This window comes from Miniopterus natalensis, chromosome 18 (genome assembly GCF_054644295.1).
Source record: "Miniopterus natalensis isolate mMinNat1 chromosome 18, mMinNat1.hap1, whole genome shotgun sequence".
Lineage (NCBI taxonomy): Eukaryota > Metazoa > Chordata > Mammalia > Chiroptera > Miniopteridae > Miniopterus > Miniopterus natalensis.
In genome coordinates, this window is record NC_142098.1 from 6510240 (window position 1) to 6580904 (window position 70665).

General features: G+C 52.6%; 1 protein-coding gene across 2 annotated transcripts; it reads right to left on the minus strand.

Moving 5' to 3' along the window:
- Window positions 1-32716: 32716 nt before the first annotated feature.
- Window positions 32717-47671, minus strand: SALL1 (spalt like transcription factor 1). 2 transcript variants are annotated; one of them, XM_087827385.1, is made up of 3 exons: window positions 47526-47671; window positions 35224-38633; window positions 32717-34124 (listed from the first exon to the last, which is right to left on the minus strand). In XM_087827385.1, exons 1-3 carry the CDS (start codon window positions 47599-47601, stop codon window positions 33684-33686), a joined length of 3927 nt encoding a protein of 1308 aa, XP_087683511.1. In that variant the 5' UTR covers window positions 47602-47671; the 3' UTR covers window positions 32717-33683. The 2 variants fall into 2 exon arrangements, with proteins under 2 accessions (XP_087683511.1, XP_087683512.1); XM_087827386.1 differs by having other exon boundaries at window positions 35224-39898; window positions 47526-47601.
- Window positions 47672-70665: the final 22994 nt, after the last annotated feature.

Here is a 70665-nt window from a genome sequence, read left to right on the forward strand (position 1 = left end):
CAGTGGTCATTTCACAACCATCATCCCCAGCCCGCAAATCACTTTTTCTCTAATAAGCAGCTGTACCAAGTACTTGGCTGAAGTTTCTATCAGATTCTAGTTTGAGAGGCTAATGGGGGGGTGTTGTTTAAGTTAAATCCACTCACAAAGGCCTTGGGGGAGAATGTCTATGGCAAGCTTTCTGATGTCATCAACAGTTGCCTAGAAAAGCAAAAAATAAATAACACAAAACAAACAACAGCACCAGAAGCCCAGAAAGAAAACAAAACAAAAAAAACCACCACCTTTTCATTTTTAATTTTTAAAGCTTTTAATTTAAAAACTAAGTGGGGTTCATTTCAAAGGGTGGGCTGGGGGAAGGAGGTGCCCGGACATGGGCCCCGAGACCGCCTCCCCTGGCCACCCCGCAGGGCAGGGCCTTGGTGCCTCCCTGCCCCCGCCGCGCCCCTCCCGGCCCATTCCTCCGCCAGCCCCAGAACAAGACAGGAGGCTGGGGCTGCCGATGTGTGGCCCGTCCGAATGAAGGGGGCTTTTCATTAACAAAGTAGCGGACGGTGTCATCTTCCCTGGAGTCGGAATCATTCACTATTAGCACAATGTGTTATTATTGTATTTTTAATTGAAATGTAAATTCTGGGAACACTCTGACCCAATTTACTCCCAGGGAAAAAAGGGCAAAATTCTCATTTTCAAGGCTCTAGAAATGCAAGTTAGTGTTATTAATGATTAAGCTCTTTTTCCTGGCCCCCTTCTGCAGGGTGGGGGCCGGAACGGACCTTCTTATCCGGGCACAATGGTAACGTTACCCGTCGGCCGAGCGCATTTGATCAGCTCGGGCGATCGCTGGGTGGGAAGCTCGAATACTCCCCTCTGCCGCTCCTGGGGTTCACACCTGGGCCGGGAAGTGGCCACAGTGTATTGATGTGGTTTCAGGTTTTAAATGACGACGATGATTGACACGTGATTAAATGATTGATTTGCAGAGGAGATTATGGTCCCGTCTATTTTAAAGAAACTCTCTTTGTAAAAACAGAACCGAGTGGAGACAGGACGATTCAGGCGTTGATTCAGACTTTGCCCACAAACATTGTGCGCAAATGATGTTTCTAGAACTCACAGTAGAATTCAAAGGGCTGGGAGCACTGGCAGCGCCCATTCCCCGGTGCAGAGAGGGGAGAAATCACTCCACCTGCGCACGTTTACTGAGAACTGCACAGGGCCAGGCAGGAGGAGGTGGGCGCAGGAGCCAGGACGAACGCTGTCTATAAGTACTCCTGCCTTCCCTCCTGTGTTTGTCACAGCGCAAGGGCCACCTTGGAAGAGAGGGAATCCCTACCCGCCCCCCCCATCTAAGACACCCACTCTTCCCACTCGCTGTCCTTGGCCCTTGAAACAGGTTCTTCACAGGGCTGGTCATCGCTAATGCTCAAGACTAACTGGAACCTGAAGCAAACGCAAGCAGTCAGGAGGGCCCATAAGCAGAGCTCAGACTTAGGGATGTTCTCACACTCGCAAAATCACAAGACCCCTCCGGGCAGAACTCTACGATGAAGCGCTGTGGCTCGAACTTTCTCCCTCTCCTTCCCCTTCCCTTCCACAAATACGCCTCCGTCATTGCACGCAGGCCCGACTGTGCCCGTGGCTTGCATGCCTGGGTTGCAACCCTTTTCCCCCGCCTGGATAAATCCTTTTTGGTGATGAAACACCTAAATGATATGATTTTTCGGCCGACACTGGGAATTACCTTGCCTGCTTGTTCATTATTTATTGCACATCTCTGCTGACCAGTCTGCTCTCACTGGACTAAGCTCCATAAGGGCCTGTTCTTGGCCGCCAAATTCTCCAGTAGATCCCAGAACACCTGCCAGTGACTGATGAATATTGACAAATAAGTGGGTGACTATAGTTTTAGAGCACAAAATGTCCATCTGACCCAGAGACCTACTATGTCTCCTATCAATGTCATTAATTCTACGTTCCTACTATGTGCCACAGAACTGAGCAAACACAGCCTTGGCTGAAAGGAGCCCAGAGTTGGTGCAAAAGACCAATAAATACAGGCCCGTGTGATCATGTTGTAGACCATCGTTCTCAATTGGGGGGGAATTCTGCACACTTCCCCAAGGGACCCTGGGCAATGCCTGAAGATCTGCTTGGCTGTCAACAAGGGGGAGATGCCACTGGCCATCTAGTGGGTGGCGGCCAGGGACACTGGGCATCCTAGAAGGCACAAGGAATTAAAACAAAGAATGAAGAATGGTCTCAAGATGACAATAATGCCAAGGTTGAGAAGCTGTGTTACAGACAAAGAATCGCATGTAGAATTCATCTGGAGGCAGAGGTGGGGTGAGAGGGCGCTCTCAGCTAGCCGTCCGCAGGCCTTGCAGAAGAAGCTGGCCAGCACTGTCGTGCCCTTGACCCCCGGATCACCTCTAAATCAAGCCAGAATAATGACAGCCCGCTGACCTCTCCCTCCTCAGTTTGAATATGCAAACTCCTCTGATAGGAATCCCCTAATCTACTTCATCATTTTATACGAGGAAAGGTTGAGGCCCTGGAAAAAAAACAGGCTATAAGATTACTTAGTAACCCTTTGGTTAGTGAAGGAGATTAAAGTTCCTGGTTAGAAAGGGACAGTCTAGGCTGATGGGGACTCTAGAGCACCTCCCCTTTCACTTCCCCCAAAGTAAAGGGACAGAGTTGCCCCACGCTGCCTGGACGGGTCATGCTCGCAAGACAGAAAGAACCGACTCCTATCCCCCCTACTCCAGACCTGCTTCTCTGCTGCAGCAGAAGTCGCCGGGGAACAGAAAAGAGCCCATTAGCTCACACTTTTCATGCTCCTCTTAAACAAGTTATTTGTGGCTTCCTGCAAGCAAAGTGAAAACAAATACAGGCTAAGAGAGAAATGGCTGGTGAAGCCAAGCAGCAGGCGGGACTCTGGGACTGTGAGACCTCAGGCAGTCCACGCGTCCCAGCCCAACACAGCAAGGGGAGTGTTGCTGTCTGTTATTGGACGATCCCAGGTAAAATTTGGGCGGGGGGCGGGAGTATCTTTTGAAAGAAAATTGGCATTTCATTACGTCTACTTATGGACCATAGATCAAATGCTCAAGGCTGGAGTGGTGTTACCGGAGGAAGTCAGGAATGATGTGTGGAAGGTCAGGTGGTGGTGATGGGGCAGAGGGTGGGGGGTGGGGGGGAAGGCCACGAAGAGAGTCACCTCCTTTGTGGGCTTACCTTCTCCAAGCCTAGGACTCCTCTGCTCTGTGTTTACAAACCAAAGGTTGAGGCTGAGCTTAAAATGCCCATGCTTCCAAAAGCCCCTTGGGGGCAGGGTGGGACCTCCAAACAGCCACCCTCCTGGCCACCCGGACTGGCACTGTGAGCGCAGAGCAGACAGCTCAGGGTCCCTTCAGTGGCTCACCTCCCTGATCAGGTGTTCTCTTCCCTGCGGGTGGAGAAAGGTGCCCACTTCTGCAGACACGGAGGGCAAAGCAGGAAGCCCCAGAGCTTTCTCCAGGGGCCGAATCCACTCATTAATCGGTGCGTTGGCAACAGATCCCAACACGCCAGGCAAGGGGATGGGGCGGGACAGGAAAGGAACCGGTCCACAGGTTCCTGAGTGTGATCTAGTTGAGGCCAAGTACGTATATGTCGATTACAAGGCAGCAATTCAGAATGACCCCCAAAGAAGAGGTCACGCTGTGAGTGCAGGGGAGAGAGAGCTCTGGGCTGGGGTGGTCAGAGAGGCTCCTTGCAGGGGGTGCTCATCCGGTTGTTTGTCTTCCTAAGAGGTGGCCAGGATTGTCCGCAGCCTGCCCTGAGGCAGTTCTCTGGAACATACTAAAGAAGAACAAATTGTGCCCCAGGCTACAAAGAATTTTGATCCTTTTAGGAGGAGGAAGTTGTAAGGAGTCTAGACCCTTCCATCCAAGTACCTTCCAGGCAGCATCACTGATGGGCCCATAAGCACCTCAAATCCAACTTGACCTCCCCATCTGAACTCCCCATTCCTTCCCAGGCCTATGGAGCCCTAGCTCAACCATGGCCTTGCTGTGTGATCTCAGGCAAGTTCCTTAACCTCTCTGTACCTCTGTGTCCTTGTCACAAAATAGACAAAAACATCAACCTTTTTGGGCTTCTGTGACTATAAAATCAAATAAAAGGTGTAAAACAGAGACTCCAAAAATGGTAGCTAATATTATCATTATCCACATACTATCCTTGCAAATGGTGCCAAATTTAATGAGAGAAGCTTTTTGGTCTACGAATTCCATAGCACCTCCTCTGACCAGCAGAGACCGCCCTAGAAATGACAAAGGCAGGTTAGGAAGTCACAGGATCATTTGTGCATGAAGCTGCCTCTGCTGAAAAGTCCATAAACCAGGAGCCGAAGCCAACCACCCACTCGGGAGGAACCACTTGGCACCTTGTTTTCTTGCTGCACAAGCTCAGGGATCACCTGAGACCAGCCCACCTTGGGGAGCAAGGAAGCCCGGCCTTCAGGAGCCCAGGATCAAAAGACTATCGACAGCCTGTGACAGGCACTTCCCGAGAACCATCCTGGTCCAATAGCATCAATCCTTAGCTATATGAGGATCAGTCAATTTAATTTGTTCTTTCATATGGATTGATTGGGTTAACAAAGTCACTGAGCTAGGAGACAATTGACATTTTTGCATCCTTTCAGACAAGCTGGGGAGGGGAAGAGAGGGGGAAGGAGACTTGCAGAGGGAACCCACCCCCACCACCCACCCCTGACCTCCTGCTGTTCCACCTGGGCCTCAATTGAAGCAAAATGAGAGGTCCCCTGGTCCTAAAGCAACCCCCCTCCTCTCCCTCCTCCCACCACAACCAACTTGCACAGATCACAAATTATGCCTGTGAAGAAACCACTGAGCTCCAAATGCCAGTGGCTCTGCAAAGCCCCTCCAGCCAGCTGACCAGCCAAGGCAGCTGGAAAATCAAGGTTCACTTGAAACAGACAGTGGAGCTTGGGATGGGGGGTGGGGGTGGAGAGTGGGGAGGGGGTGAGGATTCCTGTACCTGGAACCTTACCCAGAACACAGGGGTGAAGCAGCTTCCTCGGGAATGGTTTGGTGGGGGGTGGAGAGAGGTGAAGCAATTCAGGCCAGGCTGTGCCCTCTTCGCCCTCCATTGCGCCGCCTGGGGGAAGGTAGAGCACTTCACTCCTTGGGGTGCAAACACCGCTGGCTTCCACACCACCCATGTTTCTCAGACTTGGACTTCTGAGGCATCCCCCGACCCAGCTGATTTCTGCACAGGAGTGGTCGACAGATCTATCTCCGACGACAGCACGCCTGAGCCATCCCTCCACCCGCACCTCGGCTGTTCTGGGAAGCGGGAACAGCTGCCAGCCCTGCTGTAGGCACAGCCCCGGAGTCCAGGGGACTGGCCTCACACACCCTGGGCGACCCTCCCTGCGGCTGGGAGGCTGCAGGCAGCCCCGGCCTCCGTCCATGGGAAGAGCAAGAATGAGATGAGTCCTGCATGGTTCCGAGACAGCCCCCAGTGCCGGGGAGCCCCTGTCCCATAGCAGTAGCCAGCTCAATCACTTTTGGGGGGCTTTTCTTTCTTCTCCCTCTTACTTCCCCTGCTCCTTCAACTCTTGTCTCCTGGGACCATATTTCAAATAAACTATCTGTACCCAAGTCCTTTGCTTAGGCTCTGCTTTTGGGGAAACCCAAACTTAAGATGCACAGGAAACAAAAAATCAGGAGCCCACCCAGCTGGCGTGCTCAGTGGCTGAGCATCGACCCATGAACCAGGAAGCCACCATTCGATGCCTGGGCAGGGCACATGCCCGGGGGCCAGGCTCGATCCGCAGTAGGGAGCGTGCAGGAGGCAGCTGATCAATGGCTCTCATCACTGATGTTTCAATATCTCTCTCCCTCTCCCTTCCTCTCTCTGAAATCAATAAAAACATATTAAAAAAAAAAAAATCAGGAGTCCTTCCAGAGAAGTACATGTGAGAGACAACAGGTGTCTGGTGTGCCCCAAACCAAGCTGGGATGCAGCTGTGCCCCCCACTTCCCCTGCAGCAGAAGCCAGGAGGTGTTACCCCAAGGCTGTGCCCTCATGTTCCCTTCCTGCGGTGGGGTGGCCTGGAGGGATGATCTGACACCTCTGGGGACAGCTCATGGGCACAAGCACAGCTCTTGGGTATATGACATTCTCACTGGAGCCCATGGCCATCCCAGGGGGTAGGACCTGGGCAGGAAATCATTTTCCTTTGACCTAGTGGCAACCTGAAAACATTTCACAAAGAGTTCTCTGAAACAGGTCTGATTGCATCTTTAATAGACTTATTCAGCGGACATGTGGCAGCTTGGTATTTTCTCATTTTTTTTAGTTTGATAAATCAATAAAACAGCCCATCTTTGGGGTTTGTGGAAGTGATACATTTTATTTCATCTTTTTCTAGCCCGCTAGTTCCCAAAGCTTGGCATGTTCCAGGAGACACAGGGCCAGGCTACTTAATAACCTTGAATCACATGGTGAGAAAATGTTTGCCTTTTTAATTATTTTCCAATCCTATAAAGACAAACAGAAAGGCTTGATTTGGTGCTAATACGTCTTCAACACTTCTCCAAAATTTGACACTCTCTCTCTTTAACCAAGAAGGTGTAGGCCTCAGGCAGGCCACAGTATCTGGCTAGAATTCTATGATTGCTTTCTTTTTGTGGAGTTTGTTTTCAGGTCTGCTTTTTCTTATAAGAAAAGGAAGTCAACGTCCATGTATGAAAATGACCTAGACCCTCTCTTTTAGATAATTTTATTAAAGCAAAAAACTGGAGTTAATTGAAATATGAAGCACCTGACCGTGGTGCAATTTCGGAGTGCCATTTGAGGATGGCCGAAGCTCGGGATTCATGGCTGTTGGCCCTCACTCCACCCACAGGATCTCGTCCCAGCTCTCACAGCCAGTTCTCCTATTTAGTGATTAAAGGGAAGCTAATGGACAAAAGTAATCCTTCTGGAAAAGGATTCCAGAGATCTGCTATGATCTTGACAAGCTCCTTCCCATTCCCAGGACTCAGTTTCCCCACCTTTAAACTGGGGGTAGGATGAATAAGACAATCTCTGATAACCCTTTCAGCTCTGATGTTCTAGGTTTACAAATGTGGGTGGCCCCCAAGTCCTGACCTTCAGCCCAGACTTCGCCCCTGATAAGCTCAAGGCCTCAAACACATCATGTCCCAAACTCATGTCGCCTTCTTCCCTTCAGTCTCCACATATTCCTTTTCTGCCTCCTAACTGCCTGTTCTCTGCTGTCACCTCCTCTAATCTAGTCCTGGCCTTCATCCTCTCTCCCAGCGAGAACAACAGCTTCCAGCCTGGTCTCCCTGCTTCCCCACTTGTCATCCCAGGTACAGACCTTCAGATCACTCTGAGGGCTGGGTCTCAAGTAAAAGTCTGGTCCTGTCAGGGCAACACTCAAGCCCCTTTCCATGGCCTGCATGACCTTCACCCTCTGGCTTCTATTTGCATCTCCTCTGCTTACATCTATTGGTTACGTCTCCTGTTCGCTCACCCTTGCCCCTCAACCCCAATATTTTATCTGGCTGATTCTTCTCCATCTTTTAAGACTCATCTCGGGTGTCACCTCTTCCGTGAAGCTTTCCTTGATCAACTTACCGCGGCCAGTCTGAGATAGGCAGTGCTCCCTCCTGAGCTCTTGTGTTACCATGGCTTCAGCCATGTGGTGTCATAGTTATCGATGTACCTGAGTGCCCATCTCCCTCACCAGGCTGCCAGCTTCTCCGTGTGCTGTGTCCATCACAGGACTGGCCGACTAGCCTACAGTAAGGTACTCAATAACTACACGATACACACATGAATGATTTAGCAACAATTGATCTCATAACTCTGAGTCTACCACTCGGCCTCCAGAGCTCTTTCAATGGACTCTATGGTCTTTCTCCCCTTTACAGTGGTGATTTTGGAGGTATTGCTTTGTGACTGGAAGGTTAATTTATCACCTACATCAATACTGTCCCTTTAAGCTTCTGAAGATCAGAGATTGCCTCCTACTTCATTCACTCTTTTGCTAGGAAAACAGACATTTATGAGTAATTATAACTCCCCAAAGAGACACAAACTCTTTATAAGAAGAATATCCTTCAGGCCCCCTGACACCCCATGGTTTCAATTCTGCACACCTCTAAGTCAGGCCCATTTTGCCTCTCCTAAGCCATCGCCCGTATAAGCCATATAATGCCATGATACCACACACAATTATATATGGGGGAAAGAAATTTCTATTTTGGTCTCAAGAAAATTATGTGATTTTGCTTAAGTTCAATTTTAAAACATGGAATATGAGTGAGCTTAATGTTAGGATTTAGGAAAAATGCTCACGGTAATTATAGATGAGGGTACATATATGCAATTTCTTTCAAATTTAGTAATACAAAAAAATTCTGGATCCTAACACAACTATTTATAACTTGGCCGGGAGAACTCTGAGAATCCCAGTTATTTCGCCAGAATGGGCTATTCTTCATGTATCTTACTGAAGCAATAATGCACGGTGGAGCGTGAATTATGGCATATTAATTCTCACCTAGTGTGCTATTAGGCTGAGAGCTGTCAGTGCAACTAGGCATGAATTAATATCTAATAATTCCCCTGCTGAAATGTCTTACTGAGATTATAGCATTTTATTAGTAATGGTATGCCTTTAAAAATGTTTTTGTAGGCTAATTGGGAGATGGGGGCCCAGCATGGAAAAGGCTTCCCGGCTTCTTCCAGCAGCCATTTCTGAAACTTCCCTTTGATGTCCCCAACATTTCATTCTTGTTGATACACAAATACATCATCTTTTGGAAGTTTTCTCAGAAGTGTGACACAGAGGATCCATGTAGCGATCGGGAACATAAGACTAAGAGCTCACTTTGACCAGAAATTCCACTCAGTTAAATTACTTGAGCCTTGCGAACCCGAGCGCGGCCCAGTGAGGGCTGAGCAAGGCTGCGAGATGCTGACGACTCTTCAGCGTCAGGGGAGGCGCTGTGGGCAGCGTGGGCCAGGCAGGGCTGAGGGACACGCTTTGAATCTTGGTCCCAGCACCTACTGGCCGCAGCCCTCGGGCCAAGCAACTCTTCTCTCTGGTCCAGTTTCCTTCCAATGCAGTGGGCTTTCTGCCACCTCTTGTTATGATACAGAAGCACCCACTTCCTGAAGCCTCTCCTGTCCCTCATATTGAGGCCACAGTGAACACCACCTGGCTGCTCTCCTCCCTCTGGGGCGGGGAGCGTCTTCCATTGGCATCTCAGTCCCCACGTGTCCTGTTGGCATGGGAGCCACTTCCTCCTGACTTGCTGGGTCCTGGCTACTCTGGCCTTTTCTGATGCTCAAATAGGCTGTGATTCTCCCACCTCATGGCCTTACACCTGCTAGGCAACTTCCGAGCTACCCTTCCATTATGTTGACCTTTCCCTGGTTAACTCTTATGCATAATTCAGAACGCTGCTAATACCAGAGAAGCCATCCCTAACCTCTCCTGGTAGGCATTTGGGATCTCCTCCTCTGGGCACATGGAGAATGTCCCTCCCACCCTCCTTCAAGTTAGGTGTGGCTGTGTGACTTGAATTGGACAATCCAACGTGAGCAGAAGTGACACGTTGCCTCCATGAAGAAACAGTGAACTGCATTTCTTTTTCCTGTGATTGTGGAAGCTGGGTTGAGACGGCGCCTCTCTCACATGATTCCTGAATAAATACGAGGAGCAGACCAGCATCAGAAAGAAACAAATATGTCCTGTTAATGCCTGAGATTTGTGGGCCTATTTGTTACACAGCAAAACATAACCTAACCTGGCTGATACACCTGGCCTCACTCCCACACTTGGTTGAACCTTCGTATACCACCATAAACTCTCTTCAGATTATTTATCATGACTCTAATCATGGAGTTATTGTAATTATTTGTTTAATGTCTGTTTCTCCCTATAGACCAAAAGTTCCATGAGGGCACACACCATGTCTGCTTTGCCCATCACTGTATCCCTAACTCCAGTGTGCCTGGTTCATGTTAGAGGCTCATTACTTGTTGAATGATTGAATGATTCAAATAAATAAATGGTTAGGTAAATACAAGCACTTGGGAAACATCTTACTCCCCCAAAATAGTATGATCATCTTCCTAACAAGAGTTTAATAGTTCAACAGACTAAAATCTTTGAGTGGCAGATGAACAGATAGCTCTTACCTTCTGAGCAATATGCCCTAATTAAACTTGCCGTGTGACCTTGAGCAAGACACTTCCCCTCTGGGCCTCGACTTCCTCATCTGTCAAATAAAGGTAATCTTTTCTGGGACCTTCCATTGTGGGACTAGGGTCAGTGAAGTAGGCATTAATGTATTTATAAAATATATTAAAAATTATGCTGAGCAGGCAATTAGAGAAGAATACCATCTCAGTTTTACTTCTCCTGGCTGACAGCAGCCAACCTTTCCAGATCGGTCAGTCACTGAACCCTGCGAGCAGCCTAATCTACCTGACACGGCATTTCCCACTTAGAAACCTCTTTGGGTGCCCTTCAGCAACATCCAGAAAGTCCCCCACTGAGGCCGAGAACAAAAGCACATTTTCTTAGAGAAGCTGGTGGGCATCTTCTCTCACTTTGTACAATTCAGAAATAAGGCTGGTAAATACGATTTCCCATTCACAGGCTGTTGGTGATGGTGGACTCTCTGGTGTTTGGGGCCTAAGAAACCTCCCCCAGCAAAGCAAAAGAGGCTCAAAGGGCAGAACAAACGAACTCACTCATGTATTACAAAATCAATGCCCATCAGTGCTCAGTGCAGCTACTCCGGCCCACGTGTGGACAAATACACCAGAGAGGACACTGTGCAACATATATATTATCAACATGGCTTGGCTCCTTGCACAGTTTTTACAGCCATGATTCCGTTTTGAATGAACCCAGGGGGACCTTCACAAGGGAATGACCAAGCTCAAAGGCTAAGGAGCGATGGCCTCCTGAATGGTGGCCCAGAGGCACATCTTGCCTCCCAGAGGTTTTTCCTTGGAGGCTTGGTCTGGGGGACAGGTGGCCAAAAAGACAATGAGATCTCCTGATAAATCCCTGATATTCTAGTGACTCTCCACCTTTGTTTTAGACTCCTATGAAACTTCTGGTGTGCCTCCTGGAAGCTACCTGGCTCTATGTCTTCTACAAGAGGACCGAAATCTTTTTTCTGTGAGTCTGGGGACAGACAGGAAACTGAGCTTCCGTCTCTCCTGTTTCTGACCCCTCGCAGTAAGCTGGCTTCTAGTCTATGAGAAGGCTGAGGGTTGCGACTGATGCTTCTAACACTCTTCTAACCCTCGGCGCCCCATCCCCCCAAGGGGATTTGCCTGAGTTCCAGTCTTAGTGCAAAACACCCACCTCTGCCTAGGCCACGTCCTCTCAGGTATCAGCCCGCAGGCATCTTATGCAAAAGAAATCAGAGGCAGGGAATGACTGCATGGCAAAAGTGGTCCCCTCTTCATGACCTTGTCTACCCTCTACCGTGTAGATGTCATCTCCTTTGGAAGGAGATCATCCCTTCCCTGGAACAGCGGCCTCCCAGGTGTACCTGCTCAGAGGTGGAACCACGTGATCCTATGCTGGGAACCACGGGTTGAGGAAACTGGAGAGGAGGAAACCATTGTAGAGACAGGATCACTGAGGCATGAGGAGCAGCTAGCCGTGAGGAAAGGGACTCAAGGCCGCCAGCATCAGGAACTGGTGATGCTCACCAGAATAGGCACCCCAGGCCCCGTGCCAGCCTACTGCATCAGAATCTCTGGGGCAGGAACTGGGGCGCCTACAGTTCTAGCTCTCTGGAAATTGGGAATCTCGTCCCGTGTTTTCTCACCACACTCACCCAACTGGATGCTGATGAGCCATCAAGTCCAAGAATCTCTGCAGTAAAACGTGATCCCTCCCAGCTCTCTCTCGAGTTACCTTAAAAGGAGGCAGATTTGAAAGTTGACAAAGGCGGCATTAGCCTGTTAAACTGGCCGAATAAAAGTTGCAAATTCTTAAAATCCTTTCCTTTCTGCATCATATTTTTCTGGTGGTTGTCATCGCTATTGTTAAGATCCTTTCTCGGCTGCGTCAAAGCCAGGATATTTATTTCTGAACCTTCCCCAAAGGGGTCCGATATGGCCGATTTCAGAGGAGGGCAGCCTCAGAGGAGGGTGTTTCGGAGCCAAGGCCAGGCTCCACCCCGGCTGCGGCTGCGCCAGCCTTGCCTTCCAGCCTGGGAATTTCCATTTCTCCCCCCGGTGCGCGGACGTGAAGTCCCCTGCCGGCTCCTCGGAGGCGGAGGCGCACGTGCCCGCTCGGCCAGCAGCTGGGCCCTTCCTGGCAGCTGCTGCAGATTAGTAAATTACAAGTTTGAGATTAAAAAAGGAAATGACGAAAGAATTAAACCTTTAGTCCAGCCATTGGAAGTCAGGCTGGCACAATGAACACCTGTTGGGAAGGCCCATTACTGGAAGCGGGAGGCTCTGGGTGAAAAGATCGCTGTGAATTAATTTTGATTGCCTCACAAAACTCCGTATAACAAATGATCTCCGATGGGGGTGTCGAGGGACCTGCATTTGAAGGGGGGGGAGTTTTGTTTTGAGCACGGTAATATAAGCTCTGCCGCGATATTAAAAGCCGCCACTGGCTGCACTGTTCTGTTCGCCTCTGTAGAAGCAGATTGTGTGCACTAAGGTTACCACGTATTATGCTTCTGGGGAAAAAAGAGAAACAATTGATATCAAAATCTTTTAAAAAGGTTAGTTGAGAAAGCATGAGGTCAGAGACTCATGACTCCCAAATTGTTAAATCATTTATTTACGTCTGTGTCTCTGTAAATGGAGATTTGGGTGTGCTCTTGTGATTTAAGCAGCCTTTGTTTTATTTTATTTTTAACCATATACATGTACACGCACCCCCACATGCATTCAGAATTTTTTTTTTTTTTTGCAAGGAGAGGATGGAGGAAAAGACGTTAATAAATGGATTCACTTGCAGTGAGATGAACTTCGTACTTTGTAATGACATCAGAAATGAGAAAAAGTTAGGCATTAGGGATCGCGAGGCGCAGTGGAATAGATGGGCTGGGGCGGGGGGGGGGGGGCGCCTGAATATTAAGTAGTTTCATTCTTTCCTGAAAAGAAAGAGACTCCAACTAAAATATGCCGGCGTCCTACCTGTCTGTCAGCCCCTGATTAAATCTAAAAGCAGGCCTCCCATCTGTTTGCCCAAATGAAAAGTGTAATATTCTCCTAACTACTTTCTATTATCGCTCAACTTCAGAGTTTCCTGCAAAGTGATCCTCGGTTCATTTGAAGTTTATTTGGCGCACAAAGGGAAGCTCCAGAAAGCTTTATGCTTTTAAGCTAATAAGCAGTATACCCAGCTGACTCTGTGGCTGAATTTTCAACACTTGGCCATTAATATAACATGAATTTTCATAGTTGTGGGCTTCCATTGTCAGGAGACATAAAACCTAGAAGGGTCCCAGGGGCAATGAACAATCAGGGCTATAAGGAAAATCCTAATACTTCGTCCCCACTTAGCTTCTTTCTAATAGCGAGAGGGCAGAAGGTATATTAAACCGTGTTGGGTTACGTAACAATATTTTCCCCAATGAGCATATATTTTACGAAAATCAGCATTGTTCTTTCCAACGTGGTGGGCCTTAGCCTGCAGTGTCTGAGCAGGAGGCACCATGCACCCCACCCCCACCCCAAAACCTTAAGAGTCCCTGGCAAAGTTTGAAGATGCTCTTGGTCCTGCCTTTGTGTCTCCCTTATCGGAAAGATTTGGGAACCCTCGCTGTGAGCAAAGGCTCCTTGGGTTGCTTGCAAATGCTCTCTCCCCGGGAGCCCTCGCTTCTGAAAGAATTCCAATTTCTGCGCGATTTGGAAGGTCTTGGGGGTTCCCCTGAAATATTAGATCATCGAATGCAGCTTTCTCCTGTTGGAAAAAAAAAACAAAACCCCACACACCCACGACAGCCCCCCACCCCCCAAGATCCCTTTGCACACGAGTCAGTTTTATGACAAAAGGAATCTGAGCGTGACTCAGGGAGCCCCAGAGGGAGGTCAGTGGGGCTGGTAAATATGTAAACATGGCTTTTTCAGTTTCCGTTTCGCATGAATACAAAATAAACTGCGGCCCTCGGCGCGCTGGGAAGTTCTTCCTTAAAGTTAATAAAATCTGTCAACTTCCATAAAGGCCGGGAGGAAGGGTCCACAGGTGCGGGCGCTCGGCCCGGCTAATGAAGAGCCCAGGGCCCCGCGCGCCCTCCCCATCAGGGCCCGTCAGTCCCGTCCCGCGTCGCCGGGTCGTCGGCCCCGCGGAGGGGCGTCCCCTGCGCGCCCCGCAGAAGCGACAGTGACATGTGGCCGCGCTGCAGGTGCGGCTGTGTGTGGCCGCGGCCGGGCGGGGCCGCCTTTGTGGCGCTCGGGCCCTTTGATCTGGGCCACAAAGGGCCGCGGAGCCGCAGCCCGGCCTTCTGCAGGCGGCGGGGGGCGCAGGGCCCGGAGGGTCTCGGGAGGGGGTGATCCATAACATTTATTTCAACAATAGCTTCAAATCTTTTTAAACATCATAAGAACACGGCTCATTAAGCCCACAACAGCCTTGAAATTGTGTTATAAAACCGCAAAACAGAAATCAATACATTTGCTAGAAAGGAGGTAATGAAATAGATCGAGTTGCCTGAGAAGCGGTTTGTATGAATCATAATATTATCATGGGCGCATCAATTCCATTTCCAATACTTAAAGTTAAGCAGCTAGAGAAGGGAGCCCTGAACCCTCGTGAAACCAGCCGGCCCCGGTTACTTGCCAGGCGGGCGCGTCCTATAAATAACCCGGGGAGGGGCCGGATCGATGCGGCGGCCCCGTCGCTTCCCCGCCTGATCAATAGGCGCACGCTGGCCCCGGAGCGCGGGGGAGGCGCGGGCCCCGCGCCCGCCGGGCTCGGCTCCGCCCGCGCAGCAGGGCCCGCGCGCGCCGGGTCGGGCGGCTGCGGCCCCCCAACCGGACCGCGGCCTCCCCAGGAGCCCCCACCGCTTCCTCCACCCCGCCCGGGTGCGGGGGCGCCCGAGACCCAGCCCCTGACCCTGCTGCCCGTGAACCACCCGATGGGTGCTCTGCAGTTGGTCCCCTCTTTCCTTCCCTTTCCTTTTGGGGAGTCGATGTCGTTTTCTTGCTTTTGTTCGTCAGTGAATCAAAACTGGGTGCGTTTCCCTCCTGCTTCTCCCTGAGAGGTTTTGAAAGGACCTGATTCTGTGATGTACAGGAGGCTAAACACGGGGATAGAGTCAGCTTGGCCGGGCCTCAAATTGACGCAACTGGGGGGCCCCTGAAAGAAAACCTACCTTATTTTTGAAATGGTCTTAGGAAGCATATAAACACACTGGCGAGGTCCCTCCCAGCCTTAGAGGTGGCCTGACAGGTGAGGGCTCCCAGGGGGGTCCCTCTGAGCTTCTGGGAGAGTCTGACCCAGAGAAAGGCCAGGGCCCCTGAAATCACCTACATTTCTGTGCTGCCTCCACCTTCTGGAATGTAAGCCCCCTGGAGGCTGTGGCCCTGTCTGGCTTTCTTTCCTCCCTGTTTCCAGAGCACAGAGCCTGTCACATAGTAGGTGCACCGTGGACAGGAGGACTGGGAGTGGTCTGCTCTGTCGGGTCTGCCAGGGAGTCCCAGGCTCACCTCTCGGCCACAGAGGTGTCTCCCAGGCCTTGAGCTGAGCTGCCTCTGGTCTGCCTCTAACTCAACCTGTGGCCTTTGCACTGTGCGTTTGGAATTCGGACTGACTGTGCAAACAAGAGCCGGCCACTTCCGGAGCACCCTGAGGTGGCTGGTAAAACACGTGCACAGGCAAACCCTCACACCTGGGCACGCGCACCCACACAGCCAGGGCAGTGGAGGAGGGACTCCCCAGACCGCCTACGTTTGGAGAAAGACTTCCTATCTCAGTAGATTCCAGAAAAGTAGGCTATGAGGGCCCAACACAGTGGGTGATATTGCCCCCCAGGGGACACTTGGCAATGTCTGGCGACGTGTTTGGTTGTCAAAACCTGGGGGGTGAGGGTTGAGAGGAGTTAAGAGTGGTCTTACTACTGACATTTAGTAGGGAGAGGCCAAGGATGCTGCTAAATATCCCACAAAACACAGGATGGCTCCCATAGCAGAGACGGCCAGCCCTGAATGACATGGGGCGAGACTGAGAGCCACTGGGCTAAGGCTGTCCCAAAGATTTCTGGCCAGAATCCCCAGTGCTGTTGGCACTGTTTCAGCCGCAGTGCCTCTGACATTCTCTCTAGAGATGGGGATGAGGGCTGGGAGACCCCGTGTGCCTCTCGATATGGTGGCTGGGAAACAGGCCTCATTCCAGCTCTTCACCTGATGACCACTGTCCCCCAGTGGGCTGCCGCCACTACAGCTCTGGGCCTCTGCTCCAGGACCACCTGAGGACAAGCCCTTTTCTGGCCCTTTCCAACACACAAACTAGTCACCCATTTGCTGAGGGTTGGCCATCCCAGCCCCTGCCTGGCCTTTGAGATACCTGACTCATCAGAAAGGCTTGAACAAATCAATCATCAATTTTGAAATCAGTGGCATAACATCCGCTCTCCACAACACCCCCAGGCGCACCCAACACCCGTCGCACACTCACTCCTAACACCCCCTGCTCCTGCTACACACACACACACACACACACACACACACACACACACACAAACCCCCGCCCCCTGTCCCCACCACATACCCCCTGCACACGTGCCTGTTGGAGCTGCTTGGATAACCGTTTCCGCCTCCGCAGTATAAACACAGGTATGAGACAGTGAATGTGCCTGTGTTTCAGAATCTAGAGACTGGGTGACAATCATTTGGCCAGCACTACACTTTCTGCCCCTGATTCAGGTCTTATGCCCCCTCCCGTCTCCCTTGTCCCCTCCCCCACCGCCTATTGTCTCCAGCTTATCCCAGAATTGATCAAGTCTACCCATCTTGGCCACTTTCGGCACAGACTTTGCCATGACCCAAGTGTCTGCTTTTGCTGGAAAGATCAGTGGCCACATGGAATGGCACAAATGTGATTTTCTTTGTGTGGAGAGGGAGTGTCATCCCCGCTCCATAATCCCAATTATACACAATTAGCTGACTCAGGCCAACACTGGCCGCTTACTGACAGGCAGATGGTCACCGGGGCTATGATGTTGTCATTGCAGAACCTGAAAACCATGTTAATTTGGGCACAGAAAATGAAGAAACATTCTTCTATTTCCACGTGACCTAAAACCCAAGATAATTCTCTGATCACTTTAAGAACCAAACTAATAAGCAACTTGTTCTGTAGTTTTCAGGTTTAAAACATGTGTGTTTTTCTTAACTTATTTTTTAATTTCCTTGAGTTTATTAAAATTCTTTGTTTGAAATTTATCTTTATTGTTGAAAGTATTACAGATGTCCCCTTTCCCCACCCATTGATCCCCTCCTCCCTGCTCCCACCCCCTCCCCAGGCCTCCACCGCACTATCACACCGTCATCTGTGTCCATGGGTTGTGCATATATGCATATAAATTCAACCTCAGGGGGAAAGGGGGCAGGAAGAGATTAACCAAAACTATGTGTTTTTAAAATTAAATTGTTTTCACTTCCAGTATGTATCTGAAGAATGAGACTCAATGCAAATCCTGCAGAACAAAAATTTCCATATTTTTTGTAGAGCTCAGAAATGCCAGGAAAAATTAGCCCTGATGATTAAATTTTTAAAACTTCAGAGAAGGAAAAAATTTAGGGAAAACTAAAAAACTGCCCAATCCTACACATATTAAACTAACTCAAACAAAACAGCTCAATCACCCTTCAAGTTAAGATTTGCCATAACTTGGTCATGGTTTATGGAACCAATATTGAGTAAGAAAGTCAAAATGATTTCTTTCTCTGTAAATTTTTGAGGTTTTGTTTATAAACACAGAGATTCCACCATAAAATATATGGTGGTTTTTTTAAAAAACCAAGCACGCAAAACATGAGGAATGCCTCCAAAATGGCAAGCAATTTATTCTTGTTTACTATATTTATGATCTGCAGGATATACATGAAGTCTGGAAACAGAGGCAAATATAAATAATGTGGTCAAAACGTTTTTCATCTTAAAAATAACTAATAGTATCTGTATTTCCAGACTTTATGGACAGCTTTTATCATCAGTGTCATGTAGACAGTCCAAATGCAAATATGTGCTCAAGTTGAGAGCAAATATATCTTCCCCTACTAATAATGTGCCCCGTTTGTGTGAATTTTGGGGAGGACAGATCACAATTTACATGGATATTATTGAAGACGCCTTTTAAGTGAAGAACCTTTTTAAAGAGTGAATTCACCACTTTCGAAGTAGAGGTCGGTGTAGGTTGATTTCCTTTTTAAAAAGCAAGACACAAAATGATGGTAGAAGCATTGGGGGTGACAGAGGTAGGACGGTCAGTCATGTCCCTTGAGCTGTCCTGCAGCAGGCGTTTTGCTGTGTACTTTGCATGGTTTACCTCCATGGAATCATCTCCCATCTCTCCTACCTGGAACAGGACACACCTTTAGGTACATACGTCGAATGCGGGGAAGATCCTTGTTTTACCTGATTCCTGGGCATGAATGAAGCAAATGGAAAATTGTGCAACCCTGTGTTCTAATTCCAAGTCTTTCACACAGTGAACTCTGTGACCTCGGCCATGTCACTGACCTTTCGAAGGCCTATTTCTTTTAGTGTCAGGCAAAATTATTCTTAGGGCTAAATTGCTAGAATTGTAGTCCTACCAACTCTATTGAAAAGGATGCTCCCTTTGGTTTAAAGAACCCACGTCACAGAACCCATCCTCTACCGGTGAGTAAAAAGTGTCACCCACAACCTGGACTGTCTGGTCCACTGGGAGACCCAGTGGCATCAACTGAAACGACCTGCAAAAAGCCTGAGGTGGCAATTCCAATACTCTTACGATGGAAAAGATTTGAACCTTGGATTCATCGGAGTAGGAACAAATGCCACGTGCCCACCGCCTGGTGTATAGCAGCCTCTCTCTCGCGCGCGCGCGGGTTCGGCCTGTGTTTCACCTGCGTGGCGGGCGCATCCGTGCCTGCAGATGCATGTCTCCTGCCACAGCTTGCAAATCTTCGAAGCATTGGCCGTGCCCTCTTCAGCAGTTGAATCAATATTTTCATGGAAAATTAAAAAGAATATGAGTGCAGTATTTGGAAACCAGAGGTTGCTGACCAAGGGCAGAAAAAGAAAAGATGGCCCACCCCCCGGCAGAGAGACGGGAGAACTGACTTCCCGGCCATCTTTTCTATTCCTGGGCTCCTTCTACAGCCAGCATTTTCTCCGTCAGCCCCTGACTGCTCATCTGACATTGGCTTCCAGTCCTGCGGCTCTGTTCTCCCTGCCTCCCCCCTTCCCCCGGCCCCCCAAATGATGGAGTCTGTGCCATTAGCTGATGTGGCCTAGTAGGGCCCAGATGCCTTCAGCCAACCCTGGGGAGATGAGGAGGAGCACCAGCCTTCCTCCTGGAAGAGGATCTGATGGCAAAGGGAGCTCCACCGACCCCCCCCCGAAGGCCTCAGGCTCTGTGGATGAGCCACATAAAATACAGCAGCAGCCGAGTTGCCCGTGAGCACGGCGCACAGCACTGTTCTCAGTGAGAGGCACACGTCGGCCTCGGGCGCCATCCCCCACCTAAGCCCACGCTCGCCCCCCTCGGAGTCCCTGCTAACTAAGATCACATTTCCATGGTCACAGCCGGGACGGTGGCCCCTGATTCCGCTGCTTTGTATCTGCCCTATCACCGAGGGGGAAGGGTTGCTGTGTCATCTTTAGAGACCTGCAACACAAGTCTGTACCTTTCCAAGTTCAACTCCTCCATTCACAGTACACCCAGAAGGAGTGTGGGCGGAGGCCATGAGCAGCAGGCCTCCCCTCTGTCCCGCAGGGAGGGGGGCATCCGGGCCACCTGCAGGGAAGGGCCACGGCAGCTCTGGCTACCCCGGGTGTCTCTGCGCAGGTCCCAGAAGTCCCAGAGGTGAACGCTGGGTGGACAGAGGCGGGCACGTCTCTCAGCAGGGGGGAGGGGAGCGGCTCCACTGACTGCTTCCTGGACGGGACCCCCGACACCGCCACACTGCCAGCTGCACACAAGTGAAACCCCCTTCCGAGGAAAGGCAAGGGGAGGACTCCGAATTGGGCAGAATGTAACTAGGTGCTCATCAAAATAAGTACTCGGCAAGGCCCGCTCTGGAATTTAGAAACTATTTACGTATCAGCTAAATCAGTTCTCCGCCTTAGAAATTGCTCCCTTGAGCCCGACCGATGGCCGGGGACACGCATCCACACTGTCCCCAGGAGCAAACGAAGACCAGCTCCAGAATTGTTCGGTTGATCCTTGGAACTTAATTTTTAAAAAAGATTTCTCTATTTTATTTTATTTTTTAAAGAGAGAGGAGCAGGGGAGAGGGGAATGGGAGAGAAACGTTGATGTGAGAGCGAGGCATCGACTGGCTGCGTCCTTCACGCCCCCACCGGCGGTGGAGCTGCAGCCCAGGCGTGTGCCCTGACCCGGAATCAAACCAGCCACCTTTTGGGGCACTGGTCGAAGCCAACCAACTGGGCAACACCAGCCAGGGCAGAACTTAATTTTTAAAATATCATCTCTAGTTTCACTTTTTTTAAATTGTTATTTAAAAATTTCTAACACAGTAAAAAAAAAAAAAAATTAGAAGTCATTCCAGATTCTAGTAACTGGAGTTCTAATTATTCCAAAGCAGAATTCCAGGGCAAAGTCCTGTGCGTTAAGGGCAGAATGCTCATTTGAATTTTAAGTGGATGTTGAATATTAACCCTGACACCGTCCTGGACAGCAAATTTCTCAACCTCAGCACTATTGACATTGTGGGCAGATAGTTCTTTGTTGTAGGGGCTGTCCTGTGTGCGGCGGGGTGTTTAGCAGCAACCTTGGCCTCAACCCAAACAAAATTGTCTCCCGACAGAGCAGAATGTCTCCTGGGGGCAAAACCGTCCCCAGTTGAGAACCACTGCTCTTATTAAGGGGAACATTTATTTATTAGACATTTCTACTCCACTTAAAAGGGAAATAGTACAAAATTAAAGTGCTTTTCTGGACCATAGAGTAAAAGAAATAAAGAAAATAAATTATGTATTTCCATCCATTTAATAGAATATTAAACAACCATTAAAATATGGTTTTAGAGATACTTTATATACACAAGAAAAATGCTCCTCCTACATGTTACATTGAAATAAGTGAAATCATATTCTGAAGGACACATGTATCTGAAAATACTCTAAAGGGAAAACCACAAAATAAGACGCATTGATATCTAAGGGTGATCGGATAATGCAGTATATAGTTTCTTATTTAAATATTTCTGCTTCCCCAAACCCTCCAGCATGACGATGTAGTTTTATAACTTTAGAGCCAGCGCAGGGCAAGGACTAAGAGTCTTGCCTCAGACGGCACAGGACAGGACACAGCAAGCGCATCGTCTCCTCTAGTCCTGATCGAACTTTCGCCCGCACCCTGAAGGCAGCATGGCTCTTCCTTCCCCACTCCTCTGATCCTGTGCTCGTTAAACCCTCATGTCTGCTTCACTATGAAGGGTCTAAGTCAGAATTCAGGATGTCCCTTATTTCCTTTTAGACCTTGCTTCTCAACCTGGGTACTTATCCATCCATCCATCCATCCATCCATCCATCCATCCATCCATCCATCCATCCATCCATCCATCCACTCATCCATCCATCCATCCATCCATCCATCCATCCATCCATCCATCCATCCATCCATCCATCCATCCATCCACTCATCCATCCATCCATTCACTCATCCATCCATCCTTCTCTCCATCTACTCATCCATCCATCCATCCATCCATCCATCCATCCATCCATCCATCCATCCATCCACCCACCTATTCATCCATCCACTCACTCATCCATCCATCCATCCATCCATCCATCCATCCATCCATCCATCCATCCATCCATCCATCTCAGCCATCCATCCATCCATTTGATAACCTGGCACTGTGCTAGGTACCAGGAACTCAGTGGGAAGCAAGCAGGTAGTGTCCCTGCTTTCATGGAGGCTGGGCAGTAAACCAGTGAGCTTATACATGAACAAGATCATTCCAGGTAGTGATAGGTGCCATGATGGCAATGAAGCATGGTGATATGTTAGAGAGAGAAAATATGGGAGAAAGCACCAGTTTAGCCTGGATGGTCAAGGAATGTCCCTCAGAGGAGGTGAGATTTGAGCTGAGAACTAAATAACACGAAAGAGTCTTGGGGAAACTGGGAAGAGCTACGGATAGTTTCCTGTGCATTATGTTTTAAGTCCAAACGTACAGAACAAAGCATGGAGTGTTCAAAGAAGAGAAGAAAGGCATCGAGGTTGGAGCTTTGTAAGCAAGGAGGAAGTAGCTGCAGCCTGGGCAGGAAAGCTGGCAACTGATCACACAGCCTTGGTTTGGCCAGGCTTAGGTGTAGACACTGTGAGAGGTGGCAGTGGTGGACAGAATCTTTGGGGCCAGAGCCCTGGAATCTGCATTTTGAAACAAGCTTTCACGGTGATTTTGATGCACTGAAAATTCTGAGAACCATCATTCTAGAATATTCACCTCATTCAAAAGGTGTGGGAGTGATGGGGGCAGAGGCGGTGAGTGAACCAACTCAGAGTGTGGTCCACAAACTGTATTACCAGCTCACCTGAGAACTTACTAGAAACACAGACTCTCGGGCCCCTCCCCAGAGCTACTGACTCATAGCCTGGGTTTCAGCCCCACTGCAAGTGATGTGAATACACTGATGTAAGCCAGTCTGTTATATGTCACAGTAGAGCTTCTATAGAGAAGAAAATGGAAAAGATGATTTTTAATGATAAAAGATTAGATAGCAAGAAAATACTTGATTTTACTGTCATTTTTCTCTGGAATTAGGGAGCCCCAGGAACAAAGCCAAGTAAATTCAGTTCTAGGTCATGCCTATGGTAAACTCCTTGGAGTGAACATAGTGTCTGAACTTGAACTTGTAACTTGTTTGCTCTGCAAAGGCTCACTTAACTGAGCAATACACATTAAAAATTATTTTACCATTTTGATTTTTTAAGGGGGAAAAGTTATTTATTGAAGCAACTAAGCATAAATATTTACTATGCTATATAGTATTTTATATTTTAAACATGTGTAAGACTCAAAAAAAGTACAAACACTACCATGTTAATAGAGACGTCTACCATTAACCTCAACCATCGGGAATCTTATCCAAGCTCCCTCTTCCTCCAAGCCAGGATGCTGTGTGACATTTCCCCCGTCTCACCGCACTCTGGTTGGCATCTAGCCGTTCTTCCTCGACTCTATAAATCCCTCTGTCTCTCTCCTCTCTAACATGCACTGGGGTGTTCTGTTGTTGCTGCTTTTGCAGCAGTGTTTGCTAAATCTAAGTCAGGTCTTGCTTCTTTTGGTCCAGCGGTCCTGCCTGAACCCAAAGATCCCGAGGGAGCCCTGCTGAACCGGCCTCAGGCAGCCGAGTACCTTCTTTGATATTTCCACTGAAGGCGTCTGCATCCTGTCATTCCCCCCAACTTTCCGTCGCCGAATCGAGCAAAGGATGGACTGTTGCATCCATCAGTAGCCCGAGGTGCTTCTGCCCCTCGGCCTTCCGCTCCTCACATGCAGAATGAGCTGCTTGAGCCACATCTTGGAGAAAAGTCAAATGTGTACAGAAGCCAGCAGGCTGGTAGGTGAGGGAGGTGGTTTGGGTGGGGACTCAAGTGGACAATGGGCCTGCTCCATCCGAAGGGGATGGACAGTCACGCCTTTGTGCCAGCCAATTGTTGACATGTGGGAAGGCGAGAACACTGGATCATCTGATGTTCAAAAAAAAAAGATCTGGAAATTTGAACTTTTATATGAGATCTCCTGACTTTCAAATGTTGGCAACGCTTTCAAATTTGCTAAATGTGCCTCGTGAGCCAAATAAAACACATATGCCGGCCGAACTCAGCCTATGAGTCTCCACTTTGTGACCTGAGGCCTCTGGGCATCCTTTTAGCAGTGAGAGCTGTGGCTTTGCTGGGCTGTGAAATCAGCTCAAAAATACCCAAAGCTCCTTCCACCCTTTCTTTTCCTCTCAGGCCCTCATGATGTCTCACCTGCCTGACTGTGACAGCCTCCTTCTGACCCTCAATATCTGCATATGTGACCTTATTTGGAAAGAGGGCCTTTGAAAATATAATTGAGATAAGATGAAGTCATTAGGGTGGACCCTAATTCAATATGACTAGTGTCCTTGTAGGAGGAGAAGAGACACAGAGACAGATTCACAGAGGGGAGGTGATGTGAAGACTCACAAGGAAAACACCCTGTAATGACAGAGGCTGTGCCATAAGCCAGGGATTGCTGGCCACGTCGGAAGCTAAGAGAAAGGCAGGGAACAGAGCCTCCCCTAGGGCCCTCAGAGGGGCCAGGGCTCTGCCAACATCTTGACTTACCTCTGTGAAAGGACACCTTTCTGTCATTTTATTTGTTGCCACAGCCCTAAGAAACTATCACGCCGGCCAGATCAGCAACCCCAGTCTTTCCTGTCTTCTCTCCCCCACCATGGCACGACCATGAAAACCTCACCCTCCTCTCAGATTTCCTAAATTTCCTAAAATCTTAAACACTTCTCTAAACATTTCCTGGATTCTCCAAGGATTTTCAAACCTGGCTTCGGGTGCGTAAGAAGACGTACATCTCATTGATCCTATTCAAGGGAGACAAACACACAGCAGCGGCTCAGGCCTGTAAACGATTTCTTCACTGGGGAAATTCAAACGCAACACTTGGCCTCCCGTGGAGGACCGCGTGGCTGGCGGTCTGTGAAAAGTCAAAGGGAAAACAGATGATTCGTTTTCCCTTGAGAGAGGGAAAGAGCGCGGGGATAAAGCCCCCCATAGTGCTGGGCAGACAGATCATTTCCACTGTGGAAAAGACATAAAAATAATCTTATCCTTCAGCATTAACAAGGTCTTTATAGGGTAGATAACGATTATCATGCGCACGAAGCGTCCGGCGCTCGCTGCAGGAAGGTACTGGGGTGAGGGTGTGGACTCGCAGTTAGTGTGGACCCCTGCTGCTTGTCTACACTGAGTGCTGCGCACACAGGACCCCGGTCAGGAGGGTTCTCCTGTTGGAAGGAGGCGTTTAGAGAGCAGATCACTTGCCTGTGAATCCCGGAGGATTCTGCATCTCTGGAGACCTATCAGTAGACTGAGGATAGGGGAAAGGACTGAGATTCAACGCTTTAGCTACAGAGAGCCTGGCTCCCCAATCTTTCCAAGATTGGGAGACTTTCTTGGGAAGACGGGACAGGGCAAAAGGATGGCATATAAGTTAAGAGCTGAGCACGTGTCCTCCAGAGCCTTGTTACCAGGAATGTGTCCTTAGACATTTCATTTAACCTTTCTGTTCCTTAGTTTCCTTATCTATAAAATGGGTGCAAGGACAGTACCCAGCTCATGGGGATGTTACAGGGATTAACTGAGTTAATTCTAGTGAAGCATCTGGAACAAGGCCTGACACTTTGTAATAGCTAAATACATCTCCTCGAAGCGGTTAACTGTGGCCCCAGTGATGCTAAGTGAGGCATCACCTGCAAGCTCCAGGTCTTGAAGCAACACCCATCTATTCTCCTAGATCTGTGGGTGAGCTCTGCTCAATGGGGCTCAGACGCCTGCTGCCGGCTGGGGCTCGGCTGAACTCAGTTGGCCGTGGCTCTGGTGGCTCTGCTCCTTATTTTTCTTATTTTTCCCCCCAAGACCAGAGGCATGCTCTTCTCATGGCGATGGAAGAAGGCACAAGGGCACAAGTAGAAATATGCAGGGGTCTTGAGGCCAGGTCTTGGGACTGGCGCACCGTGGAACCTGCCTCCTTCTGTTGGGCAGAAGCAAATCACGAGTTCACACCCAAAGACGCAGGAAGCACACCCTGCCCGGCAGGTGGCCCAAAGTTACCAGGCCAAAACTACAAGGGCTGAAGAACTGATTCCAATCATGTGAGCTACCATAGTCACCCTTTATTACAATTTACACAAGAAATATTGGCCTGCGAATCCAGGTGGAGATACTATATCCTGATCCTCAACTGGCAAGCTGGCCTTGGGGCAGTCACTTCTGCACCCAGATTGCGAGTATACATCTAAATAACTCAGACTCCAGCTCTCACCTAACTCCTGGACATCCAAAGAAGTTCCTTCCTGGCCACCCTAGCTCTGGAGATTTAGGTGAGAGTACGTGTGTGCATGTGCTTGCGTTGGTTAGGAGCTGCTCTTTGTTGAAGTCTGCAGACAACCGCTCCGTCTGAGCAGCATTTCTAACAGGGCCCTTCTAGGAAGGAGTACTCAGGCCCACGTACTATTAGGCTGTGTATGGTAAGCCCCATAGTTAGCAGGGTGACTAAGGATGCTTAGAAATGGCAGGATTTGGGAGAGATGTTATCTTAGTTACCCAAGAGCTGGGGCCCAATTACCGTTGGGGGAGGGATCTTAAAGGGACAGTGCAGCTCCTTGCAGTAATTAAACTTTCCTACTCAGTTTCTGTTTTCTGTTTGCACTCATGTGGGTGTGTAAGGAGAAATCCCCTTTATGGCAAAATACCACTAAAATCCTCCATGTGGAAGCAGCCCAAGAGAGAGAAACTCAAGCCAGCATCATGAGCCTGGCCGCTAGCCTCCCTTCCCTTGCAGAAGCAGCCGCTAGAAAACTCTGCATAATGGATGAGTGATCACAGAGAGAACTGGAAAGCCACGCTGTCTACCTGTGTCTCCATCACTACTCTTCCCTCTCCCAGGCCTGACTGCCAGCGCCCTAAAGCCCCTGGTTTTCTGATTTCAGCTGAGAAACAGCAGGGAGAACCATAGTTTTCAGGGCTTTTGTCAGTGGCTTTCAAACTTTTTGGTGGCACCTCGTGGTAAGAAGTACATCTGTCATTGTGGCCTAGTGTACGCATGCATGTGTACACACTTACACAACTGTAACAAGACCTCAGAAGACACAACTAACCTTTCCCAGAGTGTGATGTGCTCTGATGGCTTCTGTTCCGTTACACTGAAAGCATAATGCTGGTAAAGACCTATTAGACTGGTTTGGTAACGTACTAACGGTCCCAACCCACAGTTTGAAAAAGTCTGGGCCAGTTCCAAGGTGTTTGTTGACAAGTGTATGTGGGGGGGACGGGACCAGGAAACAAAACTCTGTGAGACCCACAGACCTCGCCCTTGTCTAGAGCAATAGGCAATTGGCTGGGAGAAAAGTAAGGCAGGGTGTAGCTCAGTGAAGCGTGAGGATGTGTTTGTATTGCTTTGACTTAGGCCCACCACCGACCCGACGTGAACTGTGACGTTTCTCGTGCACAGGTGCGTGGGACTGAAAGAGCGCTGGAGAGACCAAACCCAGTGTTTCCTGTTCCTAAAAGGGGGTAACGTAAAGGAAATTCACAATGAGCACAGGTTTCCCCGCTTTCCAGAAGGAGAGCGTTCCTATAAAACCTTGCATAAGCTGAAATGCCACAAAGCAAGGAAGCAATTACCTTAGGACGCCTCTTGCTAACGATGCACAAAATAAGTTTAGATGAAGCTCAGATCCTCAAAGACAAGTTCAAAGTTATGGGGCTTGATCCTGAGATGCTGAGTGTGGTTCCTGAGGAAGGGGGTTGGCGGGGACATTCTCCCTGCTCAGGGTTCTGCCACCTCCTCCATAAGGGCTCATTGCAAAACAAATGGTGGACAATATCTTTGCTCTTCTCCTTTCTTGTAATTGTGAAAATCCTCTTCGGGTTTCTTCCTGTGCAGGTTCTAATGCAGGTCTTTCACAAAGTGAAGTGGTACAGAGAGAACCTTTGAAAAGCGGGGGATACCTGGAATAGAGGAGGTGGTACTCCAACCATGTGACACTGTGGGCATGGTCAGGCTCTGAGGGAAGCTGCTGGGAAGTGATGGAAATTGATCCTTTCGTGGTCCAGATGGGGAAACCCGTCCATGGACCAGGCAAGTTAGGACTGCACCCCAGAGTTGTCTGAGAATTGGCTCTCGAGCAAGTGACCGCTCCAGGTTTCCCGGTGCCCAACTGTTCCTTCTCTGCTCTCTGGGTCCATTTTGTCATCTGGTAGATGACAGTGGCCCTGCCTGTCTCGCAGGACTATTATGAGATACGTAGAAACACCCCAACTTCTGAATACAGAAGCAGCTCTATGGGCTAATATCCCCCTTCCTGTCCCAACAGGAGAGAGCATGCCGTTTACATCTCACCCAGGCTTACAGGTGACTGTCTGGGTCTCGTGCTGACTGGCTGTCATTACAAGGCAGTGTGATCCCTGGCCTCTCAGCATCCATGTCCGAACAGACCACGCTGTGTCAGGATCCAGCCACACTGGGGGAGCAGGACGGGGCCCCACCCTGCACCTAAGAAGGAGGGGTCGATTTGTGAGGCCTCCTACACGGTGTCACTGTCATCAAAGCCCACAAGTAAAGAGCCCATCCTGGGACTGCCCTCGGTGAGGTGAGCTGCCAAGGGCCCCACACAGAAGATGGCCTGTTCCCGGTGGTGTTTATAAAGGCTCGTCACATTCCCCACCCCCGTAGTCCTGGCTTTAGACAGGGCCAGAGCCAAGTTGACAGGCGGTCCCGACTCTTTGTTAAACTTGAGCTCAGATGGACGTAGAAACACAAGCAGAGCCAAATCATATGTTTAAACAGTTAAGAGGAAACCAGGCTCAGCAAGGAACGACAACCCTGGATTTAGCCGGGGTGAATTTTCCTTCCCTGGGATTTCCTGTCCCTTTTCTGGATGTTTCTATCTATCAAATGTTCCCTGGCAGTCGGTTTAAGGCCATCAACCCTGCGGTGAAAGAAAGCCGTGCACAGTCCTCGGCTTAACTGCTAAAATATCACGGCTGCCGAATGGTGTTGACCCAAGGCCAGGCTTATAGGACTCAAGCTCCCACCTCACCTCCGTCTGTCTGTCTTTAGTGGAGAGAGAGCCCAAACTTGAAGACTGGGCTTAACGAACATCCACAACCGTAAAGGCCAGCACGCCACCCCAACAGCTGCCTGGGGGGCAGGGACAGTGGGACTGGTGGGGGGTCGGTCCTTAAGGGGTGTAAAGTAAGTGAACCCAAAAGTCGACCTCCTGCAACGTTCTTAGACTGCAGTTAAAATTTAACAATTTTTTTATGTAAATCATCTGGTATGCTCAATTGCAAGGGGGTGGGGGTGCACAAGGAGGCAACAATGGGCTGGGATTAGATAATTTACTTAGTGCTAAAATTCCAGGAAGTTTGTGTTGATCTGGGCCTGGATCTTGTTACTTTTTAGCTCAAATCTAAATCTTTATCTTCCTAGTACAGTTGAGAGGACATTTTTTTACTTAGTCATTTTTACAGTTGTAATTTTTACCCCCTTTCATCAAATAGAGCCGGTTAGATTAGTAGCTCTTAGCACAGAGATGAAAATATTGGTAGAGCCCAATGGGCCCTGTTTTGTTTATCCTAATCGAGCGGGCTTTGATCTAAACAGATTTCCTGGGGTCTGGAGGAGATGACCTAATTCCTGTCTTACCCGTCTCCACTTTCTGTGAATCTCAGATTGCGCTTTTCTGTGGAGCCCTTTGAAACTCACTTTACATTTTTTCCCACTTTGTTACCCCCTCTGACATTTGTTTCATTTGGGGCAAAGCATGTAACTCCTAGTAAAGACTCCAATGCTTTATTTTTCTAACAGGACTGCAAAGTTTTAACAGAGTGGGAGCTTTTTTTTTTTTTTTTTTTTTAAGTTCTCTCGTTCTTGACATTCACAACACGCCAAAACCAATAAGCAAATAATCTACCGCTAGAAACTCATGTCAACTGCAAATCATTTAGGATTTTCTGTAGGGGCACTATTTTTTTCTAATTAAAAAAAAAAAAAAGTGTCCCCTCCACCCCCATCAAAGTCAGTTGACTAAAGCCAGCCCATGAGCATGGAGATGGGAAAGCTCAGAGCTCAGCTGGCTTCAGGCACCTCCAGCTGACCTGCGGGAACCTGTCCCCTCTCTTCCCCTCCCCAGCCACCGGCATGAGGGGCCTCGGGCAGCAGGCCTGGCCTTGGTCTCCCCCTTTTCCTCCCTAAGTCCCCCTCATCCACCAAACTCCTCTCCCAAGTATACTTTCCAGAAAGAAGGAAGCCCTGCGCCCGCATGAGGGTCCCGGGGAGGAGCAGTGGAGGTGCAGGGGTTGAAAAGAAAAACCACAGAGACCACAGGGGAGGAACCCAGGCGGAGGAGAGGCCGAGGCGGGTGCGGGACGAGCCACAGGGCGAGCGGGCGGCGGGCAGGCGCTGAGCCGGGGAGACGGGCGCGCCGCCCGCTGACGTTTGCGGGTCCTGCGCGATGGGCGCGCAGGGGTGTGTTCGCGATTCGCTGTACTTCTCTGTGCTTTTACAATTCCTATTTTTTTCTTTTTTTTTAAAAAAAGGAACTGGGGAAGGTGTCACCAAAATGAATATTTTTAGTTCAAAACTTTTGTGAACTTAGCTGTGATCACCCCGGGCGGCCACAGCCCAGGAAGCTCGGGTCCTGGTGGCTCCCGAGCTGCTCCACGGACGCACCTGAAGTCTCAGGAGAAGAGAGAGGGCGCGTGGGGCTGGGGGGGGGGGGGGTGCCGCCCTGAAAGGAGCCCTGCTGCTCCATGGACAGACCCGCTCCTCTGCGGGCCGGGCCCGGGGCGGCTGTGCGCGCTGGAGAGGCGGCGAGGGCGCCGTCTGGCCCTGGGCGCGCAGGTGGCGCTCGGTGGGTGGCGCGGGCGGCGGGCGAGCCGGGGACAAAGGCGGGGGGCCCGCAGAGACCCCGACGCCCCACCTTCTCCGAGGGCTGGAGAGTCCCTCTAAACGCCAAGCTGCTTTGGCGCCTCTTCGCTCGCTTTCAGAAAACGCTGGAAGGGAGGAAGGAGGCTGGTGGTTAGAGGGGAAGGAGCTCGCCCGGCCCCGCCCGGACCGCCCGCCGCGCGGAAACGGACGCGCAGCCCGCGTGGCTGCGGGCGAGTGGGAGCGGGGGGGGGGGGGCGCGGGGTCCCCCTGCGGCCGCGCTCTCGGGGCGGCCGGCCCGCCCTTGGAAAGGCAGGCGAGGCGCAGGGCGCACGCCGCCAGCCCGCTCCTCTCGGTGGCCAGCGGCCTCCGACCCCTAGCGGGTCCCCAGGGCCAGGGGCCGTTTCCGGGAGAAGCACCCCGACCCTGCCCACGCGCGCCGGGGCGCCCAGCCACGGGAAGGGGCTGGACGCCTCCTTCCCAGCGAACACGCCCCCTTAGGCCCGCGCGGGGCCAGAGCCTCTGGGCAGAACTCGGCCCCTCCCGCGCTGCTCGCTCCGGAGCAACCGGGCGGGTGGCGGGGCTGCGGCGCGAACCAGAACCCGGTCCCCTGGGGGCTCGCGAGCCGCGACGACGGCACCGCAGCCCCCGCAGCCCCCGCAGCGCCCGCCGCGCGCGCCTCCAGCCCCGCCCTCTCCTGGCTGCGGCGTCCGCTCCCGCACAGCGCCCACCCCCCAGGAGGCCGGGCCTCGCGCCCAGGCTGAGCCCCGCACTTTGGGCGCCCCCTCGGCGCGGGGACACCCCCCAGCCTGGCGAGGCGCCCCGCTGGCCTGCGCCCTCAAGGAAACTTGGACTGGAAGGCGGCCCAATGCGCGGGGTCATGGGCGGCCAGTGGCGCGCCGCCTCCCTGGAGGAAAGAGGTCGCGGACCCTCCTAGACAGCAGCTCCCACCCCGCCCGTTTGCGCCCCCAAATAGTGCCCAGGAGGAAACGTGTTCCCGTAAACGGGAGGGAGGAATCAGGCTGCACTCTGACGTCGCAGGGCTCAGGTGGAGCCTAGAGACCCTTGGCAATGGCCTTTCCTTTCAGAACCGCCCAACAGGCCGAGGGAGAAGCGCGAGGGGCTGAGCCGGGCTGCGCACGGCCCGCGTGGGGACCCCGGGGCGACGCCTCTCCAGCCCCAGGAAAGAGCCTCCGCGTCCGGGAGACGAGACCCGCAGCTGGGCCACAGCCGGTCCGAGTGGGTCCCCGCGTCCCGCTCCAGGGCACCCCCGGGCGGGGGACCGCCAGGGACAACTCTGCATTTCATTCCCCCCCCCCCCCCCCCGTTCTTGGCTGGGGGTTTGTGAGAAGGGCGGCCAAACACCTAACAGTTACTGGGGAAAAGATCTAGATCCTCGAAATAAAAAATAGAGGAAAACCACAGGCCCGAGCAAACCTGTTTCTGCTGCGCTTTTTTACAATTCCTTACTCAGAGAGAGACACACCCACATACACAATTTACGGGTGCCTGGGGAAAGGTTAAACTACATTTCAGGGCCTGGCTAAATAGAAAATGCGCTCTAGAAACACAGACACGGTATTTTGTTTTATCTGTTGCAAAAAAAAAAAATGTATTTGATTACTTGAGTAAAATTACAGTATCTCTGTTGTTAGTAAGTATTAAATGTTAAAGAAATCGGACCCCCCCTTTTCCTTTCAACTTTCCAAGAAAGTGCATGTAACAGTCCAATTTGTTTTCTTCCATACCTAATACAAAATAAGCCGACACTATACCTGCTCTCTTGATCAAGAAGAAGCATTTGCTCTCGTAAGGAACATATGTACATTTTAATGAAAGTGATATTTCTCACTGTATGTACAAGAGCAGCTACATTTTCTCCACCGAAGGTTGTTCCAGATGCTATACTTAGCAGCACTGTGAAATTCCAGCACACGTTTGCTATTGTGAATATATACCTACAAGGCAAAGGGTTACGTCTCAGTTCCCACTACCAAAACAACACTTGCATTTTCTCTAAGGAATTCTGCGTGCTTATACTGTACAGAAACCTAGGAACACTGAGGAAGACTCAAGTAAAAAGCACAATACAAAGAGCAGTTCAGAACGGAAACGGTTAAATCTACAAAGGAAAAAAAAAAAAACAACCAAAAAAAACCTAAAGGGCAAAAAACTAAAGGACAAAAAAAAACCAAAAAAAAAAAAAAAAAACCCCAAAAAACAAAAACCCAAACCTTTCAAAGAACCACACTGTTCAGTCTGTACTTTTCAGTCCTTTCCCTAATTCTGTTTAGAAAGATTAGACAATGTGTTTGCTGAGAAAACGTTCCAGCAGGATCAAAGTGTACATTTATATACAGACTTTTATTAGAGACCTAATGCATCACGGAGGCATTGCATCAACACCAGATTCATATTAAACTGGGTATAGAAAATAAGTTAATGCCAGATTAAGACCGCCTAGCAGGGCAACTTGCAATTGCCATAAATGTTACAGCAAGTTTACAGCACTCTAGTCAATTAGTATTTAGTCCAAAATACAGAAGACCAAAGTTAACGCTTGCATCCTGTCTGCAAAGCAAGGTTATATCACTAATAAATAAGCTTTCTTAGAACTCTAGAAGTTGAACAAGGTACGAAAGAATGTGTTCGTCGTGGGGTCGAGTTCGGCAATCTGGGGGAGCCGGAAGGCGGGGGGCCCGGGTGAGGGGAGGCGGCCGCAGCCGTGGCCTGGGTCTGAGCGGGAAGGCTCGCCCGGCGCTGCAGCCGGAGCCGCCCTAACTGGTGACGATCTCCTTGCTGTCCTCCACGAAGCGCGTGAATCGGAAGCTGGCGGCGTTCTCGCTGCTAGCCATTTTCTCCAGGCCGGCCAGCGGCGCGCTGGGCTCCGAGTTCTGAAGCTTCTCCAGGTTGCCCGTGAGCCCGCTGATAGGCGAGCTGCTCCCGCTCCCCAGGCTCCCGGGGACGGGGGGGATGCCACCATTCTGAATGACGGAGATCTCGTTGGCCTTCATGGCCAAGCCGTTGGAGAGCGCCGCAGCGTACTGGTTCCAGAAGCTGGAAGGATCCCCGCTTCCCGACCTGGCCGCCAAATCCTTCTGGAACATTTCTGGGAACTTGACGGGATTGCCTCCTAGAAAGGTCATGGGGCCGTCCACGGAGAGCCGCCGGCCCCGCCGTGCGGGGGTGCTGTTCCACATGTGAGTGCCCATGTGCACCTGCCGGGAGAGGGGGGAGGGGGGAGAGGAAGGGAGGGAGAGAGGAAGCTTAGTAGCTGGATCTGTTTCCGCTCACATCCCAACGGCGCTCAGCAACGCTGGAGATCTAAATGTCTAACGTCTATTCCTACTACGTGCCAGACGGTGGGAAATCTTTGGGCCATCCAAGCCAAAGATTAGTAATAACCTGTTCGCTCTCTGCAGCCCTGGGCCACCTCTCCTCCTGGGCAGAGATGCCTTAATTACCCCTTTTTATTACCCCTATTTAGCTTATAATGGCCTCACACGGGCCAGTCGGTTGCAGATAGCCCCTTTCAGGGTCAGAACTGTTACGTGCACTCTCATTGCAACGGTGAGTATTGTATCTGACACCCTTTACCCTATAAACGTCCTTTTCAGATGGGAGGAAAGTACCCCTCACTGATTGCCCATCGGAGGGCCTTGCGTGGAGAGAAACGCCAGAAAGTAATTATTCATCTCGCATTACTGGCAGCAATCTCTAGAGAAATACTCTGTCAACAGAAAAATGTACACAGTGAGAGCGCTCAACTGTTGCTCTAGAACTTAAGCATATTTGCTTTATTTCCAACACATATCAGTAGGAAGTGTTGTCTAATCAATTATCATAATACCCATTAGTGAGGAGTGACGTGATTGTTTTTAGAAAAACAAACCGTGCTGGCCTGCATAGTTGTGGAAAGGAGATGCACAGGCCGAGGAGAGCTGTAATTATTAAGTGATCCGGGCAGAGCACAGGCCACATGGAGGCTTTAATCAATACCCCATGGCAACGCCGGGCTGTCTTCCCTGGTAGGTGAAGCAATTCATTTGGTGCACTTAGCGAGACAACGGAGATAGGCCGCTGTTTCGCTTAGGTACCAAATTATTCAGTGCAGGCTGACCTTCAGCCAGCTGCAGCCTGGCCTGGCCCCTGCCATGCGCCTGACCCGCTCGGGCACCGTGTCCCCACGAGCGGGCACGTGCAGCGGGTTCCCTGGGCGCCTGGGCTGCCGACTCTGGGAGCATGCACTACGGACACGGAAGGGCCCCCGGAGAGAGGGCCGATGGTGGCTGGGGACGTACAGGTGGACGGAGGTACCTTAAGATTGCCTTTTGTGGTGAAAGCTCTTCCACAAATGGTGCAAGCAAAGGGTTTCTCTCCAGTGTGAGTTCTCTCGTGGATCTGCAGGGCGCTAGATGAGGAGAAGGTCTTGCCACACGTGTTGCAGTAGTGCTGTTTGGGAGTCCTCCTGGGCAGGGCCGGCAGCAGGACCGGGGACGGGGCGGAGGACGACAGAGGCCCGGGGGGAACGTGGCCGGTGGGGGGGTCCTTACTGTCCTGAGGAGTAACGTGCACAAAGCCGTTCACCTCCGTTTTGATGAGAGATGACAAGGAGTTGGCGGGGATGGCCGCCGAGTTCTGACTGGGGCCGAGGCTGGCGCTGGGCTCGAAGAGCTGGGACGGGAGGTCTCGCATCTGATGTGTCAACATGTGCTGTTTCAGATTACCCTTTGTGGAAAAGCCACGATTGCAAACTGTGCAAATAAACGGTCTCTCTTTGGTATGACTTCTGTAGTGAATGTCCAAGGCACTCTGACAAGCAAAGGTTTTGCCACAAATGTCGCAAGCAGTATTTTTAAATTTACCCCGGTCTCTGAAAGGAAAGAGGACCCCCAAAGACTCTTCCTTGATGATTTTCTCTGTGTGGCTCGACGTCAGATCCAAAGCCCCGCCGTTCACCGGAGTGGGCGACAGACCGTTGGCGAACTCGCCCGGGGCCGCTCTCGGTGGCCTCTCCTCCACGCCGGGCGACTTGTGGAATTCCTGGGTGCTGTTGGCTGGGGACAGAGCCTGCATGGAAGAGGTGGACTCGGAGGCGGCCGGGCTGCCGGCGCTCTGGCTCTCCATGTCGCCGCCCACGGAGGACGAGTCGTTGGTCAGGCCGTCCCCCTCCACGGACCCGTTCTCCACCGACTTCAGGCTGGCCTGCAGCTGCTCCGCCAGGCCGGCGCTGATCATCTTCATCTGGTTCTCCAGAGCAGCGATGCTCGACACCTCCAGGGGCAAAGGCGAGGAGGACAGGCTGTCCTGGGACGCGTCCGCGGACTTGGGCGTGTCGGGGATACTGCCCTCGGGACAGTCCTCCATGTTTTCATCGGAGAAGTTGTCTAGGTCATCGAAATTTTTCTCGTCGAAGGAGCCCGTGTCAGACTCCATGGACTCGGGGTAGCTGTCGGGGATGGGGGTGTTGGGGATCTGGCCCCCCATGTGCATGCGGATGTGCTGCTGCAGGACCACGGCGTTGGTGAACTTCTTCTGGCAGATGGGGCAGGAGTGCTGCACCCTGAGCGGGGGCATAGCACGGTGCACGCTGTAGTGGGTTTTCAGGTTCCCTTTCGTGGTGAAGGCTCGGCCACAGATCTTACACTTGAAGGGCCTCTCGCCGGTGTGCGTCCGGTAGTGCATCTTCAGGGCGCTCTGGCAGCTGAGGACCCGGTGGCAGATGATACACTCATTGGGGTCGGTGGCCTTCTTGTCAATGTTTTCCACCAGCTGCTGAAGCTTGGACGTCTCCGATGCCTGCGCCGAGTCCAGGAGCCCCCCGAAAGGAAACTTCGCCTTGAACTGCTCGGACATGAGCGGCAACAAGGGGTTGGTGAACGCGGTGGCACTGGCTGGGCCGCAGTCCGCCGCCGGGGAGCTCAGGGTGCCGGCGCCCGCCGCTGGGGCTGAGCTGGCGACCACGCCGCTCTCTTCGCTTTTGCCACCAGGGGGTGGCACCGCGGACCCTTCAGCCTCCTCGGGGAGCCCACCCAGGTTTCTCGCCGCCGGCTCAGGAGCCCCGGAGTCGCTTTTGACGGAGCCTGGGGGGCTGGCGGTGGAATGGCTGATGGGGATGGGGGCTGGCTCTTCGGTCTTGATGAAGGGGGTGAGGCTCGGGAGGGTCGGGGGCAACGGCAGGCCGACCGAAGTGGTGAGGGTGGGCAGGACCGGTTTGGTGTCCAGCCAGCTGGTGACTGGCTTCTCTGGGGGGATGGACATGCCATACGGGATGCCGGTACTGGTGGGGATGTTGTCCAGGTGCTCAGGCACGGGGTAGGGGTTCATCTGGATGTGAGGGTACTTTTCCTTGTGGCGCTGGAAGTGGACCTTGAGGTTGCCCTTGGTGGAGAACCTGTTCCCGCAGATGTTGCACTTGAACGGCCTCTCCCCGGTGTGGGAGCGCAGGTGGATCTGCAAGGCACTGTCGCTCCCGAAGACCTTGGCGCAGAACCTGCACTTGTGTTTGAAGAACGCCTCGTCTGAGGCGCTCTTGGCTTCGAAGGCAGTGACATTTGGTGGCTTGCTTTTCCTTTGCTGGGCCAAGGCGGACAAGGGGTTCAAATCCTCTGCAGTTGTTCCGACGTTGGGCAAAGGGCTGGGGAACACGGAATTAGCAGGGGCCGGCTGAGGTAGAAGTGGATTAGACGCAGGGCTTAATAAGCTGCTTATTGCAAAAGCTGGTGAGGGGGATGCCGAGACCACCGGGCTGCCGGCGTGGGAGGCGCCGGCGCCCGAAGCCACCTTCTCGGAGGACGGGGTGGTAGCCGCTGTCGCCAGGATGTTCACGTGGGGGGAAGAGCCGCTGTTGGATGGGGTGACGGTGTTGCCAGAGCTGCTCTGAGGTAGCTGGGCTGGGGGGAGCTGCTTCACTCCGCTGATGCTGGCAGACTGGCTGGCCAGGCTCTGTGCTAACCCGGCCGCGGCTGCCAGCTGCTGAGATAAATGGGAACTTAGTGTGGACAAGGGGTTGGCAGATGTTCGTAAGATACCTGGAGAAGGGCTAGAAGATGTTGGCAAGTCTGCGTTCTGAGAGGCCAACAGCAGGATTTGGTGACGAATCTGCTCGATCAGCTGCAGCTGATGAATCTGCTGCTGCTGCAGAGCCAGGAGCTGCTCCATGAGGGCGGGCACGGCCAGCTTGCCCCCCGAGGCCCCGCCGCACCTCGCCTCCTGGGAGAACTGGGCCACCGCCACCTTGGTGCTCTGGAGGTTCTCGATGATGACGTTGCTGTTGATCACGGAGAAGTTGCCCAGTGTCGTCAGGTCCCCGAGTTGAGGTAGAGAGGTTGTGGTCGCTGAGGTACCTGTGGAGGAGCCGCCGGTGCCAACGGGGGGCGCGCCGGGGTGGCCGCCGCTCTGGGCGCCCCCACTGCCCTTGTCGGCCCCCTGGGCCTCCACCTCCATGGACTCGTCCCGGCCAAGCCCGTGGTGCCCGTCGGCTCGGTCTGGCTTGGCGGCCGCGTCATTCACTCGCTCGTCGGGGTTCTCCGGAGGGGGGCTGGGGGAGAAGGTTTCGGGTGGGGAGGCTGGACTTTCATTGACGATTAAAACGAGCTGATTTTTAGTGCAGTTCTTCTTGTGGAGCAGAAGATCTGATAACTCAAAGAACTCGGCACAGCACCGGCCACAGACGTGGGCGTCCTTGCTCTTAGCGGTGCGACTCGGTTGTCCCTTCTCTGCGTTGCCTGCAAACATCAAAGGTGCAGGGTTAGGAAGGAAGCCAGGACACGGCCACCTATGGCTTCAAAAACAAGGCGGGGGCTGACCCACCGCTTTCTACCTGTGAAACTCGAAACCGTCACCCCCGAAAACCAGTCCGTGTTACCCAGGGACGTCCGTAATTACACTTGAAGGGTGTTGGAGGAATTCCTACCCATCTGGTATCTCAGAGAGTCCCGGCCTTCCGATAACCCATCAAAATATAAAATACTACGAACCGAAGACCCGGGTGCATCATGAAAGTCCATAGCTAAATATCGATTTCCAATACCCCACACACCTTACTGTCTACTCCTCCGGAGAGGGCCCGGCAGCCGCCGTGAGGACTTATTAGGCCCCCGAGTTTCTGTCAACCTTACTCATTTTCAACCGATTCGAAGATATCTGTGACAGTTGGTTCTGTCACTAAACTAATTTGTAGTCATTCAGGTTCCAATCTGTTGTTGACAAGGAGGAAAGAAATGCACGGCCCCAAGTTGAAGACTGACAACTTGGAAATCGCCTCCCGCCCCTACCTAGGACTCGGGCTAAGTCAGGTCGGCGACACACACGCTGTGGCCACGTCGGTAACAAATCCTCTGCACGCTGAATACAAAAGAGAAAGCCACACACACCCACACCCACACACACACACACAATGCGGAGAAGCACAATAGTCATAACCCGCTACAAGGCCCGCCTGGCATCTATATATCACCCCGTGGCATGTTTATTTTTAAAATTAAAGAATGCAACCCCGGCTACCCCGCCGCTAATCAAGGAATATATATATCTCGAGGCTCCAACTGGCAACAGGATGCCTCCAGATAGTTCATCAAAAGCGCTCCTTCTATCTATAAAGCCGGCATGGGGTTTACGTTTCTGACTGAACATCAACTTTAAGGAAGGTGTGCAGTTGCGGGGAAGTGAAGAAATGATTCTCGGCGTAGAGTCTGAGAATGCTTCGCCTTTCTCCTGCTCTGAATGCCTTTAAAAACAGTTTGCTCTTAACTGTTACCAATTGTTTAACAGATTGTCCTGAACCTTTCATTATAAAAAAATCCCTTTATTTCATGTTTGTTTCCACTGGTTGCTCAGATTTCTTCTCACTAAGATCCATTTGTAAATTCAACATAAAAATCTCCAACTCCAAGCTCACACCCTATTCAAAGGCAGGCTGGCGTCCCATTGTTTCCCAGCATGGGGAACACCAACTTCTGTTGTACAAATGGTGTGTGGTCATCTCCGAAGGCTGTGAAAAAAAAAAAAAAACTGTTTAATTCAAGGATTACCTCCCTGCATGCTTTTCTGCAGAACGGAGTCAGATAATAGTTAGTTTCCATGACTTCCAAATTGAATCTCCCAGAAAACTTGCAGGGGGAAAAAAAACCAACCTAATTGTGAATCTGAATAAATGCAAAATGAAAATGCTACTTTTTCAGTAAACTTAGAGTCAACTCAAAAGAGCCAGCCGTTTGCCTTTTGGTAGTGAACATAAAAAAGACAAAGAAAAAAAAAGAAAAAAAGGAAAGAAACAAGGCTTGAGTTGCTTAGCATTCCAGAAAATATAATTAATACCTAAATACTGACTTCTGAAAATTCCTCAAGTCTGTGCCTCCGTGGTGCGGGGCTGAGCGGACGGTGTCCACACTTCACTCAGGGGGTGCTGAGCAGCTAAGTTATACTTAACACGCCGGCTTTCCCAATACCCATCTTTGAATCTCCACGGGGACAGGGTGCAAAATGCATTAACAATACCAGACAAATCTTAGTGGGAGCAGAGAACACCAATAACGATTCTGTTTTAATTTAATGTCTAATCATCCTAATTGTCGCCGGATTCCTGTGCACATTCGAGGTGCTGTGTGAAGCAGTTTCTGTCTCTCTCTCTCTCTTCCTGCCTTAAAATAATATAAACAAAATATTAAACGAAATTCGCTAAAGTTAAGTTGCTTCACTTGGGACAAAAATAATGTGACAAAAATTCTGTTTAAAGCTTCGTATTTTGACAACCAATTTTAAATGATGCATCCATTTCGGATGCTTATTTTAAACGAGGAAATGCAATTCCTAATATATTCACAGAAATGTTATTTCTTTCTCTTTGCACATTTCCATATGTAATGGTTATGTTTCCATCTACTTTTACAGCCAATTATGAAGGAACAAAAGCTATTCTGTTTGTTCACACATTTTCAACAAAATGCATTAAAACTATTATGTCAGCATGTTCTATTAAGCTCTGCATTCAGTGGAAAATACTTTTCAACCAGCTCACATTTATCAAAACATAAAGCCACTTTAAAACACAGTTTTGCTTGGTCAGCTGGGCTTAGACAAATAATGACAGATTCAGAACTAAATAACTAGCAAGGGAAATCAGAAAACTGACTTCATCAATTGTACACATTACAATGTAGTTGCTTCAAATATTTAGCACATCTGTGCTCACGATTAAAGGGCATTTTAATTTTTTGTAACTTGCAAACATCTGATATTCTCATAATAGAGAGAGAAAATAAAAAAGGTTACTCTACAGGATTCAGCCAATTGTTACTTACTTTACAGTGCTCGAGTTCTACGTTTGTGCTGCTTTGAGATTCACTTGAGAATTTTCAAGTTTTTCAACCTGAACATTTTTATATTTAAGATGGTGCTAAATGGACGGAAAATACAGATGCTTAAAATAAATGCCTGCTTGCTTCTAAGAAAGAGACTGTTAAAGAGTTGCTCACATTTTAGCTTAGATTTTCGAAACATTTTAATAAGCTGACATTTGATCTCACTGTAGAGTCAACTAATTTAATTTCCTGATGTTTATGAACGCCAAAAAAAAAAAAAAAAAAATTCCTGGTATCTATTTTGATTTATTTCAAAAGCAGGTGTCACTACACTGTTAATAGCTCTTAACTTTAAATCTATCTGCATTCTGAACAGAATTCTAATGAAACAGCTTTTAAATAAAGATAAAACATGAGGACTAGTTTGAATCTTTACTAAAGGGAATATTTTAAGTCACAATAAGATACACACACTAACATGTTCTAATTCATTTTTCTGACTGTCTGCTACCTTGTATCTCTGAATAATCTGTTACACAGGATTGCAACTGGTGACCCCATTATAGTAAATACAGTTGCCTTGTTCCCTGTGTTATGGTGAAAATAACATGCCAGCTCCTTTTCTGTGGATTTTGCATGCAAAGTAGAGTAATTTTGTAATCCTGGTCAGATAACAAGATTTAAGAAGCAGTGGGTTTTTTAAGTATGGATACACAAAAAGATATTTGGAATTTCCTGGTGGTTTTTTTGGAGGGGGCGGGGAGAGGGTGATCTTACAGCTCCATCCAATTTATACTAAAATCCCAAATGCTTCAGTTCTTGTTGTACGATTTAGGTGCTTGATGCCCAATTCAAATTTGTCAGTTTTTCATCATCTGAACCAAACATTGCAGAACAGGAGGCAGAAAACTGAAGCGTTCCAGGATATCTGTCTACTGAGAAAACAAAAATAAAACTATGCCCCACACAGCAAGGTTTAGCCAGCCGGCGGGGTGGGGGTGGGGGGAGCAAACCAAAACAAAACAACCTTCTACCACGCTGGGTTTTCTTTCTTGGAGCCCCCCAGAAAGAGCCTCCCCTTTACTTCCCCGAACCTGAAGATCACATTCACATTTTTAACAGACCCTCTCGTGACCGTGATTTTGGAGCCTGTAATTTTAACAGGCTCTTCCTTTTCTGTGGGCCAATGGAGAAAGGCGATCGCAAACATTTTTGATTTATTGGCCTTTTTAATTTAATTTAATTTTTTTAATTTTTGGCACAGACCTGGGAAAAGCCTGAACCTGAACGTCCAGCTTAAAATTCCCAAGAAACTGTAAACAGCACCACATATGCTGTGCATATTTTCAGCCACGTCCTAAGTTTCCTCTGTGCACTATGCAACCAAATGACAAATTTCCTGGCACCCCCCAAGTTCCTCCAGTGCTCGATCCGGCCCAGGATCTTCTCGCGTGGGCGAGTACCAGGGACATCTTTGAAAAACGCCAAGACGCCCCTTTGCAAACAGGGCTTCGAGCCCCCCTAACGCACACAAGGAGCGAAAAGGGGGAAAATGTCTTCCCCGTGGAGGAATCAAACTGAACACTAGATGGGGTTCCAGTTGCGAGGGTTTGTTCAAAAACTTCTTTGTGGCTTTGCTATTCCAGTGACGAGTAAAAGAGAGACTCCTTAAGGCGAGATCTAAACTTCGGCTACATAAACATTGGCAAAGGCACAGAAACTAAATCCCTGTTGTTTGAGGGTAAAGCCGAGCTATGGGAACTACCTGTCAATCTTCCCCTTCGGGGGTCTGGCATCTGAGGGTGACCGGGCAATAAGGTTAGGAAAAGAAGCCAAGCTGATAAGGTGAAACTAAAATAAACTACCAACTTCCTGCTAAGTGACTAGCGAGGCTCAATCTGGGGGTCACCGGGAAGACACCGAAGGACATATTATGATCTGGACCTTGTCACCTTAGCATGGGAGGGGGCCGGCAAAGGTTAAAACAGCCCGACACATCTCGGGTTTTTTTCCTAAAGCCTGGCCCACAAACTTCGTGCTTGTGTGGGGGAGGGGTGGTGGTTCTGGGGTAATTTACCACCTCCTTGGCTAAACTGCCGAATGACTCCAGTTTGGGTAATCTAAGAATATTTCAGGAGACCCGGCTAGCTGGCCAGGATGCGTCTTAGAAAAACCGAATTAGGGCTGCAGGGGGGATTCGGTTTGGTGGATACGTAGGGCTTGGTTTCTAACGATTTCAAAAAACTCAGGGAATGACTCGTCTACCAATTTCGTCCCCAGGTTCCCAGGAAGGTTTTCACGTTAAAAACACACCCGTAGCAGGGTTTTGCCTTTGAAAGGACAGTTGGTGGAGACAACCAGCTACCTGCAACTATAGAAAGAAATGAAATAACGTCCCCCAAGAAGGACCTATACATTGGCCTACACACTATAGCAGGAACTTGATGTAAAATAAACCCCAAAACATTCAGTATCACAAATTCCCTTTACAACAGTCTCTCAGGCTTTGCTGGTGTCTGTCTTTAACATTTTAGGGAGTCTGTGCAGCCCCCCAGAAGCAAGTCCCCCAACCAGTTTGCATTTTCTCATCCAGAATCTCCCATCACGCGACAAACTTAAAAAACAGGCCAGATGACACATAAATTCTTTGCAACTGCCTTATCTTGCAGGTGTCTGTTTTTCAAAAAACAACACCACCACCACACACACACACACACACACACACACACACACACCCTAATTCATTACAGTTCTCTCTAACCTTTTGGGCCCAGAAATCAATATGTAGTCATTAAGCTGCTCACGATGAGGAAATTATTTTAGTAAATAATAGAATTTCATTATTAATATAAATAAGAGGAATTTTTATGATGCTTTATGTGACAATGTTTTATCTGCAGTTCTTGGTGGTTTTAGCTTTCTCCCAATGTTATCTTTTCCTTGAAAAACAAAAACAAAAACAAAGCTGAGCCCCAAAGAGCACCAAAAGTCTTTCTTAATAAATGAATGGGCCATCCGCGTAGTTACAGGAATCTTAAAAACACCACCCAAGGAAGAAACACCGACACACACATGTACACACACATTTCTAGTAACGCAGCCACATAGAAAACCCTGAGATCCAAACGTGTCCCTTCCTCAGGGCTGTTTACCTCGGTAAACACTTCCCAGTGCAGGGATCTTCCCCCACATAATCCAAGACTTGTTGAATGGCACTTAAGAGACGGGTCATATTTGCCATAATCTCGCTTTCGTAAGAGACAGGACAATTCCCAAGTTTATTTTAGGGTGTTTCTGGTGTTTCAGCCTCACTACAGTAAGAATTAAAATGTGAGCACTGTAAGACTGACCAAACACTCTAATTTTCTTGAACTTGTTCCAGTGACGTTATCGGTGTGGCTGTCTAGCATGGCTCATGGCTTCTTTGTACGCACGCACGCACACACACGCACACACATACATGCGCACACACATACATGCACACACACGTGCGCACACACACACCCATGCACACAGCAGCGGCCCTGGCTGCCCACGGCCTGGGGAGTCGCTTGGCTACTGGGAGTGGGGTCCACAAACTCTCCAAGGTTCCACTCCAGGCAGAAGCCATAACAGCACCCGGCCAGAGCACCCGCTAGAGGTAAACTTACGATGTCCCGTGTTTCATGTGCCACAGTTTAAGACCATTTCAAGATAAAAGAAAAAGGAACCCTGCTGTTTGAGTAAGGGTTCGGCTTCTAAAAATTTAACCACCTTTTACTTACGTGAAAGAAACGCAACCCCTAGACAGAAAAACCCCAAGCCCTACAACTGCTTGAAGCATGTGTTGTGTGTGCGGAGAGACCCGGAGGTGGCTGAGCCCACTGCGGAAAACTGGCGACTTTCGAAGGGAGCTGAGACGCGTCCCCAACCCTGGCCTCCACGGATCTCACAACCGTTCCCAAGCGGAGGGAACTGGAGTGTGCAAGGCCCGCCTGTAAGTCAGACCTGCAGGAGGATTAGTTGTGTACTAATATTATTACAACATACTAAATCCTGTAACCCCGTTACAAAACCTACCCTCTGGGCAGCTTCTCCCAAACTTATTGTTCAACCACGTGAAAGCAGTCATAACCTAAAACCATTTACTACCGAAGCAAGGGGGTGGGGAGAGGTGAGAAAGGGACTGGGAGGGGGATGTTTCCTACCCGGCCCTCGGTTTACTGCTTCTCAGGACAATGAACCAGCTTTTGGGGGTAAAAAGTGAAGGAAGGAAGGAAGGAAGGAAGAAAGGAAACTTGATTCAGTTACTTAATTAACTTACCTCAAAGCTCAAATAAACTAAAAAAGTCCTAATAAATAATAATGGGAAGAGGCAGCGAGCCCCTTTTATGCCGTCGCTTTATGGGGAGCCTTGACTCTTAAAATTCAGATTCCGGAGGCGCCCGAGAAACGCACCGCGCGGGCGTCATCGCTCCGCGAAGCCCGGGTCTAATGCTCCCTTTTTTGGGGGGAAAATGTATGAAACCAGCACAAGTTTACCAAAAGAAGACTAAAAAGCTCTTTCTTCGGCTCCCGTCGGCTCGGCGTCTCCTACACTCGCTGTTAACTTGGGCAGTAAGCGAGCGGGGCGCAGGGTCTCCCCAGAAACTCGACGCGAGCGGAGTGTGGGGCGCGGGGAGACCCGCTGAGAAAACCCGGAAAATGCGCGCAGCGGCCGCAGCGGCCTGCGGTCCCTGCACCCCGATTTACCTCGCGGACCCGCTGAGCCTGGGGGTGGAGAGCGGGGTTCAGGGACTCCTAGGGGACTGAGAAACCCCCGAGACTCTGGGTAAGGGCTGACGCTAGAAAAAGTACTGGGGTGGGGCGGGGGGCAAATATAGTAAACAATTTTCTGGATCGGCCTCCGTGCTCCCCAGTTTCTTACGGCTGCCCCCCCATGCCGGGGGTCCTCTGTCCCGACTGCCAGCCGGGGTGACGGGCGCGGGAGCGCCCTGGCTTCCCCCGCGGGTGCCTGCGCCCCAGCTCCACTGAGAAGCAGGCCTCTGGGGAAGGACCGCAGCGTGGGGCCGGGCGGCCCAGAGCGCAGTGGACAGAGGTGCCGATCGAAGGGCAGCTTCTGAGTCCGTCAGGGTCCGGGTCCCTCCTGCATCCCCCCAAAAGCCGCCCCGAGGCGAGCATCCGGGCCGCCCGGAGCCCGGAGCCCGCCCGGGCCGCCCTGGTCCCCGCCGCGCCGGGAGCCGAGCCCCGGCATCGCCTCCGCGCGGCCTGGGAGCTCCGAGGCCCCTAAAGTGAAACACCTTCAGGGACAAGAAGCGACTCGAGGAGCCTTCCGTCCGTACCCCAAATTTCCTGCCCGATCTCTCGCACTCTCGGCCTTGGCTCCCTCACACAAACTTTGTTCTGGACTCGTGCGTCCCCTCCGGGACCCCGCGGCTGTCGCCCCCACCGGAGGAGGCGAATGCCGGTTTCAGGGGGACTCTCCTCTGGTTAGAGAGCCCCCCCGGCCCTGAAAAACCACCACTGCGATTCCTGGAAGGACCGGGGTACCACGGCCCTCGGGGGCGCACACCGAATCGAAGGATTTCTTGGGGCGGGGGTGCATGTGCTGGGAGAGGAGATGCGGGAGTGAAGTCGGGCAGCCGGGCCCCCTCCTCGGGGCGCCTGCCCTGTCTCGGGAGCGACCGGCAGCAGCCCCTTCGCCCCGCCGCGACCCCAGCGAGTCCGGCGCGGGCGCCCCGACACAGGTCCCCATCTTCTTGCGGCTCTGGACCCCCAGAGCACCCCATTAGGCGGCGCAGGCCCAGGCGGACGGCGGGGGGTGCGCGGGGAGTCCCCAGCTCGGGTCCGGCGCGCGACACGCAGTCAACTTTCTTCCCGCCGGCAGCAGGGCCCGGCGGCGGAGGCCCGGCCGGGGGCCCCGGGCGCGCGCGGGGAGCGCGGGAGCCCCGCGCAGCCGGTGCCGAGGGCCTCCGCCCGGCCCCGCGCCCCGCCGGACGCCCGGCCCCTGGCGGCCGCCCGGCGGGTCGCGGCCCCGCTCCCGGGAAACGCGGGGACGCAGGAGCGAGGCGGCGCGCCCGCTCTCCTCCCCCGGGAGGACCCGGCGGCTCCGGGAAGGTCCTGCCGGGGGAGGGTCTGCCCTCCGCGCGGCGGCGGGAGCGGGGAAGGCGGGCCGGACACCAGAAAGGAAACCGAGAAGCGCCGAGCCGCCCGGGCGAGCGGGGCCGCGGGGGCGGCGGGCGCGGGGCCCCGCCGCGTGTGCGTGGGTCCGGGTGTGCGTGAGTGTGAGCGCGTGTGTGTGCGCGCGTGTGTGTCCACGGCGCGGGCCGGAGCACTCACCATCTCGCCGGGGGAGCGAGGCCACTTCGGGGTCGGATTGGAAATGTTGAGGCTTCGCTTGCTTCCTCCGCGACATGCTGGCTCAAACATCAGCTGGGGCAGAATAAAAAATTACTAAAAAAAATCTTCTCAAAATTACGGAAATCGAGCGGCGGCGGCGGCGGCGGCTCCCCCCGCCCGCCGGCCCGCCCGCCCCCTCCCCGGCTCCCCGGCCCCGGGCGCAGCGCGCATGTGTCCTGCTATAATTATGATTATCAATAATGCATTGCGATTAATCATAGAGGGGCTCTTTGAAAGGCGATTGGCACCGGGCCAGCGCTATTCAAACCCGCTCGCCTTAATCAATTAGTTCGTGATTTGCTGCAGACCCCTGTCTCTCCGCGCGCTGGCCCAATAAGCCGGCCGCGGGGCTGGCTCTGCGCGCCGCGCCGCCCGGCTCTCGGTTAACCCTCCCCGCGACCGCCGGGGACTCCGCGGCCCGGCCGCCGGGGGCCGGCCTCCCCGCCTCGCCTCCGCGCCCCCGGCGCCCTGGCTCGCGCCCCCTCCCCCGCCCCCTCCCGGGCTGGGCCGACCCAAATTAGCATGCCCTCCCCGGAACGAAGCCTCGGGGCGGGGGTGGGGCCTGGCGGCGGGGGCTGGGACCCGCGCGGCGGGCGCGCAGAACTTCCCAACTCGGGCGCTAGGCGCGCCGGCTCGCGGGGGGAGGGAGTCCCGTGGCGGGATGGGGGGAGGAAGTCCCGTTTCGTGAGTGTTTCTTCGTTTCTTTAAGAGCTACCAGAAAGCAGCCCACCCCCACCCCCATAAAAAAAATAAGCGAGTGGGGAAGAGCCAGCCCCACGCCGGTCCGCCTCCCTCCCTCCGCGCCCGGCCTCCCGCCCGCTCGCCGCCCGCTCGGCGCTCCTCCGCCCCGAGCTCTCCAGCCCCTGGATCCCGGGCTCGCGGGGGTGCGGAGAAGAGGACCCTGGAAAGGTTTGGGAACGTGATGGGTTTGGGGGCTTGGGGGGAGGGGCAGCTCTCCCGGCACCCCGATTCTCCTCCAGAGGCCCCGATCCTCCAGCCTCTCGCTCGCGCCCTCGGTCCCTTTCTCTACCTCGGACATTCCCAGGACAATTAGGGCTGAAGTTTTCGGGAGAGGCAGCCCCAAGCCCGTGGGATAAGGGGCGGCCCGGCTCCGCCCAGGAACCCTCCCGAACTCCCCCCCGCCCCCCGGCTGCCCGGGTTGGCTACAGGGCGCGTCACTCCGCGGGGAGGCGGCGGCGGCGGTGGCGCCGCCGAGCCCGGGGCGGGCGGAGAGCGGGGACCCGCCTGGGATCCGAGTTCAGCTCCAGCCGGGGGGAGGGGAGGGGCCGCCGCTGACCCAGCGCGCGGCGGCGCGGCCCAGCCCGGCCGGGCCCTGGGCGACACGGGTCCCCGGGACCCCTGGGGTCCCCGCCTTGGGGGAGGGGGCCGCGCCCCAGCTGCTGGCGACGAGGTGGCCGCTCTGAGTCGGGAGTGAGTGGGGGGGGGTCCCTGTCCGCAGCTGTCTGGCCCCTCGGAAGCTCGCCTGCACCTCCGGCACTTGCCTAGCGCGGCACCCAAACTTTTCGAACGAGCTCCGTCTCCCCAGGCGCGGAGGCAGCCTGCTTACCCACGCCCCAGCGCCCCGATTCGGGAGCCCGGGCCCCGCACTCCCTCCGCTGGGCTCGGGTGCCCGCGAACCTGACGCTCAGTCCTCGGCTCAGCCCAGCTCTTCCCCTCGCGCCTCAGGGTCTCCTTGCTCCAGGGTTCCCGAAGTCCTGCGCTCGAAGGACAGACTAAACTTCGGTTGAGAGATGGGGAGGAGGCGGGGGGGGGGGGGTGCAGATACACAATCCCTACCCTATCTCGAGATCGGGAAAGGAGAGGGCTCATAAGGACGCCCCAATTCTTGAGCGCCCGTGAGTCTGGGTAGCGCCACAGCCGGTTCGCTGGAAGTGGGCACCAGTCTTCCCAACAAGAGTTTCGGGTACATCGGACCCTGACCGCGCTCCCCCAAATGACTCGTTTTCTCTTAGCGTCTTTGGTCTGTTTTTTTTTTTTTTTTTTGGTGTGTGTGGTTTTTTTTTTAAGTCTAAATCTTTGTGTGAGGGTGAACGTTTGTTTCCCCCTGCCGACCCCCCCGTTTTTCCTGCTGTAACTTCTCTCCGTGTTCGCCGTTTCCTCACCTTTCTCCCGCGCCCCTCTCACCCTTCCCCTCTTCTGCCCTCGCTCGGTGCCTCGCACGCACGCACACACACCACCCCTCTCCCCCGCGCTCCCCCTTTCTCCCCAGGTCCTGCTGGTTTACAGTAGATTTTGATAAAAAGACGAACGAAGCCTTCCGTGGGGCTGATGTTGAAGAATGAACGTAATAATGTTTCCATAGGTGGTGCTTCCAATGCCACGATTTCCCACTGAATATTTAAAGAGATCCCTCAGCCGAGATGGATCTACGTGCTCCTGGGATGCCAGCCGCGCGCCTACCCCAGACCCCGGGAAAGTGCGCGGGAGCGCGTGTCAATCCCGCACCCACCCCACCCCGCACACCGGGGTCTTCCCGAGCCCACCAGCCCGCACCGTCGCAGGTACAGCAACGCGCCCTTCCGCGCTTGCACGTAGTTCCTCCCAGGACCCCGCGTCGGGAGCCACCCGCATCCCTCCCTAACGATCTGGGCGTCTCCAAAGTCCCGGCCTCGGGGCCGCCGGTGCGCCAGGAGCCGGGCGGCGCTGGCGATCCCGCAAACGCTTCTGCCCGCGGAGCGCCGCGTGCGCCGCGGGGAGCTCCCGGGAACAGCTTCACACGTGTTCCCTTCTTGCTCTACGTGTGATTAAGGGGAGGGGGGGGCTTTCCCTGCCCCCAAAACAAACAGCCAAACGAACGCGCACGCAACAGCAGCTTCGCGATGTTTGATTTAAAATGGGCGAGCGGAGACGCACTGATTGGGGGGGATCCAAACTTTAAGAGCGTTTTTCGTTCTTTCGCCGCCTCGACGGCGTGGAGGGGGGCGTCTGGCTCCGAGCGCGGCATCCCCCGCTAATTTCTTGTTTGTTTTCTTTCGCTCTGTGGCCCGGAGAGAGGAGAGGGGAGGTGGGGGAGGGGTGGGAGGAGGGATGGTCGGAATGGCGGGGAGAGGAGAATTGGTCTTTATTGCGGACGGCAAGACGTCAGTTACCGGCCATTGTCTCCGGCCCAAGTTCCACGGTCCGCTGACGCGGGCGCCGCGATGTCAGGGCGCGAGGGAGGCTTCGCGTGCCGCGAGGCGCAGAAATAATTAAGTTAATAGGAGCGGAGACAGAGGGGGGTTGATTTTTACTTTTGAGCAGGTCGGAAGGCCGCGAGTGCGAGTGAGGTGCCACAGCCGGAGCCCCTGCGGGCGACCTGCTCACCCGGGGACCAGCGAGCCCCGCAGGGTCGCGCGGTGCCAGCCTCGGGCGGGGCAGCTGCTGGGGAGCTGGGGTGGCGGGGTTCGGACTTGCGGTTCCCACCAGAGGGCCTGACGCGGCCGGGGCCGATCCTCACTAGGGAGTGGGGGTGGCCCGAGGTGAGGCCGCGGCTGCGCCAGGGTCGTGACCTCGTGGGCCCGCAAGAACCGCTCCCGGCCGGGTTACGCGTCGTGCGAACTCACACGACGGGGGCTCGATGCCAGCGTTTCTACCAATAAGTCCCCTCAGGTGTCCCCAGACCTCGGGCGCCCTTGGTAGCTTGCTGGGGCCGAAGGACTGCGCCCCAAGGCCGCGGGCCACAGCGGAGTTCCCAGCGGACGGGTTCCCGGGCCTCTCGGCTTCATCCCGGGCCCTGGAGAGGGGAGAGGACATCGAGTCTCCCCTTTCGGAGGCCTGGTTCTTCCACCCGCAAAAAGATCTCATCCTGGCCCAGTCTGACCCCGGGGGTCTGGGATGGAGCCTGGGACGAGGCCTGGCCTGCGCCCCGGGCCCTCCTCTTTTCCGTGGGCGTTGTGTGGGCCCCCCCGCGCCCAAGGGCACCCCCGCGCGCGCGGCCGGCCCGAGCCTCGCGCCCGCAGCCCCAGCCCCGGGCCGCGCCGAGCCCCGGCCGAGGCCAGGAGGGCGGCCGAGGAGGTTTCGTTTTCTCAGGCCGAGCAGAGCCCGGCGAGCGGGCGGCCGCGGCGCCCCGGGGGCGGGGGCGGAGGCACCTCGATGGTATCGACGTTATTGATGGGAAACGCTCGGGGCCGGAGCCCGGAGATCAGGTTCCCAGTCCCTCCCCTCCCCGGAGGTGGGAGGGACAGAGCGGTGGCGGGGGTGGAGGCGGTGGCGCGCGTTGGGACAGGGGTGCCCGGGTGCACCCGCATTGACCACGCGGGGTTTATTGTATTTTTCTCCTCTGAAAGTTAGGGGGCGGGAGGAAGAGGGAGGAAGGGTCGAGGCGGTTAGTACCCTAGCCCTTAGTGCTGTTTCCTAGGGTTGGGCTGTTGGGGGGGGGGGGGGTAGGAAGAATGACAGACGGCGAAGACAGATCGGAGAGACCTCGGTAGGCTCGGTTATTTTCCAAGCCCCGGGACTCAGCTTTCCCGGGAGTTTCAGAAACTCCTTCCTTAACCGAACTGCTGTCGCTCCAATTCCTAACCTCTTCTGGGCCACTGGAGAGGCTTCGAACCTGGGGCCCGGGGGAGCAGGCGCCGTGGTCCCCCGGCCCGGCCCCCGCGGAGTCCACGCTGTGCGCCCTGGGCGCGCTCCGTCTCCAGCGACCAGGTCCCGGCGGCGCACAGGCGCCCTTTCTGGGGGCTCCGCCGCCCGGAGCCAAGGGCTATCTCCAGCCCGGCGCCGGGGCAGCGCTGGGACCAGGAGCCCAGGCGCCGGCCCCGGCGGGAGATGGGAGCGGAGGGCGGTCTTGGTGACACCCGCTCGCGTCCCAGCCCAGGGGCGCGCACCGCCCGCCTGCGAGGCAGGCTTCGTCTGCCTTCTCTTGCGGGGCCGTCCCCACGCGGGCATTTGGGGCCCGACCACGCTGGCGACCGCGGGTGGCCGTGTCCGCGGTCTCCACTCTCCGTCCGCCTCGAGCGCCCCGCGCGGAAACCCGCCGCGCGCGGCCTGCGACGGTGCCTCCCGGGCGGCGTCTGGGGGAAACGCCTCGGGGTAGCGAGAGTGGAAAAGACTAATCGAATTCATAAAAAGAAAACCCTTGCCTCCTTTTGGTTAAAATCCCTCTGTGGTTTTCTGAGCGTGAAAAAAAAAAAAAAATCATCACCATGCAACAGACTGCAGCTACTTTCTAGAACTAGTGGTAAGTGGGCCGTCCGGAAACCCCGGGGGGCTCACAGATGCCCACTCTGCAGTAGGACTCTCAAGAAGTAGGACTTTGGGACCCAGCTAACAGTGATTAGCTCTTATGTGCCATTTGTTGGGAGAGGGGTAAGATCTGTGGAGCCCCGGAGCTGTGTGCATTTGGGGGTGTGCCCGGGAAACTCATTTTCATTCATAAAGGAGGGCCGCTGGAATGACCTCCCACTGGGAGCTTGGATGAACTAATTCAGCATATTTCTTGCAACAAACTTTAAAAAATTATACTCTGCCAGTTTCTCTAGCAGAACGTCCCCTTTTAAAAGAACAGATCAGACCATCTCAAAGAAATGTGTATCTTGGTTTCATAACAAGCTTGGGTGCAGGGAGACCTTGCCTGGGAGGGCTTTCCCTGGTCTGTGCTCACCGGGGAAAGCACCTTTGGGTTCTGTCTGGTAGGATTCAAAGGGCCAGGTCTGATTTCAGGACCATCCTGGGGTCCTTGCTCTTGCCTGGCTGCCAGCCTGTGAGCAAGGCCTGCCTGTCGCTCCCGTGACTGGGAATGTGCTACACTATGACTTTCACGGGGAACATTGCTCTGGGTTTCTGTCTACTGAGAACGTGTTTGTGCGGAGGGAGGGATGTTTCTTCCTGGGGCTGCTGTTGGAGTCAGAGTTGTCCCCACAACCCTGTCCCCACAGCCGACTTCAGCTCATGGGTCCCGTGCCTTTCAAACCTGCACCCTTTTCAGCTCATATGTGAGAAATAGGAAGGGGGGGGTCAGCTCCCCAGCTCTCCTTCCTTTTCCAGCTCCGCGGTCTTCTGCATTATTGCACTGTCATTTCTTTCTCTCAGTTTTCATTGTCCAGCCACAGGAACGGCACGGTCCTCTCCAACTTAACATCCAGCTTCACGTGGACTTTTAAATTTAAGGAGCTAACGTTTCCCAGTTACGTACCTGCGTCTCCCCGCTTTCTCTCCTGCCTTCTCGAAACAGAAGCAGTTCTCTCTCACGCCGTAATCCTGAAACCATCAACACCCACACACTAGTGTCAGGAACTAGCTGCCACTTTTTCTTCCTCTCCTCATTTATAATTCTCATTTTCTCCCGGCCTCCACTCTTTCATCCTGGGTCCCCCCCACCCGAGCCTCTCTGACATATTTTGTAGTAAAATCGCCGAGGAGCCTTGCTCGGAACTTTGCTCAGGCTGGAATCGAGGTAACGTTTGCTTAGCACGTGGCTCGGGACTTGCTGTGGCCTTTGCCCAGGACTGGAACTGGAAAGATGCCAGCGAATCTCTCCTTCTCCAAACAAAACAAAATGATTTCAGGAGCGTTTGGGGTTTGGGGTAGAGCCCCATTTTCCAAGTTGGTTATTATTTTCTCTTCCTTTCACGGGCTCCCCAGAACCTCCAGTGTGCGGAGAACAGTCCTGAGAAAACCGGCCTGGCCTCAGCCCCCTCCGCCCTCTGCGTTACTGATCTCAAATACTGGCCGCGGCCCGGCGCTCGTCGGCGCTCGTCCACGTTTCCTGCTTGAGCCTTGGAGTCAGGCTCTTGGGTTCACGTCCTGGCTCTGCCGTTAACGGCGTGCTGGGGACACAGTCCTAGCTGGGCACCCACGAGGGGGGAGCCTTGGTCCAATTAGCATCGCTGTCCTCTGCGTCCTGTTCATAAAGTGTAGCTGACGGAGAGGCAGCGAAGTGCTGGCTGTGCCTCTCCCCAGCAGCGTGACCTCCATACGCCTCCAAGACTTTCTTCATCTGGTAAATGTGTCGCAGAGCTCTTATGGGTTAGAAGAGTTAACATGTATGCAGAATTTGGAATAGTGGCTGGCATGCAGTTAGTACAATATAAGTGTTAACTATTATTGCTACTACTTCAGAGGGTTGTGAGAATGAATTGATACAATATGGTTAAAATATCATTACCTGTCTGTCCATCCATTTGTCCACCCGCCCATCCAGCTACTCACTGTCCTCAGAGTCGTGCTCTGAGCGTGGCGCACAGCTGCGAGGCAAACCCGCGGCTCCTTTCCTTGTTGGCGGGCAGTGAGTCGAGCAGATCGCCTCCTAGGGGTGTGTTGCTGCCTGGCTCCGGGTTGGGGGTGAGCAGAACAGCATGGGAGCCAGGGTCAGAGCAGGGCTCGGTCTCACGGGATCGCTAACGTTCGGACAGGAAGTCCCGACTAGTAAAGAACATTGAAAATAAGGCAGGTTGTACAGGAACCCAAGCCCGACGGTGCATGCGGGCCCTTCATGCTTCAGGAAGGTTCAGGAGCTCTGGTGGACGTGCACGTGGCCTGTTGCTTAGGTGCCAGCCTGTGTTCACCTGGTGGTTTTATTTGGCTCAGATTTTTCTTTTTTTTAAATTGTGTAGACTCTTCTGAGTTGTGCAGAAAACAAAATGTTAAAACAGGTGCTGTTTTTCCTGGGGCTCCTAGAAAGGTGTAAACTCTGGACAGTGTTAGCGTAGGCCTTCCTTGGCTAGCTTCTTTGCTTTCCTTTTTTTGTCAGGTTCTAAAAATTAACCAGGGTCATTACAATAGAGCATCCTGTAGCCCAGTCTATTGCTGGGCATAAAAATCCTCCTGTCAGCCTGTCCCGCCCTCCCAGGTGTGTGTCTATTTTGGATTCAGACCCTCTAACGGCTGCTGCACCGGCCAACTCGGGATTAGTATTAGAACCACACTGCGACCAAATATAATTTCACATTTACTGGCAGATTGCAAAGTGCTCTTGCGAACAGCAACCCCCCCCACCCAGCCTTGAGCTTTGAGATTAAAACACTTTTTATGGTCAGAATCTGGAAAAAGAATGTAAGTCTGAGCAACAATACCTGTCGGCGGAGGAGCTGTGCACAGGGAAGCCGCACATGTGCGGCTCTGGATGTGAGAAAGGCTTCCTCGGGAGCCACTGACAGCACATGCCGTTTGAGGTGTTCGCTCTTTATTGCTGCGGAATATTGAATCGTGTGCCTGTTCTGCAGTCAGACTATCCACTCACCCACGGACGGACAGGTGTATTGTTTCCAGGCTCTGGTTATTATAAATAAAGTTGCTCTCCACATTCTCACTGGGGAAAGAAGATGTTTGCAGATGTCAGCGAGTGGAGGGTGAGGCTTCTTTCCCCACGTGCGGAGGGAGCAGACTCGAGTTAATCTGTCACTTGGTGTCCTTCCCCTCAAAAATAGTGCCCAAGGGCCTCCGGGGGCTTCGTTTAGAGGCTCTTAGGAGCCTGGCAGTATGTAAATTATGCATGAGTGTCCTTCATCGTTCCCGGTGGTCACAATCAGGGGGATTTAAACATGATGTAGCATTTCAAATGATTTGTAGGAGCTCGGGAGCAGCCGGGGCAGTGGGGAGAGCCCAGGCTGGTTTCTCTCCATCACATTAAACAGGTTTCCAAGTCTTGGCGGCTCTGCCTGTTCTCCTCCTGGCTTCTGAGTTGATCTTGGAGTAGCCCCCAGTGTTGATGGGTGGCCTCCCAAATGCTCTCACTAGATCATGGAGTTCTGAGATTTTTCAAAACCAAAGGTTTTATAACTTTACAAAATACAGTTCAACCTACAGTGACCCTTCACCTTCTCCTTAATCCATTCACTTACACATCTATTTACCAACATTTATTGAGCACCTGCTCTATGCCAGTCCATATTTTAGGCGTGAAGGTTATAATGGTGAACGAGACAGACAAGATCCTTGGTTTTCTGGTGAAAGACATATACATAACAAAAAGTTCAATAAATTCAGGAATGGTGGGTACTTTAGGGAAGTTAAAACTGTGAATTGATGGAGAGTGACTTGGATGGAGGCACAGGAAGAAATATTAGTGGGGTGAGGGTAGGCCTCTGCGGAGGTGACCTCCAAGATGTGAGTGACGAGGCATCGGCCCTGCCAAGATTTGGGGACATGAGCACTCCAGGCTGAGGAAAGGGCATGCGCAAAGGTGCCAAGGAAGGAACAGGTTTGAGTGAATTTGCTCTGTTTTTATCTCTTCCCTTCCTCCATCCCACCTTGTTGTGATACTTTCGGGGGGGTGAGGGAAATCAATTTTCCTCTTTTAAAAACTGGTTTTCTCAATCAAATGGATAAAGCACAGTGTGGATGGTCCTGGCACTGGAATACTACTCAGCCCTAAAAAAGGAACAAACTACTGATTCTTGCAATGATGTGGATGAATCTTAAAGTACTACACTGAGTGAAAGAAGCCAGAACCAAAAGTATATTTTGTTTTCATTCCATGTATACAAGGTGGGCAAAAGTAGGTTTATAGTTGTGAGTACACAAATCACAGAGTTTATTCTTACATTATTATTTATTATTGTATTATTTTCCATACGAACAAATAAAGAGAAGGTCACAGCCCCCCTGACAGGCACATCCAGATGGAGTTCAGGGTCTGCGCCTGGACCAACAGCCATGAGCCTACTTTTGCCCCACCCTGTATAAAACCCTAGAAAATGTAAACTATTCTAGAGTGACAGAAAGCACATTAGTGATCTAATGATTGTCTGTGGACAGAGGGGGGAGGGAAGGAGTGATCGTTAAGAGGCACAGGAAACCTTTGGGGGTAACAGAAATGTTTGTTATCTTGATTGTAATGATGGTTTCAAGTTATATACACATAGTTCAAAGCTGAGCTCATTGAACACTTGACATATAGGAGATCGGTTTACTTCAATTACCTCTCAACAAAGTTGAAAAATTAGGTTCCTCATTTCAAAAAATGCTGGAAATGGATGTTATAGATAGGAATTTAAAGAAAATGGAAATTGCTACTGTTATATCTAGATGCCTGAACCCTAAAAGTTCTCAGAGGCTTGATCACATTTGATCACATTGGGATAAGTATTGGCTTGGGTGAGAGTGGGCCTGGGATTGGCGTGGAGCCACCTACATTGACCCTGGAAAACACATAAGGTTTTCCTGTGTTTCCACGGTTTTCTTTGTGTTTCCATCATTCTACCCAGAAACAAAAAGTCCTTTCAGTGCCAGGTACTAACCTAGTTTCAGAATTAGAGGCCCTGTAGGTGGCGAAAGAGAAGGTCACAGCCCCCATGCCAGGCACATCCAGGCGGAGTTCAGGGTCTGCGGCTGGACTAACGCGACTCAGAACCCCAAACTGACTCCTGGGTTACTGACCGGACGATCATGTTGCAATGCCGTAAAAGGACCGTCTTATCCCCCCTCTCCTAGTCGGTCATGGTCCAATACCTTTGTAGGATGCAATAAATATATATTACTAGAGAAAATGGAATAGAAAACCAAGTCACACAACATCTAAGCTCCAAATCGTGTTACAGAGTCAGCAAACTTCAAATTATCCTGGCAAACAGCCCTGGTAGCTTCTAGATGCTGACTCTCATTTTCTCTCGCTATGGTGTTGCAGACTGATAAGCGGTTCACAGGTGGGTCCAGTCCGAGGGCCACAGTTTGAACAGCCCTGGAGTAGTGCAGAACCTCGCAGCCAGTGTGGCCACCGGGGGGGGGGGGGGGGGGGAGGGGGGTGCTGTGAGCTATTAGTTCCCCCGGTGCTCGGGGCAGTGGGATGGGACGGGGCAGCCAGAGCCCCCCAGGGCTGTTGCCTCCGAGGCACACAGATGCTACAGTTGTCTCTGTGCACAAGGTTAGGAACAGCTATAGCTTAGTGCTTCTCACACGTCAGTGAGCGTAATCAAGGCTGGGCTGCATACTGGTTTCCTAACACGCTTTCTCCTCTCCTCTCCTCTTCTTCTTCTCCTTCCTTTGAAATAAAAAACAACAAGTTTGGATGCTGCGTCCGCATTCCAGGTGGATCCTGGTCTCGGTCAGGGCAGGGCGAGCCGTGGCCAAGGGCTCTGGGGTCTAGTGGTGAAGCAGGTGGCACAGCACCCACCTGGGCCCTGTGCTCCCTCCCTCCTTGCATGGGTTGACTGGGAAACAGACTCGCCCACCACGATGTCCGTACTTGGGGGGGGGGGGTGGAGAATGGCAGGGGAGCTCTCCCCGGCCTCAGCTTGAACCCATAGCATTAAGGGGCTTTGAGCCTCAGAAGTTAGGAAATCAACCTAATGAGGCTCTTGTACTCCAGTGTCAGGTTAGAGACGGTAGAATATTCACAGGTAAAATTGCCAGAATAATGCCTTTTCCTCTCCAAAAAATGAGGAAGGCTAATGTGTGTGGCCTCCCTGGAGCAACGTGATTGACAGCAGGTGGGTCTCTGCCACACCCCCCTGGAGCCGGGAGTTACCACAGCCCCTCAGCAGCATCCCCGTGACATCTGCTCTCTCAGCAACACCCAGCAATCAAATGTGGGGTCCTGGGAGGTGGCCGGGCCAGCGCCAGCGAGCCTGGGAAGATCTTCCCAATGACAAGCACATGTCGATTGGGAAGGGGGCGGGCAGGTGGCCGGCGGGCAGCATGCTGCCTCCTGGAAATGGTTTCTTTGCTGCCAGCTTGTGGGGGGGTGTTCATGAGATGGGGGCACACAGCACACAGGCGTGCAGTGGGATGAGCCTCGGTTCCGCCTCTGGCTGCCCCTACTAGTGAGAGGTGCCCCAGTGTCGGGCCTGAGAAATGGCTGAGCTGCAGACTCCCCTGTCCCCGAGTCTTATTGATCGGCTGGGCTCCCGCCTCTCTGGAGCTAGGGAAGAGGAATGAAGAAGTCAGGGCCACGGTGCAGCCCCAGCCCTGTGATGCTGGGGGCTCCGGCCACCCCCAGGGTGACCGTGTACATAACTGTCCTCATGGCTCCTCCCCTTTATGTCACCTTTCTGTGCCCCACAGAGACAACCCAGGCCTGTCCCTACAGTGACCGTGCGGGAAGACGCGAGCCTCTGCTGATGTCTGCTCCTCATGGACCTGGCGTGGCTATGATTCATTTTCCCGCCATTGACACATTGGACCTCCATTAAATAGGACCGAAAGCAATTAATCAGGGGCAGAACGCCTGAGAATCCCATTCATAAATAATCCTTTCCTTACTGCCCCCCAACCCCCAGCACGGGTGTACGAGGGGAGATTTACAAGCCCAGAAGCCTGGAGGCCACACTCGCAGAAAAGCGTGTGTATCCAACCCTCTGACTTCGCGTGTGGGATTAAATGGCCGGATCAATATATTTCCATAAGCACCGAAGGGACATTTTTATGGCATGTACATTAGAGTTTATAATGTAGAAGAGGTGGGATCCGACGCCAGCCCCAGCCTGGGCATAAAACTCATCTTCCAAATAAAAACACGAAGGCGTGTTAGCAAACGTTGGGCGCTGTGGCTGTGAAGGCCGCAGAGCAAAGTCTGCTCAGAGCGAGGCTGAGATGCAAGTCGCGTGTGCGTGAGCCTGTGTGTGCGGGGAGAGGGATTTCCTGGGGTGGTGGCCAGGGCAGAACCGAGCAGTTAAGCTCCTGGCCAAACCTGCGGGGCACTGGTTAGCTTCATGACCTTGGACACGTCACTCAGGCTCTCTAAGCATCAGTTTATTCAAGACAGTGGTAGTGCCCGACCTGACAGGGCGGCTGTAAGGATGAAGTGCACTAATGGTGCAAAACGTGAAGCCCATCCCTGGGCTCTACCAAGAGCTCAGTGCACGTTAGGAAGGAGAAAAAGACGCTGGTGGTGGTGATGTTGATGGCAGTGGTCACTTGGTGTCCGAAATGTACCAAATTACAAAGAGCAGCCGCAGGCCTCACCATCTCCCTGGAAGCGGGCGCACCCCTCACAGTGAGCTCGGCAGTGGAGCGGCCAGGCGGGGTGCCGGCGGGACAGGTCCCCGAGGTGGCTGCCCGAGCTCCAGAGCTGGCCGTGGACCCCTGCCCCTGAGCCCCTGTCCCTTCACTGCTTTGTCTTCCTGATGCCACCGCTTGGCTTGTGTCTCTGGACATAAAGTGACTTGCACGTTGGGTCCAGCAAACCGCGCTTACGGAGGAGAATTTGCCGCCAAGATGATCACTCAGTGCGCTTGTTTGTTTGGTGTGATTTTGGGGGGCCTGTGCCTTCGTTCTGTTGTGTTCACCCGGTGATGCCAACTCCTGGTGAACGTGGTGAGCGGGAGACCCGGGCAGCCAGGGCCTGCGCGGAGGGCAAGCTGCCAGCTCGGCAGCGAGGAGTCTGTGAACCCTTTTTGGTCAATCACCACCTTGTGTTGAACCCGACCGTCCTTTATGGCGGCCATCTGAGTCTGTAATAATCTCGAGAGCTGACATGTACTGAGCCAGGCATTCAGTGCGGTGCTGCTGTACAAGAGCCATCTTCGCTCAGCCCCGCAGCAGCGGACACAGGGCCCCTTTCATCTCGCAGCCTCCTTGGCTGCAAGCAACCGAAGCCATCCCGCTGTTCAAGAGGAGCGGTTTATTGGAAAGACATCGAGCGCTTCCGCTCAACTGATAACGGGTGCGACTCAGGAGGCCATTGGGCCTCGTAGTGATGGTCAGAGGCTGGAACGCAAGGCTGTGGACCCCGGAGGCCAGGCGGCAGGAGGGCTGTCCTGCAGGCCACCTCTGCTGCTCCATGCCCGAGAGTCGTGCGGTCTGGATTTGCCGAGTTTACATCAAGACCCGCCATGCGACTGGAAAAAGAAAGATCTTGTCTGTTAAGCATCAGTAATGCCAGGAAAGCTCTGTCTTCCAAGAGTACACACCTTTGAGGATCCCCAAAAAGAGTTCTGAATGGGGGTGATTGGATTCTAGAGAGCCCAAGTTGGCAAATAAACCATTTGTGACCCCGCTGTACAGGGTAACGGATGCTCAGAGGTGGGGTGAATTCCCGTGTCTCACAGGCGCCCACAGGCAGTGCTGGATTTGCTCTCTGAATTCTCCTCCTCCCAACACTAAGCTCCTACCCACCGAGCGGCTCTTCCTTCCATTTAAGATTCCATCGGCTAGGAGCTCCTGCACAATACGTGCTGTGCTATTTCAATCTATTTAACGAAGAAACAACATTTAATCCACAAGTTTGGGGATAGCATAAAGGCTGCCTAAAAAACCCTCCGAGGCCCTGCCTGGGTCCCTGCCTCCTTTCCTTCCGAACTCATCCTGTCCCTCTGCCCTCAGCAGCCTTGCTCCAGCCAGGCCCACCTCCTTCCTGGTTTTCAAACGCAGCCTTTCCTGCTCTTGAACCTCTGCCCTGTCTCGCCCCTGCCGTGTCGCTCCCCTGCCCTGTTGCCCCTGCTGTGTAGTGTCGAGCCCCTGCCATGTTGGGCCACGCGACTCTTGTGCCCCTGACAGACGCAAGGCTCTCCCCTCAGCTCTTGAAAGGCTGGCTCAAGCCACATGAGGGGCCTGGGCTCCGACGCCCTTCCCCAGAGAGCCTGGTCTCAGCCCGCCTGCCTTCTGTTTGTCATGGCCCTTAGCACAGCCGATACTTGTCTGCCTCCAGCTGAACATAAGCTGCATTGAACAAGGCCCGGCGCACAGTAGGTCCTCGGTAAGCATTTGTGAGGAAAAGAATGAATGAGGAGCTCTCAGCCGGACGTCGTACCTGGGAACACATCGTGATCACCCGAAGAGGATGTTCCATCCACCCAGCCCTGCGACCCCTCAGACGTCCTTCCAGTGAGAATCCTGCCACGTGTGGAAGGGGGGCTGAGAGTCCCCTCTCCTGATGTCCCTTGCCTCTCCAGCCCTGCACCGTTCTGCATGTGCAATATTTTAATCAGGGAAATGCAGACTAAACAGCACCGGACTCAAGTCAGGGCCCCTGGGCTCCAGGCCGGTTCTGGCAGCCGGGCTCTTGACCTTAGGCAAGCCCATTGATGCTGTGGCTCAGGACAGTTGGGGTCATTAAACCTGTTGAAGTGCCCAGGTGGAGCTGCCAAGGGTCAAATAGGAGAGGACTTAGGGGCATGTCATGTATTACAAAGGATTCATCACATAGCACCTAAGGCACTGACTCACACACTGTCCCTGTGATGGGCACCGCCCTCCCAAGGAGGCCTGGAGAGGGTGTGCATGGGGTCCCTGGTGGGAGCACGAGAACCTGGGGATACCTTTGTGTCTTCTGTCACCTAAGCGTAGAGTCCCTGAGCCTCAGGGTCTAAGAGGGCTCTGGGCATTTGCGTAATGATTTGCATGTCTTTTGCAAACCATTTGAGACAGGTAGGGATGTATCCTGATCCACACAATACCCCCTCCTCCAACCATCCTCTGGCTGGAAAAATCGTGGCTGGGCTCCCGCCTCCCCCCACCCAGGTCTCATTGCCACCCTCTCCTCCCAGAAGCATGTGTGGGGGAGGGGGTCCAGGCCAGAGTAGAGCTCTGGGCCATGCACCCCGATGGGCGCAAGCTTTCGGGCCACTGAGTTGTCACAGTGGAAACCATTAAAGGCTATTCTCCCTTTAATTCTTTGTGGTCGCTCTCACTCCTTCCTTGGAGAAACCTCTGATTTCCACTTTCGAGACGCTTGGCTGCGTTTGTCATACCCTGCAAGGTGATTTCAGCTCTCTGGTGCCAAAGAGCCTTCCCAGCTAATCAAAACACAGCTGCAGAGGCCCGCGATCTGCTCGTGGGTGCCGACTTGGGTATGCCTGTCTGTACCTGGGGAAACAGATATAATTAGGATAACAGATATCAGACGTACATGCAAATGCAGCAGGTACAAGCGACTAGCAGCGAGACAAGCGTGGCTTTGCCAGGTCCCACTGGACAGCTGTGCGGCTGAGCCAGAGACCCGCGGGCACGGCCACTCCTTCCCCGGACCAGCACTGCTGCCCTCCCTCTCTCCACCCCCTTCTTGGCGCTGCCGGAGCCCTCCTGCAAATTGTTTTCCGTTTAAAAATAAAAATAGGCTCCCATACTTTTCTGAAGAGGCTCTTCCGATAGCCCCAGGGCTTACGAGGCTGCAGGGGTCCCAGCGGCTGAGAGGCAAGTGAGGGAAAGAGAGACAAGAAGAGAACGAATGCTCTCAGCGCCCAGAGGGATAGCACCATGACCACAGCCACCTGACAAACCCTTGTTAAGACAAGTTTTGGTTTTTTTCCCCTCAAAGAGAACCACCCTACGAAGAGGGCCTGGAAATTTGATGTCAGGAGGCAGGGGTTGGGTGTTAGTTGCCTTTTACTGGTGGTGTGAGCTTGGGCAGGGGACTTGCCTCTCTGTCCCTGGGCTCGCTCACCCTCACATGGGCATAGGAACTGCGCCTGTCTCAAAGGGCGTGGCCAGCTGTAAGCTGTCGGGTAATGTTTTCCTTTGTAATGAGTTCGAGGGAGGGTGAAGAGCGAGTCAAGGATCAGGCCTTGTGTCTTCACTTCACTACAGAACTCCATCGACGTGATCTCGGGCAGACCACTCTGCCTCTCTGAACCTCAGCTTCCTCGTCTGTAAAATGGGCGGGTAATGCCTCCTTCCCTAAGCTGCTAGGGGATCAAACATGGCGTTGTGTAACAGTAAACAGCAGGTGCCGATTTTGTTTGTGGAGGAACCGTTTCTGCATCTTTGGGGAGCCCCAGGCCTGATGGGGGGGGGCGGTCTCATTTGTAAAACTCTAGGTCCGATGAGGGTGATGAGGCCCGTGACCCCGGGCGGTTTATCAGAAGGGCCACCCACTCTGACCAGGCTGTGCAGGGCTCGGGTGGGCGTCCAACCCCACGGAGCCATCGGGTGCCCGCAGGGGCCTCCGGCTTCGTTGCTGCGGTGGGACCTAGCTGTTCTCATTCCTGAGAGCTCTGTGCCTGGCACAGGGCCTAGTGCACCGCAGACGCTTGGGAGAGATGTATTGGCCGCCTGAACCCGTGGGCGAGCAGATGCTGAATTACATCACAAACTATCTGTCTGTCCTGTGGGTGGAGCAGCGACAGCTGTCAGAGTCCTGGTCTCTCTGCAGATAGTGAGGACCGCACTTGACAACACTGCCCAGGGCCAGTGGCCTTCGGCACCAGAACCACACTCAGGTCTCGTTCTGCTCTGTCCCAGCAGTGACCTTGTTTGAACGTCAGTGTAAGAAAACGTGCCGAACTTCAGCTTGTCTCCTCTCTAAAATGGCATAAAAAGACCTCCTTTCACAAGGTGATGGTGCAGGTTACAGCCGGTGTATGCCAGGGCCTGGCATGTTCGTGAAAGAGGGCAGTGGGGCTCAGGTGGGTCTTCTGTCCCTCCCTTCCCTTCACTCGCGTTCCCCAGCTCCCCACACAGATTCCGGGGCTCTTTCACCCCTAGTCCCCCCAGGCCCCAGAAGTGAACTGATCCTTTATCGTGGCACGGCCGGTTTTAGCCTCTTGACGGCGTCGATGGACGTTCGATTGCCTGAGTCTCACATAAGCATCTAAACCGCATCTTGCCCACGAGGAGAGCCTTTCTGCGCCGATTATCTCACGCGATCGTGCTCCCACTGTTATCTGGGCCTCCGTGGTTGGCAAATCTCCACAGCGACTTAAACGATAACATTAGTCCTAATACCGTGGAAAATGACTAGTTCCTCGGGGTAGGTTTAGTTTTAATAGTGTGTGTCAGCAGCAAATAGCCTGGAAGGCCCAGAGGAAGGAGCACAGCGCACGCCCACACTGAGGCGACGGGGTGGACATATTTAATATCTGGATTAAAACCTTCCGGCGCCGGGGCGATATTGAACTGGGCGGTTAGACAAGTGCGGGCAAACCCTGGGCTGTCCACCGGGGCGTTACAGAGACCTCCTGAGGTGGTCCAAAGTCAAATTTGGTCTTCAAAAATCTGTGACAGACACTGGACTCCAGCAATAAGCAGAGAGGCTAAAATTGCTTCCCTTTTTTTCCCCGGTAAGTAAGTTTGCTGCGCTATTTAAATGTTTAATCACTCGCCTCCAGCAAGAGCAACCTTCCATCCAAAGTTGCAATTTATTAGGATGTCCAGAACATACTGTTTACCCAAAAGGTGGCTGGGGGTCCTTAGAGGGAACACAAAGCACAGTTTGAAATCAAGCACAGGGTCACGGCTGAAGGGACTGAAAACAAAGACGGTTTTGGAGTTGGTGTCAGGGGAGATCATGTGAAAGTTGCGCCAATTTCCTGTTGCAAGTGCGTACGCAGGTTCGCTCGGGGTGGCCACAGGTCCATCCTGAGCTGAGGGGGGTGGCAGGCCTGCACCAGGGAGGGGCCAAGGACAGCAGGGGACAGGGCTGCCTGCTGGGGACGCGCCTTCTGAGAAGCGGCAGCCCCCTCTGCTTCACGATGTGGTCAGAGACGCCGAGACCAGAAGCGCGACGGACAGGTGACGATCCCGGCAGACGGCTGCACTGTGTCCCGCCGTCGGCCCTCGTCGCTGTGGCCCTCACGCCAGCCTTTCTGACTTAACCGAAGGCAAGTTGTTCAGTAGCCAGGGAAGGTGTCCGAGGCAGTGAGCACCGTTAGATGAGGGAAATTGCGGGCGTCTTGGGTTGTCAGGGTCGGCACAACACGTGGGCCTCGCCCTTGGAGGACGGGGCGTGGAGGCCCCTCGGATGACCACAGAGTCAACTCCTTCTGGTTCCTGGTCATCTGAGACTGTGCCTTAGAGGCGCTTGGAGGTAATGAGTCCACCAATAACCATCAGGCCACCATTCTCTACAAAGTGACAATTAATAATAGAGGGAATTTTCTATACCGGGTGGGGCAAAAGTAGGCTTACAGTTGTGTGTATTCGAAACACAGAGTTTATTCTTGTGTTATTACTTATTAAGTATTGTATTATTTTCCATACCAACAGCGGTAAACCTACCTTTGCCCCGCCCTGTATATATCATCCTGGGTCTTTGGCTGCCATACAAATAGCTAAATTTAAAAAAATATATTTTTTGAAAATTCTATTGTAAACTGGGTCATAAGGAATAATAACAGGTTTTCTGGCAGAAAAGGGTACAACGTTTGGGAAAGGTACACCTGGAAGAGTCGCAGGGACATACCCGAGGTTCTGATGTGGCCTGAAGGGGACAGCTCGCCAACAACACTGGCTTCACGCTGTTTACCTTGGCATTTCCTCGACTCATCGGCTATCTTTGAGGAAAGCCTACCATCATCTTACCCCTGTGAAATGGAGTTTAAGGCTCACCGTGTGGCGGGCAAAATTCTAGAAATGCTCCCCTCTTTCCAGGATCTCCTTCTGGTTATTTATTCAGTCAAACCCTTGTGTGGATACTGCTGTGAGGGGTTTGCAGATGCAAAGTTAAGTAGTTGACCCTGGGCACAGAGATTACCCAGGTGGGTCTCACCTAATCAGTCGAGCCCATGACGGAAAGAGTGAGAAGGGTTCAAGCTCTGCCTCCGAAGGCGGGAAGGACCCATGAGAAGGAAGGTGAGCGGCCCGGAGACGCAGAGAGCAGCCCCAGCGACAGCCAGCAGAGAAATGCGGACGTCAGACCCGCACCCAAACGACCTGAGTGAACCTGGAGGCAGATTCTGCCGGGAGCCCCCAGGAAGAGCTGAGCTGGCCAACGCCTTGATGTTGGCCTGTCGCATTCTGCGTGGAGAACCAGGTGAGCCAGCCGACTTCTGATCCATGGAACTGAGATGATAAATGGGTGTTATTTTAAGCCACTAAGTTTGTGGCAATTCGCTATACAGCAATAAAAAATAAATTTGTGCTGGATTAGTTGTGGTGCTGTCTTCCTGACCCCACCACATTTATAAGGCATTTTACATGTAACAGAAAACTCCGTTGATGGGGCGGGCCAGCCACGCTCAGGTATGGGGGACAGGTGTCTCCATGTGGACAGGTGAGCAAGTAGACTAGGGAGATTGAGGGACTTGCCAAGACACTCAGGTAAAATGGAGGTGAGGTGACTAGAACGGGCCTCTTTTTGTGACTTGGTTGAGGGGAGAGGTCTCTCCTCTCTCTTGCTTTCCAGTAGGAAAAACGTGAGCATTTGGAGACTTGCAAAAGAGGGTGGGGAAAAATTCAGAGAAGGACACGTCGGGCAAAGAGTCCATCTGCTTCGTCAGAGAGGTCCTTTCGCTCACCTCTGGTCTCAGCCCAGAGAAGGACCCATGGCTGCGAACAGCGACAGGGTGCGGGGCAACCCCAGGAGGTGCCCTGCTGGGAAGCTCGGTTTGGATGACGAGGGGCAAGGACACTCGGGCCTGTGACATCCAGGGGCAGTGTCTGCAGGCCGACCTCCCAGGCGGGTGGTTTGCAGAGGTGGGGCTGCCTGCACAGTTAATCCTCTTTCTTTGCCACAATCAGCATTCCTGCCTGCACCCCTTCAAGGGGCCCCGACTTAGCATCATGGGGGGGAACATCATCTAGGACCATACCTCGCATGGACACAGGGGAAGTCCAGAAAATGGACTTCTTCAAGGCCACAGGTGCCCTGACTTTCCATTCAAGAATCCCCCAAAACAACACCCCCCCCCCCACACTATACCTAGCCGTGTTGCCATGGCAGCTTGCCACGTTGGTTAATGATCACCTCCTGATGGACCGGAGTTCCTCAGCAAGCAACTGCGTGTGTCCGTGTGTGTGGTTTTGTATCCAGCATGAGTCAGAACTGTGTGTTTACTATTGTCCTAATAATAATAGAGTCCTGCAAGGACGGAATGCAGACCAGCGCTGGACCCTGTCCTGAAGGCCAGGAGTTGGCTCACTAACCCTAACAGCAAACCCACGGGGCCGTTGGGGTCATCGGGGTCCCAGCACAGGTTTCTGGCAGAGACAGATCCAGGTTCTGTAGGGCCTGAGGCTTATCCCATTCGGGGGACCCTCTTAATGGAAAGGTATACAAAGTTACAAATAAATATAAAACTGGGGAAGGGCCTCGCCTAGCAGGCGCCCAAGGAAGAGAAGGGCCCGGAAGCCTTGCCGGGAATCCGCCTCGGTTTCCCCTTCTCCTCGGGCGTGTTGGGGTTGCCCGTCCCTGTCCTCTGGGAAGTTAGGCAAGACCGTTGACTTGCACTGGTCAGTGGGACGTGAATAAGCTTCATGAGTGTCCCCTCTGAGTGGAAGCCTCAAGAGTGAGTGTGTGTCTGCGATTCTCTCCCCCACCCTGACGTCACGGCCCCTGGACTGAGGGCGGAGGCCTGTGCCGAGACGAAGTGTCCTTTGCCCTGAGACTCGGAGCCATCACGGTGATTAGAGCAGCCCTCCCCCACCCCGCACCCACCCACAGTAGACACAGAGCATGAGTGAGAAATAAACTTTTACTCCATTCATTAAGATCTTGGAGATTTTTTTTTTTTTAACCACAGCAAGCCTAGCTTAACCTAACTGACCTGGTAGGGTGCTGTTACTGTCCCCATTTTCCAGATGAAAAATTGAGGCACCGAGAGGTTTAGAAACTTACTCAAGCTCATACAGCTGGTTTGTGGAGGACCAAGGATATGTGGCTGCGTGTCCCAGGTTCCCACCGACATTACGGAGTGGTGGGGAGCTTAGTAAACCAGATATTTGTCCCATCTACAGCAGCCAGTCAGCTCCAGCTGATGGTTGTAAAAGAGGAATGTGGGCCAACCGTCGCCAGATCATCTGATTTTTTTTTTTTTAAAGGGAGACCTTAAATCTGGAGTTTTAATGTAAAATCCCAATTATTATACATAGGCAATGGATTGAAGTCTTTTCTTTTTTCTGAACTCTTCAAGGCCAAGGTATCAGTGAGCTAGATTTAGTTCCCTAATCTGAGTCCTGACAACATCTAACATTTCATTAAACAAACCAGCAAGCCCCTGAACGTTGCGGCCAGTACCACGTGGCGTGGACAGAGCAGAGGGGGTGGGGTAGACCCCGCAGTCTAGAAGGCTTCCTGGGGGCCGCTGGCCCTGGCACGAAGGCTTGTGGTCAGGTGTCCAGCGCCCAAAGGTTCATGCAGTAAGATGACGGGGTTGGGATGTTGCTGGGGGTAGAGAGGGTCACATACATCTTCAAGGACTCAGTCACACAGGAAATGTTTTGCTAGGATCATTGACATTTTTATAGGAGGTCATCACCCTTACACACAAGTACAGTTGAACCTGAACAATTCGGGTTTGATCTGTGTGACATACACTTATGGGGGATTTTTTTTTTCAATAAATACAGTCAGTCCTTTGTATCCACGGGCTTCCCATCCACAAATTCAACCAGCCGCGGGTATGGAATCCATGGATGCAAAGGGCCAACTAGAGTTAAAAGTTATATGCGAATTTTTGACTTTGCAGGGGTCGGCGCCCCCAAGCATTGTTAAAAGGTCCACTGTGCTCCTCCAGGAAGCACGCGTCGTTCCATATGATGTGTATCTGGAAGCTTTAGTGTCACTGGGAATATGCAGGGTTGAGCAGGATGTGAATGCCACTGAGCCAAAGAGAGAAGGGGCTGTCATGGGGCCGGGCTTCCTGAAAGCTGGAGATCTGCTTGGGCCTCTCGGATGAGGCCAAGGTATTTCCATTCCCTGGTCTCTTCTTGGGCCGTGAGTCTGCGGAGCTCAGCTCCTTCTCAGAGAGTGAGACAATGAGCAGTTAAGAAGGTCGTGTCTACGTGACTCTTGACTATGGTTCTGACAAAGAAAGTCACAGGTGAGCCTAGTCAGTGTCTAGAACCTCTGACCTCATGCATTAACCCAGAAATTCCCGAAGTGCAGAGAGGAATCGGGAGGCCCTAAGAAGACACAGGCCGTCCGTGGGAATAGAACCTTGTAGGCAAAGGCATTCGGAAAACCGAGCTACCCAATGAAATGAGGCCCTTTGCCGCAGGACTTCTCAGGACCTTTAATAGGCCATGGCCGCTGAACATCTCCTGGTTGTGGAATCTTTTTTTCCCCCCAGAATCTCTTGGGAAGGAATGTGATAGAGGCAGTTCTTTGAGACACGCCGTCGACCTTGTGGCTCCTCCCCTCACCCCTCAGTATCCTAATCTCTTTCTTTCCAGGTTTCTTTTAGAATTATAGTTTTCTCGTTTCAGGAAATATTTCATTTCTATTTACGCTAAAAAAATTAGGTGATCCCGGGGAGACTGGGGGTCGTCACAGCCCGCCTGTCCCTGTAACCCCATGCCCTTGGGCCCCCTGGGCGGGCACTGCCTCTCC

Bases quoted from the DNA above. Each gene is read 5' to 3' on its own strand.
- SALL1 (XM_087827385.1), bottom strand. From the start codon at position 47,601: ATGTCGCGGAGGAAGCAAGCGAAGCCTCAACATTTCCAATCCGACCCC. The intron at 38,634-47,525 runs GTGAGTGCTCCG...TGATGTTTGCAG, and splicing joins CTCGCTCCCCCGGCGAGATG to GCAACGCAGAGAAGGGACAA. The intron at 34,125-35,223 runs GTACCTCCGTCC...CTCTCCCGGCAG, and splicing joins CCACAAAAGGCAATCTTAAG to GTGCACATGGGCACTCACAT.